The sequence below is a fragment of the Palaemon carinicauda genome, chromosome 22 (genome assembly GCF_036898095.1).
Source record: "Palaemon carinicauda isolate YSFRI2023 chromosome 22, ASM3689809v2, whole genome shotgun sequence".
NCBI classification, from domain to species: Eukaryota; Metazoa; Arthropoda; class Malacostraca; order Decapoda; family Palaemonidae; genus Palaemon; species Palaemon carinicauda.
In genome coordinates this window covers 105154146-105216753 of record NC_090746.1, presented here as the reverse complement: position 1 = coordinate 105216753, position 62608 = coordinate 105154146, and the positions used below count along the sequence as shown (strand labels likewise).

The following is a 62608-nucleotide window of genomic DNA, read 5'->3' as shown; positions in this document are numbered from 1 at the left end:
TTTCCGGCGTAAATATTTAAATAGTGACTTAAATAACAACATATTAAACAATTACTGATACTTTATGGCTTGACGAATGAATAGCATTGCATTATGCTTTATTAATGCTGGACAAACTTGTCAGATCATATTATGTGGACTGCCTAGAGAAGAGGAAAAGCAGCACTGCCACATGTTCAAAACAATTTAGTGGATAATTCATTTATTCGAAAATCAAGTATCACATACAAAGCAAGGTTTTAAAAAGAGTGAATTTTCTATTAATAATTAAATCATTTATAACATAATAAATCCCTTTTTAAGTATGAAGTAGAATATGGTTTGGAGAATTGGCAGCGACTTTGCGCACCATTGTTGGAAAACAAAACAAAGTCAGGTGTATTCGTCTCTCTCTCTCTCTCTCTCTCTCTCTCTCTCTCTCTCTCTCTCTCTCTCTCTCTCTCTCGTTATTGTCTCCCTGAAATATATTATTTTTATTCGAGAATTCTGCCATTTCTTGATATATATATATATATATATATATATATATATATATATATATATATATATATATATATATATATATATATGTTGATATTCCATTGTTTATTCCCGATTAAACGTATTCAAATTCTCTTTGAGTGTTTCTTCTTCTTCGCAACTTCGACCATTTTAGATAGGTGGCCATTTAAGCACATTGCCAAACTACTTTTATGTACTTTAAATCTCATGTACTGTACTGTACATTCTTGTGGTATCATTTTATAATGTGGAATGTGCTTCGCCATGATTTGCTTTCGCAACATTTAGAGGAAATTATTATTATTATTGTTGTTGTTGTTATTTTCTGAACCATGGTTTTCCACTGTCTTGGTTTAGTGTTCTCTCGCTAAAGGGTACAACACTCAGGTACGCTATTTTATCTTATTTGTCTTCCCTTTTTTTTAAGTTTAGGGTTTATATATAATAGATTTATTCTAATGTTGTTTCTGTTCTTAAAATAGTTTAATTGTTCATGACTTCTCTCGTACTTTATTTATTCCCTTTCCTCACTGGGCTATTTTTCTTGTTGGAGCCTTGAAGGAATCACTCTTTAGAGACAGTTCGAAACCCTTTGAAAACAAGAATGAAGCCAGATTAAAAGATTAACACTAATACAGGGACGAGTATCCGAATTTACCTCACCCTTTGTTTACAACTGTACGTGCGGGCACAAAATCACTTACATAACATCAACATCTTTACAAGAATAACTTTTTTATTGTAACAAACGCACACTATGTATATTCTTTGCATCCACTAAATGCAACGTTTTCTTCACCTTCCACCAGTATTTTTTTGTTCAAAAGTGGAGATTTCTTTTCGTGCGTAAAAGTTTATCACTGTTCTTCTTCAAACCTATTTGTTGAAGTCGTCTAGAGCAGTCACGGTACGAAGACGGGAGAGAGAGAGACTGGATTTAACTTGTGGTTAATCTTAGCCACCTCTGGTTAATCCTGTGAGATTAGTCAAAAAGGAAGGACATCTGTAATAAAGGGGCTTCCCTTCATCAGTTTCACTCAGTTTAAGTACTGTGTTCACTTTTCCTTCAAGTGGCTGAATCATTTTGACACGAGTACGCTACACAGTGGGTCAGAAATCGTCTCAGCGGCCACGACAGATTGGTTTTACTATTGGTTGGTTTCCTGTGAACACATAGAGAAAAGGTCTCCCACCATCACCAATCCGTGGCTGGCCAGCGTGGTGATGAAAACTGGCCAAACCACAGTCATGAATAAGGACATGTCTGAGCTCTTTGTCCTGCAGTGGACTAGAAACGGCTACATAGATCTCTCTCTCTCTCTCTCTCTCTCTCTCTCTCTCTCTCTCTCTCTCTCTCTCTCTCTCTCTCGTATTTTATTCATTTCTTTATTTCCTTTCCTCACTGGGCTATTTTTCCTGTTGGAGCCCTTGGGCTTATAGCATCCTGCTTTACCAATTAAGGTTGTAGCTTAGCTAATAATAATAATAATAATAATAATAATAATTGACGGAGTGGTGTAGCACTGGACTTAGGTATTGTAGGTCCGTAATATTCCACTGAGTTGACTCAACTGTATATAAACATATCCTTATCATTTGGTGTTATAATAAAGGACAAAAGCCTCAGACATGTCCATATGCATGTCTGCGGTTTGGCCAATTTTCATCACCAAGCTGGACAACTGTGGATTGGTGATGGTGGGAGACTTTTTCTCTGATCACACAGGAAACCAACCTAGTATTGGTGTCCCAGTCAAATTAAATTGAAATTTGTTGGGAGATTTTTATCTAAAAACTTAAATACGCGAAAAAGATTTCAATTTTAATCATTTATAATAAACCCAGATGAAAATTGCAGATTAAATTCTTATTATTAAATTTGATTGATTTTAATCAAATGTAAAAATAAAAATTGTATAAGTTATTTCCTTAAAAGATTTGGAAAAAGAAGAAAAGTCTTTGTTTCATATTTTACCAGAAAAAATTAGAATAATATCTTCAAACTTTGACCTTTTTACAAATAATAAAGAAAATATATCCATTTTTATATATTAATCCCTCAATTTATTTAATTTTACGGTAAATTTTGATAAAAATATATTTTAAATTTAAAGAGTCTAAAGTTGAAATGATAGTTATATATTAGATAGGGATTTAGCATGAGTTTTTAGTTACTGTTTTAAAGCATATTTATTTTTTATATAATTTCAATAGTATATTTATATATTAAGACGACAAAAAAAAACTAATATATATTTATTTTTTTAAGCTGTGCAATTTTTTGCCAAATATTTGCGAGATATTAAAGGTAATTTGCCATTGTTTACATAAGAAGTTGACAATTACCTTTTAAATGCCTATTATTGTCCACGGTTATTTTAACTCTAAATAGCTTACGGCAAAGTCGTTATTTTCACTTAAAAACTTGGCGCCAAATTTAAACAATAACAAAATATCCGAATTATTGCAAATTATGAAAAATATACAGGCTTTTCAACAAATTTTCTTGATTGAAATTGAACTTTGATAAAATCTAAGGGCTCGGCCAGACCAAGCGCGGCTAGCGGGAAGGTTAGCGGCAAGAGGTTCCAGCTGAGAATTGAAACCTTAAGTATCTTATGTAGGTGGCCAGATAGGAGACGCGAGGCTTCCCGCGCCTCCTATCTGGCCACCTACATAAGATACCTAAGGTTTCAATTATCAGCTGGAACCTCTTGCCGCTAACCTTCCCGCTAGCCGCGCTTGGTCTGGCCGAGCCCTAAGGAAATTTTATTGAAAGTTTCACTATCTTTTATTCATATAATCTTTTTCATTTTGACCACGTGTTCTTGCTAAAAAATCAGCTGATTTTTTGCATTACCAACTTATATTTGCAATGTACCTTTAATATATCATATTTATTTGATAAATAAAGAATTATTGGCATAAAATACTACTTAAAATAGATTTTTATAGTTTAATAATATAATAGTTAATAAAATTATTATTCATTGAGCATAAAATTATAATTTATACAATAGTTATCATCTCAATAAGAGCACCGAATTCTTCAAAAAAGATACTAGTGTTTGTTCTAGGAATTTCGTAGATTGTTACAAAGGATATTCTTCTATTTTTTGGCGTAAATTTTATTTCTATATATTCAAAGCTTGTTGCACTAATTCTTTTCAACGTTTTAAAATGAACAATAGAATATACAAGAGTTTGGATTCACGATTTAAATAAACAGAGAAGGGAAAATAAGTTGATTTTACAATTATGAGTAGTCTTTGAAGGCCCAACTCCATTACTGGTACAGCTCTTCATAGGGCCTCCGTCGTACATGTTTCAGTTAACATCTATATTTTTGTCTGATGCACTTTTTATTTAAGTCGTAGCGTTCAGTGAATAAGTGGGTTTCTAATTTCTTCTTAAAACTGCGGAATTTCAGTTCTTGAGATTTTCAGGCAGCTTATTATAGATTCTTGTTGCACACGATGCAAACACTCTAAATCCGATAATTAAATTACATCTCTCCTCATTCAATCTATGACGATCTAAGCAATGTCTTAGTCATACAAGTGTCGATGTGAAAGCCATTTAATAATTCATTTATGTAATTTGGTTTTCATATTATTATTATTATAGTTGTTGTTATTATTATTATCATTATTATTATTATTATTATTATTATTATTATTAACGTTGTTGTTATTATTATTATTATTATTATTATTATTATTATTATTATTATTATTATTATTATTATTGTTGTTGTTGTTAGTATTATCATTATATATATATATATATATATATATATATATATATATATATATATATATATATATATATGTATATATGTATATATATATATCTGTGTGTGTGTGTGTGTGTGTTGCAATAAAACAAATTGTTTTAATTTAAAATACTATTTGAGACATGAACTATAGACGTTCTCTTAGGAAAAACTACAATAATCTCAATTTCCAAAATTCTAAGCAGAGGTTGTGAGTCACGCCCACAAAATTATATCCAAATTGGATTGCCGTTTTAAATTCTATTTCTCATATTTGTAAACTTATGAATTATCTAGGATACGCTGAAACAGTCATAAACATAAAATGTTTCGTATTAGTATACTGCAATATTTTTATTCAAATCATAATATAATGAATCTGATCATTGGTATAAAGAGTTAATTATGAAGGACGAAAATCTTACTATGTCTATTCTTGTTCTCGGTCTAAGACAGTCTTCACTTATAACACATAGTGCCTTTTAACACAGGTGTTAATGTTGCGACCCATCTCAGAATCTGCACCGTGTTGGAATATTCTCATTTGGCGCTGCGCAATGTGAAGATTCCCAGATCGGGCGACCAAGTTGGAATCGTATTTTGGTTGCTGTGAAGTGAAACAGATTCACGTAAATACGCCGACTGTCTCGTTTACCTTATATGGCAATAGGTGTGTTAACAGTATTAGGTTCTATGGGGTGATCTCATCGTCGTATATGCAGTGATCAGGCAATTATGTTAAGTCAGGCCATTATGTGTGTTTAATTTGTTTCCAAGGCGTGTTAGTTATTGTAGTGGTTAATTGCAATTACCATTTGGTTTGGTGGATGTGTTAGGTAGTGGCATTAAGGGGGGGGGGTGTCGCAGGGCCTAGGCATAGGTAGAGGTACAGGGGTTAGGTGGTTGTATTAGGTTCGGTAGTGCCCCGAAAATCACTGTGGCCATAACCCCCCGGAAGGGGTACAGTGCCCCTAGGTTAGGTTAGGTGGGTGTAATAGGTTCGATAGTGTCCTGAAAATCACTGTGGCCATAACCCCCCGGAAGGGGTACAGTGCCCCTAGGTTAGGTTAGGTGGGTGTAATAGGTTCGATAGTGTCCTGAAAATCACTGTGGCCATAACCCCCCGGAAGGGGTACAGTGCCCCTAGGTTAGGTTAGGTGGGTGTAATAGGTTCGATAGTGTCCTGAAAATCACTGTGGCCATAACCCCCCGGAAGGGGTACAGTGCCCCTAGGTTAGGTTAGGTGGGTGTAATAGGTTCGATAGTGTCCTGAAAATCACTGTGGCCTTCAGGGGGGGCGGAGGCCCCCCCCACCCTCCCGGTAGGCCTTGGTAGGGGTTCAGGGCCCCTAGGTTAGGTTAGGTTAGGTTAGGTTGGTGTATTAGGTTGGGTAGGGCCCTGAAAATCACAGCGGGAACCCAACACTGCATTCCAACTTTGCCGCACAAAGTAAGAATTCAAACATCACGCATCACGATTCGGAATCGGCGCAGATTCCAACATAGCGCGGAACATTAAGACCTTTATTAAATTAACAAGACTACCAACCATTCTCTCTCTCTCTCTCTCTCTCTCTCTCTCTCTCTCTCTCTTCAGGTCCAAACTAATTTTGATAGGCTATTTTAGCATCATACAGCTACCGGAATTTGAGCCTAAGCTGCCAATATTCGGACATGTTAGTCCGAAGAATAGTCACCCAAATACTCTCTCTCTCATAATGAATTATTATCATCGATATATATATATATATATATATATATATATATATATATATATATATATATATATATATATATATATATATATATATATATATATATATATATATATATATATATATATATATATATATATATATATATATATATATATATATATATATATATATATATATATATATATATATATATATATATATATATATATATATATATATATATATATATATATATATATATATATATATATATATACAGTATATATATATATATATATATATATATATATATATATATATATATATATATATATAAGTATAAAGAGTTCAAGAGAAGAGAGAGAAGGGGATCTATTATACATAGAAAACACAGTAACGAGAGTTATATTATCTTTATTAAGTTAGGCTATGGAAAATGGGATGAAGTATATAGGTCTATTAGCAGTGAAAATGCTAAAGAAGTCAGTACCACGTTATATCATTGAAATAAATAATTATTTTCATTAATTTCGTAGAAATTTAGATGGGTTTATTAAGAAATATAGATTACTGGGCTCTCTCCCTTCTTTCAAAGTCTTTCTATATTTCTTTCACTAATAACAATTTATTTTATTACTATCAACCTCACTACAGATAATTCTAGTTCTAGTTTATGCCAGCAATTCATTGCAGATTTTAATGAAATACAATGGTTAAGATAATTCAGGTTAAGGAATAAATACGTGAAAAAAGTTAGATTTGTGTGAACATTGTTGGAACCTTTTTGGAGGTGTAAACAATCACAGAAAGTTTGAAACAGTAATGTCACCCGTCACCTGTAATTCTTCCCTGGTTACAAGGATCGGCTATATTATATTGTGCTGTGCATTTTCCTCTATTTCTAATTAGTGTGAAGGTAATATTCAATAAATTCATTGATGTGTTAATTAATATTACAGTGTTCTTCTTTCTTTGTTTGAAAATAGTTTGATAGAAGTGTATTTTATAGCCCATGCTTATTTTTTTAGGCCTACCATCAGATTAGGATTAGCAGTACAGATTTGAATATGATGTATCTTGGAATTGTTCTAAATTTGATTAAAAAGGGCAATAAAGCAGATTCTTAAACTAAATGACGAAAAACTAAATTTTCAAAATAAACACTTGTTAATACTAAAGTTACCTTATCTCACTTTCCCTATCTTTATCTTGAATATTCTTACCTTGCCTTATCATACCTTACCTAACATACTGTTACCTTACCTTACCTTACCTACTGCTACCTTACCTTATCTTACCTACTTTTATCTTACCTACCCTTACCTATCTACTTTTACCTTGTCTATCCATAATTTGTCTACTATCACTTTACCTAACCCCACCTTAACTAACCACACTTTACCTAACCCCACCTTACCTAACCACACTTTACCTAACCTTAAATTACTTTACTTAATCTCACTTAACCTCATACCACATACATGTACCTTACCCAACCTCACCTTACCTTACCTAACCTTCTTTCACCTAATTTAACCTTACCTTACCTTACCTTACCTACTTGCCTCTACCTTACTTTCCTCTACCTTACTTGCTTCTACTTTACTAACTCTTAATTGTTCCGTAATCGAAATACAAACCACGCTATTTACATTGGGTTTACCTTTTAGCGCAGCTGAAATGGCGAGCCATTAGAATTTAACGAGGGTGTATTACCCCCGCCCTAGTTAGAGGGGGGGGGGTAGGGAGGGGTAGCTAGCTACCCCTCCCCCCCTCACACAGATGAATGCTCACTTTTGGCTCGGACTGTGACAGACGTCTCTGTCTTGGTCCTCCCTTGGCAGCCATTGTTTGTTTTGTCTTTACTTAATCGCTTACTTTTCTTTTACTCAATATATATGTAAACATGTTTTCATGTTTGTATATATATTTGAGTATAGAAATCAGTAAGTTTCCCTTTCAGAATTGTGTGTGTAGTGTACGATATCTACGTGGAGTCCTCGGCAGTTAGGCCACCACGGCGTAATTTTATGGGTGGCGATCGAGTTTGACTTATGTCTTTCTCTCTCTCTCTCTCTTGAGGTCGTTCACCCTTTTACTACGTGTTACTACGCCCTTGTAGCTTCCTTTCCGTGTAGGGGGGTTGCTACGCCGTACGTTTGTCTCAATTAGTTTATGAATCTAATTGTGGTTGTTAATTGTTCAGTCTCTGAACCTCTATGCCATAGCGTCAGCAAGAGTTGCCCGGTTGGGCAGAATGATCCATACCTTAGGCGAAGGTCTTCCATAGGATCATCGACGGCTTCACCCCCGGCCTCTTCAGTCGATCCTTTCTTGTAAGGAAGGATCTGAGAGGGGAGTTCCGTAGTCGACCTCTCAGCCCTGATCAAGTTTGTCGAACAAACTTCGGCCAGCGTAGAACAGCAGAATCGATCAGACTGGTAACGAGGCGACAGGACTCCTTAAACCCTGGATCGGAAGGACAGGTACTTTCAGTTCCATTCCATCCATCTTCCAGGGAGCTCGTCGAATTCAGCCTAGACTGCAAGTATTCCTGCTTATGATGCAGTGTGGCTATCCCGCCGTGGCATAGCAGGTTTTTTTCCCCAGAGAACTCTCCCTGCTTTCCTCATGGCCGCTCAGGTGCAGGCTTCCGCCTCCTCTGCTTTTTGGAGGGCTGGTCAACTCCGGTAGGCTCGGGTTCGACCTTCTTCAGCGCCGGGACAAGCTTTCGGATGCTTACCATGAGTGTGGGTTCATGGTATTTTGCTTGGAGCCTTCTCTTCTTCTGCCTCAACATCTGGAGTATCTGGCCATGATATTGAGTCAACGGCCTTACCACGTTGGAAACCCCGCTTCTCGTCCGTCCAGCGAGGTTAAGCAACGTCGGTTCTGGTCGGTACTTGGATGAGTGACCACCTGGGGACGCCAGATTCTGTTCCCACATCCTCCAAGCCTTCCTTTCAGTTGACTGTGGCAAGACTGAGGAGAGTCGCAGTACCTGTTCGCAGTCAAGCAGAGCTTTCAGCCCTACCTTGGAACGTTTCCTAGTTCTCCTTTCCTCATTGACCCGTCTATAGTCCGAACGGTCGCCTCAGGATAAGTTCCATGTGGGGCGGTCCAAGTTCCGGTGGTTTCAGGCAACGTTTAACCGGACTTCCTGGCCCCTATGGGACCAGCGGAACTATTAGACCTACAATGGGTGTTGACCTATGGAGCCTCTTGATGGTAGTGGATATTCTCGTCCTTTCCCCACATTCTTGATGCTGTTCTCGGACTCGTCAAAGGAGAGGGGGGGGGGGGGGGGCATGTTCCGGTCCAGGCCTATGGTCAAGACCTGAAGGATACCCCTCCATCATTCAGGCAGGCTTAGGGGCCGTAGTCTGGCCCCTCTACAGATCCTACAGCTCCTGCCGAGTCGCCCCGTGCGCGTCGACTTCACGATTCTGGCGTGTTCTAACCAGCAGGGGACGCATTTTCACACCTTCACATCTTGCAGTAGAGATACCGGGATGATTGAGATTCTCTCAATACCACCATCGGCTCTCTCATTCCAGGCAGGGGAATGTTCTCTCCGACTATCCGAGCAGAGCCTCGTAGAGAGAGTGTACCTGGGGGTCTTTGACCTTGAGTAACCGGCAAGTCCTGGTCTGGGGGACCTGATCGCGACAGCTTGGAACCTCAAGCTTCCGCTGTTCTTCCCCCCAGTCTCAGACCCCGAGACTCTGAAGATGCATTCCGGTGATGGTGGGACAACTTCGACGCATGCGTCTTCCCTCCTTTTTGTCTGTGGACAATGGGTCTCAACAAGACCAGGTTGTTTGTCAACCTTTCAATGGGAGAGCTCCACTGGGACTATGCGCAGAACAGTTTCTGGACCCTCTGCTTCCCCTGACGGAACTCCCGGGAGAGCTTCTCCCACGGCGCAGACTACTCAAACAACCACACTGCGACATCTCTCCCGAACCAGGGCGTCGCTTCAGCTTCATGCCTGGAGACACTACGCCTCCTCCTCAAGAAGAGACAACCCGCTACAGTCGCGGTACGGAGGTTGCGTCATCTGCGATAGTCATCCGCAGGGGTCTTCCAGGCAAAGTGAAGAGTCTTTGGTGGTTGGTGCCGTTGGAGATATACCTCTTCTCCAGCAATAACGGTCTTATTGCCTTTCGGCGGGAGGAAACTCCTTTCCGCTCTCGGCAACGAAGCCTGTCGCTCAGCCTTTCCCTGACCTTCAGGCTTAAAGGTATAACTTTTTCCTGCCCGCTGGATCTTTCCTCGCTCATGCGAAGCTACGATCGTCCCTGCCCTGGTCGGAGGAAGACCTCCAACTTGGAGCATGGCTCGGACTTTTAGTCCTTTAAGAGATCTTCTCAAGACCCTTTACGGCAGGCCTCGGATTGTATTCCGCCTTGGGTCTCCTGCTCACTCTGGCCACGGCCAGTGTGTAAGCAATCTTCTTGGTCTCGTACGACTCCCTCTTTCTAAGGAAAAGGGGAAGGCAACATTCAGGTTCGCTCCTGAGTTGTTGGCTAGACTCAGAATCTTGGGGTCCCGGCCCTTCGGTCCAATTCCTTCAAGATTTCGAGTCTCCATTCTGTATCTGATGTCCCAAGACCTTCTCTTTCTTGCCAGTAAAGGAATCGAGAGGTTAGCTTTGGGAACAGCTGCAGTTTGTCCTCAGTTGCAGCCGATTTGGGAGCACAAGGAGGACACGGGGGAGAGTCACCAGTATACCTCTTCAGCCCGGACTCAAGGACATTCATCTCGACCTGTCTCCAGACCCTCCCCCGTCACGTTGCCCTACAGCACGATGTTGGATACATCGCAACGTCCCTCGCCTTCGAGTAATACTACTCTGTGACGCAGGTGCTACAAGCTGGAGTCTGGAAGCGTCTAATGACCTTCGCAGCCCGCTTCCTGCAGGGCGTGACCCACAGGAGTCTCGATACGTTTTCTATCGCTCTGTGGTGGCTACATAACAGCTGGTCTAACCCCAGGCTCCTATTTGGACAGGTAGCAGAAGGTTGAGGGCATTGTTATCAGGTTTTAGTCTGCATGAATGAAAGAAGTATGTCTGGCCCTTATTTCTTTCTTCATCATCCCCTCTACGGGGAGGCAGCATCCTGGTTTCTGCATAGTTGACCTCGAACCTCTGCAGGTAAACCATGCTTCCTTGTGTTCCGAGTATTGAGTCAATACTGTCGCGTCCCCCATACCCTGACGAGGTGGTATTGTGAACGTCCTAACCCAGAGTTCCTTCTGGAACTCCAGGTCAACTGCCTAGGATGGGTCACACTTCTTCCTTCACACACAAGCTTATGTAGGCCACACGGTTCCTTGCGGAGCAAGGAACTTGTGAGGTGCATGGACTCCTTTTCTCGAGTGCGACTCACTCGGATTCTGAGTCCCCGGGTAAAGCCAAAGCCAGTATGGCTGGGGACTTTCCACCCTACCTAATGGGTAAGTCACCCAATGTAAATAGCGTGGTTTGTATTTCGGTTACGGAACAAATGACAAATTCGAAGATAATTTGTATTTTTCCTAACCATACAAACCTTAGCTATTTACACATATTTGCCCGCCAGCCCTGTCCCCCAAGACAAGTCCTACCGCTAAGTGAAAGTGAGCATTCATCTGTGTGTGAGGTGGGGGGGGGAGGGGTAGCTAGCTACCACTCCCTACCCCCCCCCCCCCCCCCCCGCTAACTAGCGCGGGGGTAATCCACCCTCGTTAAATTCTAATGGCTCGCCATTTCAGCTGCGCTAAAAGGTAAACCCAATGTAAATAGCTAAGGTTTGTATGGTTAGGAAAAATACAAATTATCTTCGAATTTGTCATATTACTTAATCTTACCTTACCTAGCCATACTTTACCTGTCGATAGCTTACTTACCCATACTTTACTTACTCTTATTTTACCTAGAGTTACCTACTCTCACCATAGCCACCCTTACCTTATCTTACCTACTCTTAACTTACCTACCCATACCACACCTACTAATACCTTAGGCCCCCTTCACACAAGTGGATTGATACCGCATGTTTTTATCGGAGCGGATTAGAAATCAATAAAGATCAATGATGCCCTTCACTTGCTGCCCTACTGGAAGAATTTCCGAGCGGTTATTGTTTACTAGCCGTCAGCACGGCTAATCTGTGCAATTCCAGCTTAGTGGCTTACAGAAACTACAAGGGCTCACTGGGAAAATCCCCTCGTATAACGACATGCCCCCTAAAAAGTGGAAATTTCCATATGGAAAACATCCAGTCGTGTGAAGTGAGCCTTACCTACTCTCAATATACCCTTCTACTCATACCTTCCTATTCCTACTTTACCTACTACTTTACCAACTTCTACTTAACCTTCCCTACTTTACCAACTTCTACTTTACCTCTACCTAATTTACCTACTTCTACTCTACCTACTCCTACTTTATGTATTTCTACTTTACCTACTCCTACTCTACCTCACCTACTTTACCTCCCCTACTTTACCTACTTCAAATTTACTTACACCTACTTTACCTACTTCTACTTTACCTATTCTAGTTTAACTCATCTACTTTACCTCTTCTACTTTACCTACTTCTACTCAACCTCCCCTACTTTACCTACTTCTACTTTACCTACTTCGACTTTAACTCTTCTACTTTACCTCTTCTACTTTACTTCCCCTATTTTACCTACTTCTACTTTACCTACTCCTAGACTTTACCTACTTCTACTTTACCTACTTCTTCTTTACCTACTCTACTTTACCTACTTCTATTTTACCTACTTCTACTTTTACCTACTCCTACTTTACCTACTTGTATTTTACCTCCTCTATTTTACCTACTAATACTTTACCTCCCTTACTTTACCTCTCTTACTTTACCTCCCTTACTTTACCTACTTCTACTTTACCTGCCATACTTTACCCGCTGCTACTTTACCTACTGCTACGTTACCTCCCCTACTTTACCCCCCCCCCCCCCACTTCACCTCCTTCTACTTTAACTTCTTCTGCTTTACCTCCTCCTACTTTACCTCCCATACATTATCTATTTGTACTTTATCTCCCATACATTACCTACTACTACTTAACCGCCCATACATAACATACTACTACTTTACCCCCCATACTTTACCTACTTCTACTTTACCTCCCGTACTTTACTTACTTCTGCTTTACCTCCCGTACTTTACTTACTTCTACTTTACCTCCCCTACTTTTTGTGTTGAAGAGTAAAAGGTAATTTTTTCACTAATGCCCTCTCAATGTTTAGTCTTTAACAATAATCTTTATACTTAATATAGTTTTATGTTGATTGTTATAGTTATACAAATTTATTAATTCAACAGAACAAAAGGCACGGACAGCTGCACAACTTTGATGGAGGCAGCTACATTATACCTTCACCTAAGAGTAGAAAGTAGACTCCAAATAGTAGTCCCCATAGCTATAGAAAGACTTCAGTCTTCGACCTCTTAGACTTGGGTAAGGAACAATCTAAGTTTGTTATACTGGCCAATGATTTATTTATAGGCTTCTATGTGAAACACTTTTTGGGATGGGACGGGCTATTCCAGGTAGTTGAAACCTATTGGTAGGTAAAGAGAAAGACCCGGAATCCTTGGATAGGTAGTGTGGATGAGGTTATGCTATATTAAATCCCAGTTTCTTCCTTTTTTCCTCTTTGTTCCGTAACCGAAATACAAACCACGCTATTTACATGGGGTATTACTTTCGGCGGAGCTGAAATGACGAGCCATTAGATTTTTCACGAGGGTTAACTACCCTCTCGCTAGTTAGCGAGGGGGTTGGGGAGGGGTAGCTAGCTACCCCTTCCCCCTCACACACCGGTGAACTTATTCACTTCACTTTTGGCTCGGGTGATGATCAGACCTGTCTGTCTCACCCTCGCATTTTTGACTGCCTTAATTTTTTGCTTTATCTTACAGCACGTGTGTTTGGAAGTTGGCCTCTCTCTCTCATGCGGAAGTGCCCTGGACTACCTAACCTCCCTTGTGGGACATTCATGTCGGCGGTCGAGACGGACCCTCACACCTTGTGTCCGTACTGCAGAGGTCAACGGTGTGATAGGGATAAAACTTGTAGTGAGTGTAGGGAGTGGTCTACCTCCCAGTGGGAGAGGTTTTCCCGGCGACGTAAGAAGAAGTCAAAGTGTGACCTTGCTCCTTCAAGGGCTTCTTTGAAGAAGGAAGGTTCCAAAGACTCTTCTTTTGTTGCCCGAACCTTCTCCGAAGCTCCCACTCGATTGGTCTCTCGTGAGGGGCCGTCGAGTGGTAGCGTAGGCCTTTCTTTTGTTGACCAACCTCGGGGTTCGGGAGAGGGAGTTGCCTCCCATAGCGAGGCAGCTCCTCCTCCTCCTCCGGGGGAGGATATTGATATTGATGACTCTGTTGCTAGCAATGATCTTTTGCAGCTTTGGGCTTCCTTGGGGCTTAAGGGCTCGCCCACCAGGGAAGCCCTGTTTGACCTGATCCAGTTGGGTGCAGCTGTCAAACAGTCGCCGGTAATAGCAGTGGTAGATCCTCTGTCTATTGTCGATGTTCTTGTGGCAGAGGCTTCCAACGGGTCGGGTCAAACCCCTGCTGTTGTTGCGGATGTTGCTGAAGGCTCAGTTCCCCCCTCCGAACATCTTTCGAGGGAAGAGCTGGGTCCAATGGTCTCTCCTGCGGGTGATTCTCCCCCTCGCTGGAGTTCACTGACAGAGACTCCTCTTCAGAGAACCGACGATGGTGTTGCTGCCCCTCGAGGTCGTCTTGGCTGTAAGGCTCGCCCTCCTCTTCGCCGCAGAGGCCTTCCTTCTCTTTATAAGGGAGTTAGGAGTCGCCTCTTCAGTTCATCGCCTTCGACGTCCCCCGCAGAGGATCCTCCTCGATGTGAGCAGACCGTTGCAGCTGCATCGCTAGACCTCTCAGCAGATCGTTCGCGATTTCCCACGCTTGCCAGACCTGCAAGTCTTCCTTCTCCGTTCCTGGACGCAGATGCGCAGTGGGCGCCAACGCACCCCGTTTTCCAACGGGCACCGGTCCCTTCGGGGCAATAGGGCCTATATCACAATGTGAGTAAGTCCCTTAAGTGCCAGGTTTTACCTGCGCGCTTGCGCACAGTAGCGCGCAAGGGCTATCCTGCTGTACCTGTGGACCAGATCTCTTCGGACTCAACGCGCCAGCGATCTCCTGTAGCCGAGTCATCTCGCCGTAGATCTCCTGCTCGCCAGCGCTCACCTGCGCGCCAGCGCTCGCCTGCGCGAGCGCTCGCCTGCGCGTCAGCGCTCTACTGCTCGTCAGGGATCTCCTGTGCGCCAGCGCTCTCCTGCTCGCCAGCGCACATCTGCACACCTTGCGCACCAACGTTCGCCCGCGCGCCCACGATCTCCGGATCTGGGCGCAGGCAAGGAGATTATTCCTTTGCCTCCTCGCCAACGATCTGCTGCGTGCCCTCAGAACTCGCCAGCCTTCACCTGCATGCCATCGCGCGCACTCACCTGTGCGCACTTCTAGACTGGTACGAGTCTCTGCACGCCCATGCGCCCACGAGAAGTCTCCTGTGCACGGCCAGGGGCAGTCGCCACTGCGCGCCAACGATCTCCCGCGCGCCTGCGCGCAAGCGCTCTCCAACGTGCCCACGCGCCCATACTTAAGATCGCCGAAGGTCTCCTACGCGCCCACGCGCCAACTCGCCTGTGCGCAGTCGGTCGCCTTGTCGGCCTACGCGCCATCGCTTGCCAACGCGCCGTCGTTCTCCCAGCCGCCAGCGCTCACCCTTACAACCGCGCGCACCCTCACCTGCGCGCCCACGCGCACTTTAACCTGTGCGCCCTCTCGCCCACGCACCCTCTCGCCCACGCGCCCTCTCGCCCGCACCCTCGCCCACGCGCACCCGCACTTTCATCTCCGCACGCCCACGCGCACCCGCACTTTCATCTCCGCACGCCCACGCGCACCCGCACTTTCATCTCCGCGCGCGCATGTGCGCCAATGTTCACCCGCGCGCGAACCCGCGATTTTACCATCATGCGAGCGCCAGCGCGATCTCGACCGCGATTCCCGCTGGGTTTTGCAGCATGGGTAACCTCGCGAGTCTTCTGGAGCGCGTACTTCCAGATCATCGTCTTCACGATCTCCACCCCGTAAGCGCAGAACAGCGCACTTGTGGCAGGAGGAAGAATCTTCAGAGAGGTCTAGGCAACACTCTTCTTCTTCTTTTCAGGCAGGGCCTGTGGTGTCTACTCCTAAGGATCGCCCGATCCCCTTCCCTCCAGCGGGAGTCGCTGACACTGCGTCTGTCAGCCGTCAGCCTTGGTTTGGGTCCCTGATCAAAGCGGTCGTCCAGGCTGTTTAGCCGGCCCTCGCTGATCTAGGCCTCAAACCAATGGCAGCCTCGTCTCCGCTGAAGAGAGGAGAGGAGTAGACCTCGTGGTGACTTCTCCTAGGGTTAAACTGGCTCCCAAGAAGTCCGTCAGGAAGGCCTCTTCCCCCTCACAGACTTTTTCTCCTTCTCCTGTGGCCGAAGCCTTTCCGTCCTCAGGAGAGTCCAGAGAGGTGAGACATTCTCCCACGGCACCAATGGGAGGAACCCCACCTCGAGTAGGAGAATTGTCTCGTGTGGGAGCAGAGAGGAGCCCTCAGACTTCTTTACTGGAGTTCTGTATCCCTCCTAGGAGGGAGCCCAAGGACTCGAAGACCGTCCAAAAGTCTTCATCCTGGATTCGACCAGAGCCAGCAAGACCCCAGGAGAACGTCCACGTGTCCCCTTAAGTAGAGCAGCTGGGGACAGGAGACTTTGCTGCCAGTCCACAAGGAGGAGAGCTGCATGAGTCTGAGCATGCCTTCTGGCAGGTTCTGAATCTGATGAGGCAACTCAACAGGTTCGAGGATCCGGAGACGGTTCTGGACCAAGTCTACGGCACTCAAAAACCTCCGAAGGCCACTGCGGCTCTGCCCTGGTCCCAGGGGGTGAAGAGCGCCAGAGACAAGGTTGAGAGCCAGCTCTCCGAACTCGCCTCCTCCAGCCGTTCCTCTGCCGGTAACAAACTCCTCCCACCTCCTTGTGTACAAAAGAGGAGGTACTTTGAGATCATGGGGGAGTCTTGTTTAGCTCTTCCTCTCCACCATTCTGTGGAAGAGCTTTCCAGGGGAATTTCTCCTGAGAAACTCTCCGCCCGGCTGGTGACATTCTCGGCTACAGAGATCTTGAGCCAGGAGAAAGTCGCAAAGTGTGCCATGCAGGCCACTTCGTAGCTGGATCTCTGGCTGGGGTCTCTGGGCATCCTGTTGCGATACTTGTCCAAGGAGAGCACCAGGAAGGCCATGGAGACTTTTCTCCTCTCGGGCACGCCCACCATCGAGTTTCTAGCTCACCAAGTTTCGAAATTGTGGGCAAATTCGATCTTGAAGCGTCGTGATGCGGTGACCGAGAGGTTCCACTCGAAGGTCCCAGCCGTGGATGTCTGCAAGCTCAGACAGTCTTCTATCCTTGGAAAGAGCCTGTTTGAGCCCAAGGATGTGGAATGGACAGCTGAGAGGTGGAGGAAATCGAATCACGATTCTCTCCTCCAAAGGGCTCTTACATCCAGACCCTACAAGCCTCCAGCACCTCAACAACAACAGCCTCGTCAGTCAAGGACATCGAAACCGGCTCCGGCAGCAAAGGCAAAGGTGTCCAAACAGCAGCCCTTTCTGGTCAAGGACAGGAAGGGCGGAAAGTCCTCCAGGGGAGGCAAAAATCCTAGAGGTAGCGGCCGAGGCTGCAAACGCTAGGATTGGCAATCCCCCTGCATGTCCACCAGTGGGGTGATGCCTGCAAAGTTGCACGTTCAGGTGGCAGCAACTCGGGGCCGATTCCTGGACGATCTCCGTGATCAGCCAACGATATCGCGTCCCGTTCATAACATCTCTACCTCCCCTGACAGCGAATCCAGTGTCGTTGAGCTCCTATGCCATGGGATCGGCAAAGGGGCTAGCCCTTCGGGCAGAAGTCTAGACCATGCTCAAGAAGGATGCTCTCCAAGAGGTCGTCGACGGCTCCCCAGGCTTCTTCAGTCGACTCTTTCTTGTAAAGAAGGCGTCTGGAGGCTGGAGACCCGTCATCGACCTCTCAGCCCTGAACAAGTTTGTCAAACAAACCTTGTCCAGCATGGATACAGCAGAGACGGTCAGACTTGCAGTGAAACCGCAAGACTTCATGTGTACACACTGGATCTAAAGGACGCGTACTTCCAGATCCCAATCCATCCGTCTTCCAGGAAGTACTTGAGATTCAGCCTAGACAACAAGATCTACCAGTTCAAGGTGTTGTGTTTCGGTCTCTCCACAGTACCACAGGTGTTCACCAGAGTGTTCACCCTGATATCTTCGTGAGCACACAGGATCGGCATCCGTCTCCTTCGCTATCTGGACGACTGGCTGATCCTGGCAGACTCGGAGTCGACCCTTCTTCGACACCGAGACAAGCTTCTGGGACTTTGACAAGATCTAGGGATCATGGTAAATCTCGAGAAGTCTTCTCTGCTTCCTTCTCAACGACTGGTATACCTAGGCATGATATTGGACACCAATCTCCACAAAGCCTTTCCATCAGACGACAGGATAGCAAGGCTGAGGAGGGTCGCAGAGCTTTTCCTCAGGCGAGAAGAGCTTCCAGCCCAATCTTGGTTACGTCTCCTAGGTCACCTGTCCTCCTTGGCCCGTCTAGTTCCAAACGGCCGCCTCAGGATGAGATCCTTGCAATGGCAGCTTAAGTCCCGGTGGAATCAAGGCTACGATTCCCCGGACATTCTGGTCCCCATGGGGCCTGCGGAACGGACGGACCTGCAGTGGTGGTTGACCGACGGAAACCTTTGAAAGGGAGTGGATCTTCTCGTCCTCCCCCCGGATTTGATGCTGTTCCCGGACGCGTCAACAGAAGGGGGGGGGGGGCACGTTCTGAACCACAGGATCTCAGGCCTATGGTCAGAATCAGAAAAGTACCTCCACATCAATCTGCTAAAAATGAAGGCCGTATATCTGGCCCTTCAACAGTTCCAACAGACCCTGGTGGGTCACTCTGTGGTGGTGATGAGCGACAACACCACAGTAGTGGCTTATATCAACTAGCAGGGATGTACCTTTTCACAACAGCTATCCCATCTTGCAGTAGAGATTCTGAGATGGGCCGAAGTCCACTCGATACCACTATCAGCTCGCTTCATTCCCGGCAAAAGGAATGTGCTCGCCGACAGTCTGAGCAGAGCTTCGCAGATAGTGAGTACCGAGTGGTCTTTGGATCCTCTAGTAGCCAACAAAGTCCTTACTTTGTGGGGTTCCCCGACAGTGGACCTGTTCGCGACAGCCTTGAACTTCAAGCTGCCGCTGTACTGCTCCCCAGTCCCGGACCCCAAGGCTCTCTGGCAAGATGCCTTCCAACAACGGTGGGATAACATCGACGTCTACGCCTTCCTACCGTTCTGTCTGATGAGAAGGGTGCTCAACAAGACCAGACTATCGGTCAACCTGTCAATGACCTTAATAGCTCCGCTATGGCATCATGCAGAGTGGTTTCCGGACCTTCTGCAGCTCCTGATGGAACTCTCGAAAGAACTCCGCCCACGACACGAGCTACTCAGGCAACCACACTGCAACATCTTCCACAAAGCCGTAGCATCGGTTCGACTTCACGCCTGGAGAAGCTTTTCGCAACAAGTTGCAGAGAGGATGTCTCGACACCTGCGAAAGTCATCTGCAGGTGTCTACCAGGCAAAGTGGAGAGTCTTCTGTGGTTGGTGTCGTGGGAGGGGTATCTCTCCCCTCGATGCCACTTTACCAGCAATAGCGGAGTTCCTTGTGTATCTGCGGGAAGAAATGCGCCTTTCAGTCACGGCAGTGAAAGGCTATCGCTCAGCCTAAAGTCTTGCCCTCAGGCTGAAAGGAATAGACATTTCTTCCTCGCTGGAACTTTTTTTTGCTCATACGAAGCTACGAACTTTCCTGCCCTCAGTCGGAAGTGAGACCTCCTCCATGGAACGTGGTTCGGGTTCTCAGGGCTCTTAAGAGACATCCGTTCGAACCATTACGCCAGGCTTCTGATTGTCAACTGACTTGGAAGACGGTGTTCCTGCTCGCTCTGGCTTCAGCCAAGCGTGTCAGTGAACTTCATGGTCTCTCGTACGACGTCGCCCATTCAAGGGGATGGGGGGAGGTTACGTTCAGGTTTGTCCCTGAGTTTGTTGCTAAGACTCAAAATCCTAGAGTTCCGGACCCACGGTTCGACTCCTTCAGGATTTTGAGTCTTCGTTCTGTAACAGATGACCCAGACCATCTCCTACTATGCCCAGTAAGGAGTCTGAGGCATTATCTTAAAAGAACAGCTGTAGTTCGTCCTCGCTTACAAGCCCTGTTTGTGAGCACAGGAAGGACGAAGAGGAGGGTCACCAAGAATACCATCTCAGCTTGGATTCGAAGGGTCATCCATCATGCCCTGAATCCAGACCCTCCTCCGTCACGTCACCCTAGAGCACACGATGTCAAAGGCATCGCAACGTCCCTGGCATTCAAGAGAAACTTCTCTGTGACGCAGGTGCTACAAGCTGGTGTCTGGAAGCATCAAACGACCTTCACAGCCCACTACCTGCAGGACGTGACCCACAGGAGCCTCGATACTTTCTCTATCGGCCCTATGGTGGCTGCACAACAGCTGGTCTAACCTCAGGCTCCTTAATGGACAGGTAGCAGAAGATTGAGGGCATTGTTACCCAGTTTTAGACTGCATGAATGAAAAAGTAGGTCTGGCCCTTACTCTTTTCTTCATCCTCCCCTCTCTTGGGGAAAGCAGCATCCTGGGTTCTCTGCATAGCTGACCTCAAACCACTGCAGGTAAACCATGCTTCCTTGTGTTCCTAGTACTGTATTAATATAATACTGTCGCGTCCCCCATACCCTGACGAGGTGGTTGTTGAAAAATAACACCAAGTTATTTTTTGTTTTCTGTTTCTTTTTATAATATAGTAATTTGGTGAGTTTGTAAATGATTGTTATTTCAACATGCATTTTTAGTATTTAAATAATTTTTGTTTACATAAAATGATGACAATTCCTTAATAACCTGTTAAAACTTAAGATGGTTTGGGTCGTTGAAAAGACTTGCTGCTCGTTATACATTTCTTACAGAAAGGAGAAGTGGACGGCTTTTCATGAAAATAAAAGTTAGTTCTTAGCCATCTTCACCAGTGACAACATTGGATTTGCTTGCCTCTTTATCGTCATGGTGAAAAAATAAATGATCTGTACCATGGATCTGCATCTTACGTTGCCTTCTTCTTGGAAGCCTCATCAAGAGCCAACACAGCAATTGTGATTTGTTTCATTTACGAACAGCATACACGGACAGTATGGGTTGTGAGGTACGTCATCATTTTAAAGGTCATTTAAATTTTGTGATTTATAATCCATAGTTCATTTGATAATAAAAGTCCCTTGCTTTGCTTTTAGCCCCCACAAATAAATATAGGCCTACCCTTGGATAATATTCATATCATTTACAATTTTTATGGAATTGCCATATTATAATTTCCCTGTCATAATTGAGAGATTCATTTATTTTCAGTTACTTTGAGCTGGTTAGATAATTTAAATTTTGTATTATATTTTGGTATTCTCTCATTTTTGCCACTTTCACGTTAATTAGTAGTTTATTTACATTAGTTGTTTTTACTACTTAGGTGGTTATTCGTTCGGCCTTACTGTCAATTTGGCGCGTTGTATACTAGTGATATACTTAATACGCAAAGTGGGCCATTGCCTTTAGGTAATTATTATTTGATAATGTTAAGTGAAATCCATTATTGATACAATATATATATTGGAATGGCATTCCTATGTTTGAATATTTTATTAGTGATTTCGATAGTTTTAAGTTACCACTTGAAGCGTAACTGATATTTGGTATTCTATACTTATCTAGGGGTTCTTGAAAATGGTAATTGTATGGTGGAGATGCTTGACCATCGCTTTGACCTCTATTTAAGGCGATCATCTTCGACAGCAGCAACAACAGCATTGTTTTTAATTTGAGCAGCAATACATGAAACCATTTTATTAATTCTTGTTCAATTTCCTAGTTGTTCATAATTTTATGAAGGTTTCATTAAAATAAGAAAATTACGCTTGTATTGATTTTCCAATTACGTTGTAAAGTTTTTCAAGAGTGGTATTGGGAATGTCCTAACCTAGAATTCCATCTAAAGGACTTCAGGTCAACTTCCTAGGACGAGTCACACTTCATTCCTTCACACACAAGCTTATGTAGGCCACACGTTCCTTGCGGAGGAAAGAATTTGCGAGGTGCAGGGACTCCTTTTCTTGAGTGCTACTCTCTCGGATTCTGAGTCCCTGGGCAAAAGCCAAAGCCAGTAAGGCTGGGACTTTCCACCCTACCTAAGAGTTAAGTCACCCCATGTAAATAGCGTGGTTTGTATTTCGGTTTCAGAACAAATGACAAATTCGGAGATAATTTGTATTTTTCCTAACCATACAAAGCTTAGCTATTTACACATATTTGCCCGCCAGCCCTGTCCCCCGTGAAGTCTTACCTCTAAGCGAAGTGAATCAGTTAACTAGCAAGAGGGTAGTTAACCCTCGTTAAAAATCTAATGGCTCGTCATTTCAGCTACGCCGAAAGTGATACCCCATGTAAATAGCTAAGGTTTGTATGGTTAGGAAAAATACAAATTATCTCCGAATTTGTCATTTTCCCCATCCCATGGTTTCTCAGGAAACACAATTTATGACATGTATTTTCGAATAGGTTTGGTGTGATTTATTTATATCTGCTGCTAGTACATAGTTTATTATACTTTCTTTTGGCCTGCCTAACTCCAAAGCCCAGTCTCTCACTGAGATCCGCAGTAATTATATTGTATCTGTAAAGCATGAGGGAGCAGACATTAGTTATGAAGCATCATATACAAAGTTTATTTCAATAGAATAAAAGTTTAAGCTATCTGCTTAGGGAGTTAACGGAATTTACCAACTATGGTAACACCGTGCATTACATGATTATTTTCAATATTTAACTTAGCCGGTGATTATAATAGCTGCAACTCTGTTGCTCGACAGAAAACTCTAAGGTAAAATTCGCCAGCGATCGCTACACAGGTGCGGGTGTGCCCAACAGCGCCATCTGTCGTCCAGATACCCAGTACTCAATGTAAACAAAGAACTCAATTTTCTCTCTGTCGTGCTCCCGACAAGACGTTCTTATTCGCTGTTGCTAAACTGGATTTGTTTTCACAACTAATTGGTGAAGTACACTATTCTAGTTTTGAGCTTTCGCTATGCAGGTGTTTTATCTTCATCTTAAATCTTGAACTCGTTTTGGATAGATTTAATTATGGTGACAAAGAGAGTATGGACTTTCTTTCACTTTTAAATGGCCGACCCTTCCCTTAGCGGAAGTGTGTTTAGGCTTTTAGTAATTATATCACGTTATAGATTTTCCTCTATATAGTTTATATCTCTCCGCCTTTATTAGGCCTCTTCGATTAACTTTCCATTTATTATAAACATATATAAATAATTTTAATGTTTTGTTTATATAGACCTTTCCTGAGAGTAGGCGGTCCTAACTTGGAAACCGAAGTTAATCAACGTTGAGCCCTTTATATCGTAATTAGCTTTTAAAGAGCTAAGGATTTAAAACTTTTTAAATGTAATATTTTATGAAAGAATTTCTTTGATAGTCTTCGTACTGTTTTCAAAGATGAACTAACGTTTAGTTTATTTATGCTACGCAGTTGTTGACGTTCAGGACGTTCAACATGCGCTCTATCGTTACGATAGAGAGAGAGTGTATCACGGTTTCACTTTGCAGTAAGAGTAAATCGATTCTGACGTTTTGTTCATTCTTTCTTAGCTTAAATGTTTTAAATTCTATTTTAAAGGAACTTTTTATTTGAAAAACCTTTCAGTTTTTTCCTTTAGTCAAATAACATGTTTTTTTTTGACGAAATATAATTGGGCTCTTCTCTTAGGTGCGAAATCAAGAGGAAAGAGAGAGAGAGAGATAGAGACGGAGGGAGAGAGAGGAGAGAAAACGTTCCGTTCAAGCGGGTAACGTTGTTCTCGTGTTTCTCTCGTCCCTAGTCGCTGTACGGGGAGGAAGGATAAACGTTTTAGTTTTTTATTCTCGTCCCCAGGCTATGTGCGGTGAGAGATTGAAAACGTAGTTATATGAACTAGTGTTTAGTCTCTTTCCCAGCCACTGATTTTTTTTTTTATCTTTAAATATGTTTTCTGTTTTTTGCTGGTATTAATGAGCTTGCATTATACGACTGATTTCGCAATTACTACCTTTTAAAAGGGTAGAATTGCGTGTTTCAGGTAGAAATCAGTAAAAATTTCAGTGAAATAAGTGCAAAACAGAAAATCGAAGTGATAAAGTGATATGCGCAAAGTGTTACAGTGTTGCGTCCGAGGGTTCGTCTGTTCGTGCCTGTCGTTCACCTAGTCCGGGACCTCTTACATGCTCCCAAGCCCAGGGGAGAAGTAATGTCAAACGACTTATGGGTTCGAGAGGCCTTGACCAACGAACAGACGTTTTCCCTCTATGGTATCGGGTGTATCTTACCAAGATCTCCCCTACCATAAGACGAGAGAGACGTTGTTTCTCCTCGTCATCCGAAGGCTTTTCGCATAAGAAACCTGTCACAAGGTTTCGAAGCCCTTAAGCGAAAGTCAGTCCTTTCAGGACAGGTCCAGCGTCCTGGTTACAACCATTAGGACAGCTCTGACCCTATGCAGTCATCGGATAACTGCTCGCCGCCTAACAAAAGCGTAACACAGACTCCGAGAGTCTTTTTTTGTAGGCAAAGTGTTGCGGTCACAGACGTTACCCTCGTCTATTACCACAACCATTTCCGTTGATCCTTAATGGGTTGTATGGCAAGACATGCAGTATATGCTTGCCTCCCTTATGGAAGACTATTCTGCCGATTAGTCCGTTGAGTCTAGCCGTTTATCTCATCGATATCCTGGCTTTCAGCCAACCTAACGTTCCTTTGTGCTTACTGTTGACGTTGGCGTAGCTTAGTCACGTCAGTCAGGTTGTTTAGAACCACACTCGATGCGGTCTCGTGTGGTTTTTCAGCCGCATTTGGACGTTAGGCCACTTGCTGAGGCTCCTGTTGACGTTCAAGACGTTCACTAACAATCGGAGTTGACTTGTTTTGACGCTGTGCGTCAACCTCAGCATTCTAGAGTTGTTTTGACTGCTCAGTCTAGGCAGTCAAAGCAGTCTCGAGTGGACGCTGTGCGTCCTCACGCACCTGTTGTGGTTGACAGTTCAGTTGTTGACAGTTCACAGACTGTCAAGCAGTTACATGACGTTGCGTTCTGGTCCGCTACTAATGCACCAGTGAGTGTGGACTCTGCTTGTAAAGCATTGCCACCACGGTAGGTCTCTCCCTTGCTTGAGACTCAGCTTTTATCGGACAAGGTTCCTGTAGATGAGGAAGTTGCTGTTCCCCCTCCTACTGATATTCCCTTGAGGACTCTGTCAGATGGAGAGGAGCCTAAAGCTGCTTAGCCTCCTATGGACTTTAATTAAATCATGATGATTTTTTTTAAGGATCTTTGTCCGGATCTTTTTGTAACTTGCTACTCCTCGTTCGCCTAAACGTCAGAGCTTACACTAGGCCTAGCTACTTCGAAGCCGTTGTTTTTAAGCTAGTGCTCTCTCGCTCTCCTAGAGAGCTTTACGTTGGCTAGGCGACTGATTTTTCACCAGGAGGAGTTTGGGGGATACAGCCTTTGCTTTCCCTTCTTTTAAACTGGTTTATAGAGCGAGAGTCTGATATGACACGAGAGAAGTTCTCGGCTTGGGAGTTCATGCCTCTGCCCAGATAGACTTCTCAATTCTCGTAGACTCTCCCTGGCGCCTGGCCAGGAGACGCTCCAAGTTGTTTACAGGTCAACTTCACAGCTGTTTTCGAGCCTTTGAAGTTTTGCTGTACAATTATGTCACGCATAACAAGGCTTTCAGGGATGGTAAACGGTACCGCCTCAGTCGCTAACCCCGTCTGTTGCCACACCTGCTCCCGTAGACCCTAAATGGACTTTGCTGCAAGACATGCAGTCCAAGCTTGCGTCCTTGATAGAGGACTTTAATGCGGAGAAGGTTGCTACCGAACCTTCTGGCCAACAACCTTCCAACCGGTCGGTTGTGCGCCCTGTTGACGCTGAGGTAACCTACTCGCGTCTGCCAGTTGAGGTGGTTCCTCCACCGATGCGACCCAGTGTGGGTTGCCAGCCGCACGTTGACGTTAAGCGATGCTCGGAGGTGGTTGTTGACGTTCAGGACGTTCAACAACCAGCAGAGGTGACTTGTTTTGACGCAGTGCGTCAACCTCAGCAACCCGGTAGGGTGTTGACTTCACAACCCAGACGGTCTAGACAGTCTCGGGTTGACGCTGTGCTTCCTCGCGCACCCATGGTTGTTGACAGTTCACAGACTGTGCAGCAGTTCCATGATATTGCGTCCGGCTCCGTCACGCATCCACCAGTGCGACCGGACTCAGCGAGCCAGACGTTGCCCACTCCGTTGCCGTTTCCTCATCAGTTTTCGGATGAGGAACCCTCTGATGAGGACGTTGCTGAACAACAAGACGATCAGCCCCCAGAATAGATCAAGCCCTGCTATCCATCCAGAAGATGCTGAAGAAGGAACGCTGCTCAGTCAGGCTGTGGATGAGTCTGGTAGGGACGCTGTCATCCATGGAACAATTTGTGTCACTAGGAAGACTACACCTCCGTCCTCTTCAATACCATCTAGCTTTTCACTGGAAAAAGGACAAGACGCTAGAAGCGGTCTCGATCCCGGTTTCCGAAAAGATAAAGTCTTGTCTGACTTGGTGGAAGGACAATATCAACCTAAGAGAGGGTCTTCCCCTGGCTGTTCAGACTCCCAACCACGTTCTCTTCTCGGACGCATCGGACGTGGGCTGGGGCGCGACACTAGACGGTCGGGAATGCTCAGGACTGTGGAACTCGAGTCAGAGGAGCATGCATATCAACTGCAAGGAGCTGTTGGCAGTACATCTGGCCTTAAAAAGCTTCAAGTCTCTCCTTCGAGGCAAAGTGGTGGAAGTTAACTCGGACATCACCACGGCCTTGGCGTACATCTCCAAACAAGGAGGTACCCACTCACTGACGTTGTACGAGATCACAAGGGACCTGCTCATCTGGTCAAAAGGTCAAGACATCTCCCTAGTAACGAGGTTCATCCAAGGCGACTTGAACGTCATAGCAGATTGTCTCAGTCGGAAAGGGCAAGTAATTCCAACCGAATGGACCCTCCACAAGGATGTGTGCAAGAGACTTTGGGCCACTTGGGGTAAAACCATCCATAGATCTCTTTGCAACCTCGCTGACCAAGAGGCTTCCAATCTATTGCTCTCCAGTCCCGGACCCAGCAGCAATACATATAGATGCTTTCCTCCTAGATTGGTCACATCTGGATCTCTACGCATTCCCACCGTTCAAGATTGTCAACAAGGTACTGCAGAAGTTCGTCTCTCACGAAGGGACAAGGTTGACGTTAGTTGCTTCCCTCTGGCCCGCGAGAGAATGGTTCACCGAGATACTTCGATGGTTAGAAGACGTTCCCAGTAGTCTTCCTCTAAGGGTAGACCTTCTACGTCAGCCACACGTAAAGAAGGTACTCCAAAGCCTCCACGCTCTTCGTCTGACTGCCTTCAGACTATCGAAAGACACTCGAGAGCTAGAGGCTTTTCGAAGGAAGCAGCCAGTGCGATTGCTAGAGCAAGGAGAGCTTCTTCCATTAGAGCCTACCAATCGAAGTGGGAAGTCTTCCGAGACTGGTGCAAGTCAGTTTCTGTATCCTCGACCAGTACCTCTGTAGCTCAAATAGCTGTTTTTCTCTTATACCTGAGAAAAGGACGATCCCTTTCAGCTCCCACTATCAAGGGCTACAGAAGCATGTTGGCATTGGTCTTCCGGCATAGAGGCTTAGATCTTTCCAAACATAAAGATCTGCAAGACCTCCTTAAGTCTTTTGAGACCACCAAGGAGCGTCGTTTGGCTACCCCTGGATGGAATTTAGACGTGGTACTAAGATTCTTCATATCAGACAGGTTGGAGCCGTTACAATCAGCCTCCCTGAAAGATCTCACTCTTAAGACTCTTTTCCTGGTATGCTTAGCCTCGGCTAAAAGAGTCAGTGAGATTCATGCCTTCAGCAAGAACATAGGATTTTCGTCAGAAAAAGCCACTTGTTCGCTACAACTTGGTTTTCTAGCCAAAAATGAGCTGCCTTCTCGGCCTTGGCCTAAATCTTTCGATATCCCCAGCTTATCGGAGATCGTAGGCAATGAACTAGAAAGAGTCTTATGCCCTGTTAGAGCTCTTAAGTTCTATTTAAAGCGTACTAAACTTTTACAAGGCCAATCTGAAGCTTTATGGTGTTCAGTTAAGAAACCATCCTTGCCTTTGTCAAAGAATGCTTGGTCAGACTTTATCAGATTGTTAATACGAGAAGCTCATTCACATCTGAGTGAGGAAGACCGAACTTTGCTTAAGGTGAAGACGCACGAAGTTAGAGCTGTAACAACTTCCGTGGCCTTTAAGCAAAATATATCTCTGCAAAGTATAATGGACGCAACCTATTGGAGAAGCAAGTCAGTGTTCGCGTCATTTTACTTGAAAGATGTCCAGTCTCTTTACAAGAACTGCTACACACTGGGACCATTCGTAGCAGCGAGTGCAGTAGTGGGTGAGGGCTCAACCACTACAATTCCCTAATTCCATAACCTTTTTAATCTTTCTCTTGAAATGTTTTTATTGTTGTTTTTGGGTTGTCCGGAAGGCTAAGAAGCCTTTCGCATCCTGGTTGATTTGGCGGGTGGTCAAAGTCATTTCTTGAGAAGCGCCTAGATTAGGGGTTTTGATGAGGTCCTGTTGTATGGGTTGCAACCCTTGATACTTCAGATCCTAGGGGTCGATCAGCATCCTAAGAGGATCGCGAGGCTCCGTAAGGAAGACGTACTTAAAAAGGCAGAGTAATTGTTCAAGTCGACTTCCTTACCAGGTACCTATTTATTTTGTTTTTGTTATTTTGATAACTTCTAAAATGAAATAAAAATTCTTAGCTCATAATAATGTAAACATATTTTGCTGGTCTCTACCCACCCCCCTGGGTGTGAATCAGCTATTATAATCACCGGCTAAGTTAAATATTGAAAAATTTTATTTTTATAATAAAATAAATTTTTGAATATACTTACCCGGTGATTATAAATTAAAGGACCCTCCCTTCCTCCCCAATAGAGACGCAGTGGGACGAGGAGAAAATTGAGTTCTTTGTTTACATTGAGTACTGGGTATCTGGACGACAGATGGCGCTGTTGGGCACACCCGCAACCTGTGTAGCGATCGCTGGCGAATTTTACCTTAGAGTTTTCTGTCGAGCAACAGAGTTGCAGCTATTATAATCACCGGGTAAGTATATTCAAAAATTTATTTTATTATAAAAATAACATTTTTGAAATCATTGCTTAGTTATCATGAAGTGCAGGATAAACATAAAGGTAGCGGATATCAAAGCAGAAGAAAGGAAAGATATGAGATTGTTGAAATAGAAGGCTAAAAAGGACTTGTTCCAACACATAATACAAACAATTTTGCTTTTTACTGTGAATATACAGTATATTTCAGCAAAATCTGACTATTAGGATGGGGCTAGCGGAGGATAGACCCTCACACGCACATGAGTGATGTGACATTACTTTTTATTTTAGCTTGGTAGAGTGCAGATGTACCATCTCTCTCTTCCGTTAACCTATTACATGAACTAGCTGTTTACTTTAATTTTATTTTCCATTTTATGTATGTAGTTATCCTCCCAGTAAGAGTGGTTCAGTGGACGAATGAAGCAGAAGTCTTGGCTTCTTACATCATCTTGTTCCCTCCACGTTTTCTCTACTCTGAGTACAGCGATGACCATCTAACCCCAACATCCCTTAGGTGCAGCTGCTGTCACTTCCACAAGCAAATCAACTGCGCCCTCTATCGGAGAATCTCTTTTGTTGCCGCTTGCGAAAACTCCTGCCTTCCTTGGGGCTACTGGGTCTCCCTCTTAAGGAATGGCCTGCGAGGGTGCTACAGTTAGAGGCCCAGCAGGGATGCACAGCTGCCTCCTCAGAGGTTGAACATGATCTTCCTCTACGAGACTCTGTAGGTAACGCACCAACAGAGCTTCTCGTATCTTTAGCCGCAGCACTCTCTGTATCTGCTCATCACCCTTCATCCCTGCAGTGATTGGGAGCAGGAGCAGACTAATACTTGTAGTTTACCAGTTGGGAAAGCCAATGCAGTGAATCCAGAAGCTGACTTAGGTCAGTCTTCTCAGCTTGCAGAATTATGCTGCATACCCTCAGCCTGAGTTTGCTCAGTGAGTTGAAGTTCCACAGTGTATAATGCACTGAGCTATTCCACACAGCTTTAAGGACCTCTCTTGCCCGCAAGAGAGGCTGGTCTCATCTATGTGGTTGCCCCCTCAGAGTTTGGAAGGAGTCCTCGACTTGTTGGGCCTCATTCCAGCTGCCTGTCCCATCGTGCCTTGGGCAATCTCGTGAGCAATATCCCTTTGGGGCTATTGCTACAGATAGTGATACCTGCCGACTGCTTGTGGTTGCCTCCTCTCCTGTCGGCGAATCTTGTGGGCTATAACCCTCTAGGGTATAACCGTCTAGGGTTATTCCCGCAGATGGTGTTACCTACTGACAGCTTGCAGCTGCTGCCTCTCACTATCACACAACAAAGCTCATGGAGTTTTGAAAGGGCAGGGCCTTCAGGACTTCTTTGTTTGGGCTTCATCCCCTCAAGGGTAGGAACCCACCTTTTCTGCTGTGTGTATGCACACAGAAAAACCTTGACCTTACTCAATACCATACAAGAAGAGTGCATAAGACTACTCACTCACCTACTACTGGAGAGCTGGTAAGAGTTCATGCTTTACCTCATACAAACACAGACCATAGTTTAACGAGAGAGTCTTGTGCAGTGTTGCACACCAGACCACTGAGCATTAGCAAAGTGGGGGGACAAGCTTCTTATGCTAATGAAGATCTATACGAGACCTTAGTCTCACACTCGCAAAACCACGATGAGTTTCTAGCATGAGAGCATTTACAGGTAATCACACAATTACCTGTTCACCCTGCTAGTGTAGTGCAGGCGTGCTTGATGTTACAAGCTACCTCGGTAGCTCTCCTGGGATCACCTGTTCACATGCAAGCTGTCGGTACATGAGCTACCGCATACACCTATTCGCACTATGTTAGTGGTTTGCAAGAGCTCTCCTATATGTGATATCTCGGTTGCGCATGCGTACTCTCTTTACAACCTCCAGATCTCACCAGGGAGGTGGAAACCTGCAGCAACACAATGAGGCTCGTAAGACAGCACCCTTCAGGGTCACTTCCGCATAAGGGGATGCCTGATGACCGTTTAACCCCCAATCCACCATTGTGGTCCCAGGAGACAGTGAGTCTCGGGAGATATAACCCTGCAGGGTTATTGCCAAAGATCACCTCTCTTGATGGTCAGCTCCTCAGACCACACTATTGGTGACGCCGACTACTTGCAATGGCATCCTCTCACCACCGTGCCCCCGGGATGCAACGAGTCTCACGAGACATAATCCTTTGGGATTATTGCCTCAATCTTCTCCTTACGTGATAGAGAGCTATTTGAACTCTCACATGGTTTTGGCCTCTGACCTCTTGCGAACCCCGCCTCTCCCCGCCATGCCCCCGGGACACAATGAACCTCATGAGACAGAAGCCCTAGAGGTTATTGCCTCAAGCCTTTACTCACTTATGGAATAGAATCAGCTACTGCATGCGTTCATAAACGATAGCAGAGAAGTGTCCGCTTACAGGTACACTTGTCCTCATATTACCGACAAAGGTGTGATCACTTCACTAGCTTCATGCACCCTTCGTGGATTTACACACAAACACACACACACACACACTCATGAACTGGTTCAGAATGCCTATGGATCATGAACAGTCAATTCCCTTTTGAGCAATGATGTTACTCTTTGTTACACACACATTATCTCACAAGGGACTGCATAAGGTACCCCAGGGGCTTTCACACACTGAAAACAGTTCTCAATGCTTAAGCTTATGTACAAGCACTTACCTAAGTAAGGAAAGTTGTGATTTGACACACCCGCATGTGGGTACACATGCCCGTGAGGAGTAGCTAGGGCTACTTACCATCAAACAGAACCTACTGATGTTCCTTCATTCACAAAGGATGATCCAGATTTCAGCCAATTAATGCCGTGAGCCAAACAAATTGAAACTTTTTTCCAATACATCATTACCCCTCTTCCTCAGTCGATGGTTGTATCCCTTGGAGAAAGTCATGTTTTCATACACCCCTACCTTTCTGTAAATCCATGCAAGTGGGCTTCTTCATTCCATTCAGGTTCTCCCTATTATCTCAAGATCATACCTCTAAGTATCAAATGTACTTAGATTCCAAAACTTTGCATAGTGTGTCTGTTCCTTTGGGGGGAAACAATTGGAGCTTATTCTAGTTATTCCGATCAGGAACAGAGAGATCCGAGATGCATTTACCTCTCTTTTAAAGGATAGCTGCCATCAGGGGGAAGGAGGTCTCATTTGTGAACATTTAACGATGTTGGCAGATTTTGCTTTCCAGTTTATTTTCTTCTATACTCTTGGACACATGCTCCCAGTAATGATACTACAGTGTCTTTGGACATTGTCCTTATGTTTGAGACTTGCTTCAGGATAGCATGTCTCTTGCAACTCAATCGTTTGGCTAAAGGTGAACTCAGGACTATCACCATTACCGCCCCTTAGTCAGTCTTCTCTGACGGAAAGAACGGTATTGGAAGGAACAACCATCTTCCCGAAGGAATATAGTATAGGCCTACTTTTTTGGATACCCACATTCCCGATACAACACGTCCTCTAGCGAGTGCTGTTGAATAAACGTTCCTGACTGGATTGGAATAATGACAACCAGACTATGATCAACTTGATTTTAGTAACTTGAGCATGCTTAACAAGTGAGCACACTCACCACTCAGCAAAGATGCAAGTTAACTTTTGCCTGACCCCTCTTTAGCTCATCCAGAAAAACACAGACACGCCTTACCCAATTGTGCCCCACCCAGATGCGCATTACCAGGATTTTCTCCTGAACAATCATTTTCACCTGATCGCACGCTCTCACCTGAGTATTCACTCTCACCTGAGCAGGCTAGCTCTTCGGAGAATTTTCTTGTCTGTCTTCAAATGCGCTGGCATGGCCACACACACCTGAATGAGCGTTTTTTAAACATCTGACTTACCCGGTAGTTATATTTATAACTTACGTCCCTGACGTCACGGCAGAAATTTCAAAACTCGTGCCAATCGCTGATTGAGTAGCCAGGTGTACCACCTGTGCGCCCTCTAGCGAGGTACCTGGAATCATTCCATGATTCCTCAGATCTTCCCTGCCGCCGCAACCGGCGACATGGTTGGATATTTCTACTCGCTATTTACCTGATTTATTGCAGTTTACATTGGTGATGTACAATAATTGGGTTTTGACTCTCCCTCGTTTGGTTTTTCTTTTGGATATTCTTGAATTACTTTTGGATTTTGATATTTTGACCCTTGCTTCTTTGATCTCTCTTATAGATATTCAAAATGGCCACCCCCCCTTCAACTTATAGAATGTGTGTGAGTGGTTGTAAGACCCGGCTTGCTAAAGCCTCAATTGATCCCCACTCTATCTGCGTAAAATGCAGAGGTAAAGTATGTGAGTTGGGTGATCGTTGTGACGAATGCATTCTTTTATCTGAGAGTGAGGTGCTAGAGTTTGACCACTATACTCGTAAACTTGAGAAAGATAGGCTTAGAAGTAGTTCTAATCGTTCTTCCAGAGACTTTTCCTCTTCCCGTGTCACCGAACCTAATCCTTCCCCTGTAGTGGTAGTTTCAGATCCCACTACTGTTACTGCTAATGAACCCATGCTAAAGGATATGATGGTGGCTATTTAAGCTCTGGGCGTGAGGGTTGAATCGCTTGCTGCGGACAGAACACAATTGATGTCAGATGTAAAGCAATTAAAATGTGACAGTGCTAAAAGTGCAGTGAATTTATTTAGTGCAGTGGAGGGTGCGCCTGCTCGGGCCTGTCGTTCTCCCAGTCTTAGACCTCTTCCAAGCTCCCCAACCCCTGGGAGAAGGAATGTTGAACGACGAAAGGATATGAGAGGCTTTAGCTCCTGAGCAGACGTCCCTTCGAGCGTACCTGTTGACGTTTCCCAGGACGTTCACCCTCACCATAGGAAAGGTGAAGTAATAGTGGTTTCATCATCTTCCGATGGCGCAGTACCCAAACGGGGCTGGCGTCACGCTTCCAGACCTCTTAAGAGGAAGATTGACAAAGTCGATCAGCGTCCTATCATGACACCGCAAGCTCCTGGTTGTAGCCATTGGAGCAGTCTGGAGCGTTTTCCTTCTTCCGAAGAGAGCCCTCCTGCCAAATGTCCTTTAAGGTCAGCTGTCTGAATCGGGCATGACCTCGGTTCATGCTCCTCGTCCGCCGTCAGACTGGTTATTGCCCTGTGGACGCTCTGAGCGTTCTTTAAGCGGCGTGGATAGCGAACTCGTGATAGACATGACGTCTCCTGTATCACAACGAGTTGACCCGAATTTTGATATGCTGCAAGAAATGCAACAGAAACTCTCTTCGTTCATGCAAAGTTATCAATCTATGGACAATAAAAGAGTAGCATGCCTGGATCCTGAACGCCAGGAAGCTTCTCTTCTGTACGCCAAGCGGCGTAAGGCTATTAGTCGAGAGGTTCTTGACGACGAACGGCTATATATCTCCCCTGTTAAACGTCGTGAGTCTGTTCCACTTGACTCCGAACGTCAAGCAACCAAACATAACGCCAAGCGTCAAATAGCCAGACGTGACACTGAGCGTCAAGCGGCCAGACTTGATGTCAAGCGTCCAACAGAGCGAGGTGCCGAGCGTCCAACAGAGCGAGGTGCCGAGCGTCCAACTATATGTAACGTTGAACGTCCTGCAGGACGTGACCTCGAGCGTCCAGCAAGACGTGATGTCGAGCGTCCAGCTAGACGTGACGTCGAGCGTCCAGCATGACGTGACGTCGAGCGTCCAGCGAGACGTGATGTCGAGCGTCCATCATGACATGACGTCGATCGGCAAGCAGCCAGACGTGATGTTGAGCGTCAAGCGGTACGCGGCGTCGAGCGTCAAGCTTGATGCAACGTCGAGCGTCTAACAACTTTACGTGATGCCGGGAGTCAAGAAGTGAGGTATGACATTGAGCATGAGAGCCTCGGACTTCGTGATGACACGAGTCGAATCGAATGTCGAGATCAAGGACACCTTAGTTCCAATCGCTTTGATCACGAGCGTTTTACCGAGCGTCAAGCGTTAGAACAACACGGCTACAGATGCGATGATCTGTTGTCTCTTGACGCCAGAAGTCAGGACCTTAGTGAGATGTATCCTGATAAGCTCAACGTTGCTACTTCCGTCAGAGCTTTGTCAGAGGAAGACATCGACGATCACCTTTCCCCGGTTGAATTATTTGAGGAATTATCAGAAGGAGAAGATCCTAAGTCTTTTCGTCCTTCAGTGGATCTTAAGAAACTCATGAAAGTTTTTAATGATGAGTTTCCAGATTATTTTGTGCCCGTTGCTCCACGTTCACCACCCTTAGAATTCACGCTTGGGAAGGCATCGAAGAAGTCTCTTTTACCAAGATGGTTCTGTCACGGTCATCAAAGAGAGCTCTAAGGATGATAGACTGGATGGAGTCTAAGAAGGACCAAGAAAAGCCAGCTTTCGCTTTTCCTCCGACTAGACTGGCCTCTAGATCTAGTATCTGGTACGAGACGGGAGAAGTTCTTGGCTTGGGAGTTCCTGCCTCTACCCAAGGAAATTTTTCAAGTCTAGTAGACATTTTCCGTCAGTCTACTTCGGAATTAGATCATCTTCTCAAAGGCGTTTTTAGAGCCTTCGAGGTATTCAATTTCCTTGACTGGACTCTGGGAGCCTTGGGGAAGAAGGTATCTGTCCTTAAGGATGGTGACACTACCAGTCTCATCCACATAATGTCCTGTATGGATAAAGCTTTACAAGACAGATCAAATGAGTTGGCAGCACTTTTCTCAGCGGGGATCCCTAAGAAAAGAGCTCAGATGTGTTCGTTTCTGTCTCTTGGGGTTACTCCCTTTCAGAAATCAGAATTGCTATATGCACCTCTGTCTCCCTCTCTTTTTCCACAAGAATTGTGTAGAGAGATTCCATCCGCATTAACCCAAAAGGCCACCCAAGATTTGGTTTCAAAGACGGCAAGAAAGGTTCTACAAACTTCCTTCGTTAGCCGCAAAATAAGGAAGAAACTCTATTCCCTAAGTTTTCTCAGCCCTTTCGAGGGAAGATTTCCAGCAGGGGTAACTCCAGACCCGAGGGAAGGAGAGCAAAGAGGAGAGGATTCAGATCAGGGCGAAGCAGAGTCTGACTGCTTTCGCCTCAGGCAGTAGGAGCCAGACTACACAACTTCTGGCGAGCTTGGGAGAAGAGGGGAGCAGACCTTTGGTCAGTACAACTTCTGAAGGAGGGTTACAAAATCCCTTTTATAGGGAAACCTCCTTTAGTTTTAGCTCCAGTAGATCTCTCTCCCAGATACAGAGAGGAGTCAGAGAGGAAGGCTTTATAACTCCAAATGTCTCTCTTGTTGGAGAAGGGGGCCATAGAGAGGGTGCGGGACTTGCGGTCACCAGGTTTCTACAACCGCTTGTTTCTGGTTCCCAAGAACTCTCGGGGATGGCGTCCAGTCCTGGACGTAAGCGCACTCAACGCGTTTGTCCAGAAGACAAAGTTCTCCATGGGGACATCAAGGTCAGTCCTTGCAGCAGTAAGAAAGGGCAACTGGATGGTCTCATTAGACCTCCAGGACGCTTACTTTCACATCCCCATTCATCCGAGCTTCAAGCATTATCTGAGGTTCGTTTTCAAGGAGGAAGTGTTTCAGTTTCGAGCCCTGTGTTTCGGTCTCGGCACCGCCCATCAAATAGTCACAAAACTAATGTTAAATGTAGCAAGAATACTGCACTGAAGAGGCATCAGAGCCTCCCTGTATCTGGACGATTGGTTTCTCAGAGCTCATTGCTACGATCACTGCCTAAAGGATCTTCAGATAACTCTGAGACTAACAGAAGAATTGGGTCTTCTTGTCAACAGATACAAGTCTCTACTGACACCATCACAAAGGATAATTTATTTGGGGATGGTGATTCAGAGTCAAGTTTTTCGGGCTTTTCCGTCTCCCTAAAGGACGGAGCGAGCCATCTTGAAACTGCAATCTTTTCTAAAGAAACAGAAGTGTTCTGCGAGGGAGTGGATGTGTCTGTTGGGAACCCTCTCTTCGTTGGAACAGTTTGTTTCCCTGGGAAGGTTGAATCTTCGTCCTCTCCAATTCCACCTCAATCAGCATTGGAATAAGGAGAAAAATCTAGGGACGATTTGCATTCCCATTATGGAATCCATAAGAAGTTACCTTCAGTGGTGGAACGATCCACACAGGCTTCAAGAAGGTCACCCCTTAGAACAGAGGAACCCAGACCTTGTGTTGTGTTCCGACGCCTCGGACTCTGGGTAGAGAGCAACACTGGGCAAGTTGGAAGTTTTGGGGCTGTGGACAGAGGATCAGAAGAGCTTCCACATCAACCAAAAGGAACTGTTAGCAGTCCTGCTGGCCCTCAAAAACTTCGAAGGGTCAGTTTTGAACAAAGTGGTGCAGGTCAATGCTGACAACACCACAGCATTGGCTTACATTGCCAAGCAATGCGGAACCCACTCGATGTCCCTTTACGAAACTGCGAGGAATCTTCTCATCTGGGCCAAGGAAAAGAATGTAATCCTTGTAAGAAGGTTCATTCAGGGGGAGAAGAATGTGATGGCAGACAGCCTTAGCAGGAGAGGTCAAGTTCTGTCCACGGAATGGACACTCCATCAAGAAGTCTGCAAGAAACTGTGACGACTTTGGGATCGTCCTTGTATAGACCTATTCGCGACCTCGAAGACAAAGAGGCTAGTAACTTGCTGCTCCCCAGTGCCAGATCTGGAAGCAGTTCAAATAGATGCTTTCCTGTTAGACTGGTCCAATCTGGACGTGTATGCTTTTCCACCGTTCAAGATTTTTTAGAGAGTGATACAAAGGTTTGTGTCACACGAAGGGACCAGAATGACTCTAGTGGCCCCCTTTTGGCCCTCAAGAGAATGGTTCAAAGAGGTACTGGAATGGATAGTGGACACTTCAAGAAGCCTTCCATTAAGAGTAGATTTACTCAGACAACCCCACTTGGAAAGGTACCATCAAAGTCTCCAAGCTCTTCATCTAACTGCCTTCAGACTATCGAAAAACTCACAAAAGCTAGAGGCTTTTTGAAGGAGGCAGCTAAGGCTATTGTTAGAGCAAGAAGGACTTCTAACATCAAGGTTTATCAATTTAAGTGGGAGGTTTTTAGAGAATGGTGCAGAGTCAACTCTGTTTCCTCGTCCAGTACCTCTATAACTCGGATTGCTGACTTCCTGTTATACCTTCGAAGGAAACGCAATTTTTCTTCCTCTACCATCAAGGGATACAGGAAATCAACCGTATTCAGGCACAGAAACTTGGATCTTTCGAATGATAAAGACCCACACGAACTTCTCAAATCGTTTGAAACCACAAAGCGATGGCACCAGGATTCACCAGGTTGGAATCTGGATATAGTCCTGAAGTTCCTTATGAGTGACAGGTTTGAGCCCTTGCATTCAACTTCATTTAAGGACCTCACGATGAAGACTCTATTTTTGGTTAGTCTGGCTACAGCTAAAAGTGTCAGTGAAATTCATGCGTTTAGTAAAAACTTTGGCTTTTGAGATAACAAAGCTATCTGCTCATTGCAGTTAGGCTTTCTCGACAAGAATGAACGTCCTTCTCAACCTTGGCCCAAGGCTTTTGAGATTCCGAGTCTTTCGGATGTGGTGGGCGAGAAGTTGGAGAGAGTCCTGTGCCCAGTAAGAGCCCTGAAGTTTTACCTAGACAGAACGAAAGAGTTGTGAGGCAAGTCGGAATCTCTTTGGTGCTTGGTCAAAAAGCCTTTGTTACAGATGTCAAAGAATGCCCTTTCATTCTTCATTAGACTCTTGATAAGAGAGGCTCATGTACATTGCAGTGAGGCAGACCTCAAGCTGTTAAAAGTCAAGACGCATGAAGTTAAAGCTGTAGCACTTCGGTGGCCTTCAAGCAAAATAGATCATTGCAGAGCATTATGGACACAACCTTTTGGAGGAGTAAATCTGTGTTCGCTTCACACTATTTGAAACGTGTCCAGACTCTTTATGAGGACTGCTACACTCTGGGACCATTCGTAGCAGCAAGTGCAGTAGTGGGGGAAGGACCCACCACTACATTCCTATAATCCTGATACCCTTTTCTTCTCTTGGAACTTTTGTATTTTTATGGTTGGTCGTGGAGATTGCGACAGTCTTCCACAATCATTGATTTTAGTCAGGTGGTCAATTTTTTCCTTGAGAGTGCCTGGAACAAGGGTATTGGAGGAGGTCCTGTCACATAGAGGTATTTACACCGATTTGACAGCTCTTAGAGGTCTTCAGCTCCCTGGGAGGATCGTTGGATCTCATAAAGAAAGCGGACATAGTGAGGCAGAGAATCATTGAAGTCAGCTTCCTTATCAGCTACGAACCCTTAAGCTTGTTTTATTAACTCTTAAGTAAAATTCCAACAATGTTAGCTGTCTCTGACCCTCCACCAAAGGTGTCAATCAGCTACTGTATATATATAACTACCGGGTATGTCAGATGTTTAAAAATTATATTTTTCAATATTAAACTTACCCGATAATCATGTAGCTGTCAACTCCGTTGCCCGACAGAATTCTATGGAGGGATACGCCAGCTATCACAATACTAGAAGGGGGTGTACTTACCAGCGCCACCTGTGGCCAGGTACTCAAGTACTTCTTGTTGACACCTCCTCAATTATTCCTCTGTCGTGCTTCCGGCAAGACGTTCTGGGATACGCTTATGTTCTTGGAGTATTTTCACGACTTTGGTGAAGTATTTCTCTTTGATTTCGGCTGTCGCTTTACTGGAAACTTCTATATTAGCTTAGTTAGCTTTTGGAATTAATTTGATTAATTATGGTGACGAAGAGAGTATGAACTCTCTTTCACTTTTTAATGGCCGACCCTTCCCTTAGACGGAAGTGTTGGTGTCTAAGAGAGTATAGACTCTCTTTCTTAATTTTGCTTAACAAAAGTTATAGATTTATTTTATATCTCTCCGCCTCTTATAGGCCTCTTCGATTAACTTCCTTTTATTAAAAATAACTTATTAAAATTTATTTTTATATTTGTTTATATTCGACCTTCCTAATAGTAGGCGGTCTTTTCTTGGTACCGAAGTTAATTAACATTGAGCCCGTCATTTTGGTTTTACCTGTTAACATATTATGCTATTTTAATGTCTTTGAAAGAACTTCAAAGTTGAACTAACGTTTTGTTTTGTCTCTGCAGTTGTTGACGTTCAGAACGTTCAACTTGCGCTCTATCGTTACGATAGAGAGAGAATATTCACGGTTTCACGTTGCAGTAAGAGTAACCGTGTCTAGCGTTTTGTTCATTCTTTCTTAACTTAATGGTTTTAATCCTAATAAAGGAACTTTTCATTTTGGGAAATATTTCTGTTTTTTCCTTTAACAATAATATGTTTTAACGATATATATGATTGGGCTCTTCTCTCAGGTTCTAAGTCAAGAGAGAGAGAGAGAGAGAGAGATAGAGACGGAGGGAGAAAGAGGAGGATAAACGTTTCATTCAAGCGAGTAACGTTGTTATCGTTTTTTGCTCTTCTCCCTAGTCTCTTTAGGGGAAGAAGGTAAACGTTTCTAGAGTGATCTAGTGTTTAGTCTCTTTCCAGCCACTGAATTATTTATCTTTCATTAGATTTTTCTGTTACATTGTAATTCTGTTTTCGCAATTACTAACTTTTGAGAAAGGATAGAATTGCGTGTTTCAGGTACAAACCACTTAAAGTTTCGAGTTCAGTGAAATAAGTGCAAACAGAAAATCAAAGTGATAAGTGATTAGCGCAAAGTGTGTCAGTGTTGTGCGTGAGGGTACTTCTGTGCGCGCCAGTCGTCCTCCCAGTCCGGGACCTCTTGCAAGCTCCCAAGCCCAGGGGAGAAGCAATGTCGAAGGGCAGAAGGGTTCAGCAGGCCTTGATCGGCGCACAGAAGTATCCTCGGTGGTTGTGGGCGTGTCTTACCGAGACCGTCACTCCCACCCGCAGACGATTGAGCCCTTATTTTGCTCGTCTGCAGAAGAAATTTAGGGGAGAAAACGCTGGTCTCAGGTCTCAAGACCTCTTAAACGTAAAGTCCAGACCTATGCCAGACGTACGAAGTTAGAGTTCAACAACCCGGATGCAGTCATTGGGTTAGCTCTGACTCTCCTCAGTCATCAGTTGAATGCACTCCGCCTAAGAGGAGTAAGGTTCTGCCACAACAGAGCTCGACTGTTAAGGCTTTACCTCAGCCTACTGTAGTTTCTGCCGACCCCAAGTGGACTCTACTACAGTCCATGCAAGCACAGCTTTCGGACTTGATGCGCGAGTGTCGGGCTGAGAGTGTTGCGCCTCCGCCTCCGCCTACACTCCCTCTGCCTGCGCTCGCTCCGCCTGATCGCAGTACCACCTGCCAGGCGTACGATGTTGAGCCACGTTCTGAGTTTGCTGTTCCCAGTGGTGTTCAGCCTCCGCCTTCCTTAAGGCAACCTTTACAATGGGATCAGGAGGATTATACCTCTCTTCCTCCGCCTCCACTTGCTGCTCCACCAGTGATGCAACACTCGGTTGAGGTACAACAACCTCTCCCGTCCATGAGTCAGTCTCCTCAGCTCTCGCTGCAGCGAGCTCAACCCTCCACAAGGCAAGCACCACAACACCTTAGCCTTGCGCCCCAGGAGCCTCAGCTTGCGAGACAATTACCTTGTTCTGCGCAGCCTCTACCTCATCGCGCTCCGCTCACACCACAGGAACTGGAACTTGCTACTCCGCTTCCGCCAACCGCTCAGCAAGCGCAACCCTTGGGTTCAACCACTCATGCTAGGAGTCAGCCTCCTCCACCCATGCGCCTTCCTTCTGCTTGTCTTTTATTCAGCCTTTGCAGACTGAGCCTCAGGTGTTCCCTCAACAGAGTCTTGAAGAGGAAACCACAACTATTGTTGTTCCAGCTCGTTCTGACTCTGCTGTTCAGCATACCTTACCTCCATTTTCAAACCATATGATAATGGAGGTTATTTGTATTACTTATAAAAATATATTTGTATTCCTTGCAATATATTTTTAACAATATCGCAAAAGATGGCAAAAATATGCTTCATGAGTTATGAATGTAAGGTAAATATTATGTTGATATTAAAACCCCATGCAAGCATGCATAAAGCACTCTAGCACTGGTCATGGAATTTCTGAGAAATGTTAAACGCCATGCACACGCTCTGCTTACCTTACAGCATGCTCTACATACAGCATGCTCTGCTTACAGCATGCTCTGCTTTCTACATGCTCTGCATACAGCATGCTCTGCATTCAGCATGCTCTGCATACAACATGCTCTACATACAGCATGCTCTGCATACAGCATGCTCTGCATACAACATGCTCTGCATACAGCATGCTCTGCATTCAGCATGCTCTGCATACAACATGCTCTGCATACAGCATGCTCTGCATTCAGCATGCTCTGCATACAACATGCTCTACATACAGCATGCTCTGCATACAGCATACTCTGCATACAACATGCTCTGCATACCTTACCGCATGCTTCTCAGTCACACATCTTTGGTTGTTGCCAACTCACTAGACTGTCAAGCAGTTTCATAACGTTGCCTTCTAGTCTGCTGCTTTTGCACCAGTGAACCCTCACTGAGAGAACTTAGCTTTTCTAGGATATGGTCCCTGTAGATGAGAAAGTTCTTTTCTCCCTCCTTCTGATATTCCCTTGAGGACTCTGTCATTTGGAGGGAGCCTTTAGCTGCATAGCCTCCTATGGACTTTTATTTAAGCATAACATGCTTCCAGGGAAGGTAATGGTTCCACTTCAGTCGCTAATCCCGTCTGTTACCACACCTGCTCCCATAGACCTTGAGCTGTGTTACAAGACATGCAGTCCAAGCTTAGTCCTTGTTAGAGGATTTTTTGTTTACGGAGTCAATGTGTCACGGGGAAGACGTTCAACAACCAACAGAAGTGACTTGTTGTGACGCAGTGCGGCAACCTCAGCAACCCGATAAGGAGTTTGTCTGTACGACCCAGACAGTCTAGACAGATTCGGGTTGTCACTGTACTTCCTCGCTTGCCCATGATTGACAGTTCACAGACTGTGCAGCAGTACCATGATCTTGTGTCCGGCTCCGTCAGACGACTGGCTTTTAAGAGCTCCCACAAGTCGTCGCTGTCTGGAGATTTTCAAATGGACTATGGATCTGACCAAGGAACTGGGCCTCCTGGTCAATTTTGAGGAGTCTCAGCTCGTCCCATCCCAGACCATTGTCTCCTTGGGTATGGATCTTCAGAGTCGAGCTTTTCGGACTTTTCCGTCGGCCCCAAGGATCTTCCAAGCCCTAGAATGCATCCAGAGCATGCTGAGAAGGAACCGATGCTCAGTCAGGTAGTGGATGAGTCTAACAGGGACACTTTCATCGCTGGCCCTGTTCATCGTGTTAGGGAGACTCCACCTCCCCCCCCTTCAGTATCATCTAGCTGCTCACTGGATAAAGGACATGACGCTAGAGACGGTCTCAGTTCCTGTTTCCGAAGAGAGGAGGTCTTCCCTCGCGTGGTGTAAGAACAGCTTTCTTCTCAAGGAAGTCTACCTTTGGCTGTTCAGAAACACGACCGCCGTCTCCTCTCGGACGCATCAGACACGGGCTGGGGTGCGACTTTGGACGGACAAGAATGCTCGGGAACATGGAATCAGGAGCAAAGGACACTTCACATCAATTGCAAGGAGTTGTTGGCGGTTATTCTGGCCTTGATAAACTTCAAGTCCCTCCAGCTTAACAAAGTGGTGGAGGTGGACTCTGACAACACCACAGCCCTGGCTTACATCTTCAAGCAGGGAGGGACTCTTTCGTGGAAGTTGTTCTAGATCGCAAGGGACCTACTCATCTGGTCTAAAGATCGAAAGCTAACTGGTAACGAGGTTCATTCAGGGCGGTATGAATGTCATGGCAGATCACCTCAGACGGAAGGGTCAGGTCATCCCCACAGAGTGGACCCTTCGCAAGAATGTTTGCAGCAGACTTTGGGCCCTGTGGGGTCAGCCAACCATAGATCTGTTCTCTACCTCGATAACCTAGAGACTCCTGTTGTATTGTTCTCCGATTCCAGACCCAGCAGCAGTTCACGTGGATGCTTTTCTGCTGGATTGGTTCCATCTCGACCTGTATGCATTCCCGCCGTTCAAGATTGTCAACAGGGTACTTCAGAAGTTCTCCTCTCACAAAGGGACACGGCTGACGTTGGTTGGCTCCGCTCTGGCCCGCGAGAGAATGGTTCTTAGAGGTACTGCAATGGCTGGTCGACATTCCCAGGACTCTTCCTCTAAGAGTGAACCTTCTAAGTCTACCTCACGTAAAGAAGGTACACCCAATCCTCCACGCTCTTCGTCTGACTGCCTTCAGACTTTCGAAAGACTCTCAAGAGCTAGGGGCTTTTCGAAGGAGGCAGCCAGAGCGATTGCCAAAGCAAGGAGAACATCCACTCTCAGAATCTATCAGTCTATAGGGGAAGTCTTCCGTAGCTGGTACAAGACCAATGCAGTTTCCTCAACCAGTACCACTGTAACCCAGATTGCTGACTTCCTGTTATATCTAAGGAAAGTAAGATCCCTTTCAGCTCCTACGATCAAGGGTTACAGAAGTATGTTGGCAGCGGTTTTCCGCCACAGAGGCTTGGATCTTTCCACCAACAAAGATCTACAGGACCTCCCTAGGTCTTTTGAGACCTCAAAGGAACGTCGGTTGTCCACCCCAGGCTGGAATCTAGACGTGGTCCTAAGGTTCCTTATGTCATCAAGATTTGAACCTCTCCAATCAGCCTCTTTTTAGGACCTCACATTAAAAACTCTTTTCCTCGTGTGCTTGACAACAGCTAAAAGAGTAAGTGAGATCCACACCTTCAGCAGGATCATTGTTTTCACATCTGAAACGGCTACATGTTCCTTGCAGCTCGGTTTTTGCTAAACGAGCTTCCTTCACGTCCTTGGCCTAAGTCGTTCGAGATCCCAAGCCTGTCCAACTTGGTGGGGAATGATCTGAAGAGAGTACTTTGCCCAGTTAGAGCTCTTAGGTACTATCTAAAAAGGTCTTAACCTTTACAAGGACAATCAGAAGCCTTATAGTGTGCTATCAAGAAACCTTCTTTTCCAAGTTCTAAGAACTCAGTTTCTTACTATTCAGGCTTCTGATTAGAGAAACACATTCTCATCTGAAGGAAGAAGACCTTGCTTTGCTGAAGGTAAGGACACTTGAAGTGGGAGCTGTGGCTACTTCAGTGGCCTTCAAACAGAGCCATTCTCTGCAGAGTGTTATGGATGCAACCTATTGGAGAAACAAGTCAGTGTTCGCATCATTCTATCTCAAAGATGTCCAGTCTCTTTACGAGTACTGCTACACCCTGGGACCATTCGTAGCAACGAATGCAGTAGTAGGCGAGGGCTCAGCCACTACATTCCCATAATCCCATAACCTTTTAACCTTTCTCTTGAATACTTTTTATGGGTTGTACGGTCGGCTAAGAAGCCTTCCACATCCTTGTTGATTTGGCGGGTGGTCAATTCTTTCTTGAGAAGCGCCGAGGTTAAAGGTTGTGATGAGGTCCTTTAGTATGGGTTGCAGCCCTGTATACTTTAGCACCTTTGAGTTGATTCAGCCTCCCAAGAGGAACGCTGCGCTCAGTAAGGAAGACGTACTTATTAAAGGCAGAGTAACGGTTCAAGTCGACTTCCTTACCAGGTACTTATTATTTCATTGTTATTGTGGATAACTGATTATATGAAATACGGGATACTTAGCTATCCTTTAATCTTGTACACTGGTTTTCACCCACCCCCCTGGGTGTGAATCAGCTACATGATTATCGGGTAAGTTTAATATTGAAAAATGTTATTTTTATTAGTAAAATAAATTTTTGAATATACTTACCCGATAATCATGATTTAATCGACCCTCCCTTCCTCCCCATAGAGAACCAGTGGACCGAGGAATAATTGAGGAGGTGTCAACAAGAAGTACTTGAGTACCTGGCCACAGGTGGCGCTGGTAAGTACACCCCCTTCTAGTATTGTGATAGCTGGCGTATCCCTCCATAGAATTCTGTCGGGCAACGGAGTTGACAGCTACATGATTATCGGGTAAGTATATTCAAAAATTTATTTTACTAATAAAAATAACATTTTCATTATAAAATAAATTTTTTAACATACTTACCTGGTAGTTATATATAATTTAATTCCCACCCTCCTTCCCTCTAGAGACTATGGGCATGGAAGATCTGATGAATCATGGAATGGTTCTAGGTACCTCGCTAGAGGGCGCACAGGTGGTACACCTGGCTACCCAATCGGCGATTGGTACGAGTTTTGAAATTTCTGCTGTGAAGTCAGGGATGTAAGCTATATATATAACTACCGGGTAAGTATGTTCAAAAATTTATTCTATAATGAAAATATCATTTTTAATACATGCTTAGTGAGACTAACTTCACTAAACCCCGGGTTATCACTCAACCTGTTATGGATCTAGAATAGACTGGCTACTACACCTCACCATTGTATGCATTACTCTCTAAGTGCCTCATAAGATCCAGGATTGAGCACAATTTTGAACTCTCTTCTAGAAGAAACTTTATGCGTGTGAGAGCTAAAACACACCCTAACGTGTGCACTCTCCATCCCACATACAATTCGTGACTGGGAGGTCTACCCTCAATCCCATTATGGATCAAGATCACCCAGAGTAGTTTCTTTTGCTGACAATTATCAATTGTCTTTGTCAGAATTTGGGTCGACCTCACAATCACTCTCTCTCTCCTCCATGGCAATACTGGTAACCTTTTCAACAATAATACTCATAAAGAATGAGGTTGATATAAAGGCACTAACTTCATATTATAGTCTACATGGCTGCTACTATAGTTTTTTTTTTTATTGTTTTTTCACTAACTGTTCTTCCTTCAGATATTTTGTTGAAGACCATCCTCAATAGTGCCTCTTATGTATCAAATTAATTATCAGGAATCAGGCTATGACTTGGAGGTGAAGAACATTTGTAGTAAAGATATTTTACTTTTCTTTCAGATGCGTTTATTTACTTGCACATTGGAAATCCAAAAGCTGAAGCCAGCAAACAAAAACCTTTCCAGTGGGCAACCTGATTCCCCAGATGATATGGGAAGGAGATGGAAACTAAAGGATCGCTGAAGGCACAGGATTAAGTTATTCATATCTGAACCAAAGCTGATAACAGAGATGGAGGCTGTAAGATTCAACTCACATCAGTTTAAAGATAAGTTAAAATTTTCATTGAAGTTTTTGTTTTCACAAGTTTACACCCTAGTTAAGTAACAGAGTATGTAATAGATATCTGTGAGAGGTAGCTTATGTAATAGTACAGTGTACAATATAATGTTGAGCATATACTATCTGAAAACAAAAGTTCAGTATCGCAGGAATTCTCTTGAAAGTGAGACTGTTCTCACATAATTTTTTTAGGTGAAATGGTCATAGATTTTGTCATTAATTTACTTTATTAGTTTTATGTATGTATGTATTTATGTATGTATGTATGTATGTATGTATGTATAATAATGGGCCATTAAAGATATACAAATATACTGTATCTCAAAATGTAAATTCTCAAAAAGTGTTATCAGCTCTTCATTTACTAATATGAGATAGAATTGTTTTCTTTCATTGGTCTTAGATTTTTAAACAACCGACCATAAGACCAGAGAATGCCATACCACTAGTCGAATAATTAATAATCTTAATATGGCCATCCTTGAAATACATAATATTTTAGCCCCCCCCCCAAAAAAAAAAAAAAATTATAATATTGATTGTTTGTAAGTCTAGTATTTAACTTCCCATACGCCCAAAAGTTATTCATAAACTAATTTGACCTGGGACCCCTTGTTTGATGTTTGAGGCGATTCTAGCTGCTTGATTACTATAACAGAGTATATTTTATTGATAATACAGTTTTTCTTCTAGCACTGAAATATAACTATTTCTATCAATAGACAAACTGGACTTCCAGGTTTAATGGTAAAGAACACAAATTATATGTAAATGAAGTTTAACATAAACATTTTAATTTTACGCAACACCGACTGTTTAAATTATATTATATAGAGGAGGTTTAAATGGAAATGATTTAGTCTCCATTTAAAGGTTTAAATGTGCAAATTTTCCTTGTTCCATGTCTAAGTCATACAATTTGAAACGGGCATAAATGCGATCTATGGGTTAAAATCTTGCAATTAGGAATTTTGAAGTTTGAAAGTTTTTTTATTATGTACATAAAGATCACATAAATAAATCAGATGAATATTCAAATTTAACATCTGTATAGCTTAGATCTTTTGTAAATTGAACATTTTACTAGTTTATGTTAGCCAATTGGAAAAAAGAAGAATAATAGGTGATATAATGATTCATTAATCTATATTAATAAGTCAATCACTTCAATATTGAGAGTCTTGAGTTTTTCAATATTCTTATTATTACTCCTTCAATGACTAGAGACGTTCCTTATAATTTCTAGACTGTTTAGTGCATAGCATTATCAATACCCCAATTTTCACCTGTTAAAGTTAGTTTCTAAATAAAGACTTTTTTTTAGCAAACTTAGGAATCAAATTTGTTTCGCTTGTATACAATATAAATTGTTTCTTTAGATCAAATGATGAATCATTTTATAAACCGAATATACCGGAAGCATGTCTGCTTGTTTCTACTTCTTTTCATGAAAGAATTAGTATGAAAAGCACAAAGATTTTTTTTTTATAATTACATCTAATAGCAATTTTTATATATTTCATATGGTTCAGTTTGCCCATCAAAGCTTCTAATATGTCCTAAATTGTAAGAGGAGTTATTCATGAAATCCTATTTTCAGGATACAGTTGGTCCCTTGCTTCAAATTAACAAATGACGTGACAGATATAATGGTGATATCCATTAATCACCAGAAAGCTTCTATTCTACTACGTAATTGGAATTCAGGATCTGTGACTTCAAGACAAAAAATACATGCCATTTTTAAAATTCTCATGTAGATCTGTATACAGTGAAGCTCTTAAGTAGACTACAGTACCTTGATATTGCCTAATCAATCTGTTAAAGAGTGTTGTTAGAATTCAATTTTGGTGCTAATATTTTTATATAAATCCAAAAATCTGTTGCTATCTTAACTTTCACAAATGCTACTGTCAGGTTTTTTTTTTTTTCATGAAAAAGTCAACAGAGAAAAAAAGCTTAAATTCAAGTTATAAGTACTTTATTCGCAGCTTGAAATATCATAAACTCACCACTTAAACACTTTGATGACCATCTCAGTTTTTTGCTAACTTGTGTCATACTAAATTTACTAGAAGTCTCAATATAAAATCTCGCTCTCAATATATTGTCGTCAATTGAAAATTTTACTTATGATATTTTTTTATCGAAGTCGCGTGAGGTATAAGAATTTTGGTGTTATTAGGTGGATAGGAAAAGGTTATATAATTTTGATTTGACCACAATGCTTGTATGTTTGTCATTCTTCTAAGCACGAGTGGGATAACGTTTGTATGCTACCTGAATTTATACTTCTGGATAATTAATAGCTTTAATTTCAGTATAACATTTGAAGTGACACAAACACTTGATCGTAGTACTATTATAAATCAGAAAACATATGAGCTAAAACTTTTGCTACCAATATTAAATGACTGATTTTTAACAAACAAACATTGTGGTATCTTTAGATAAATTTTGTCTTCTTTTTACGAAATTCACTTTAAAAATATTCAATCCCATTGTATGGTATAATGGATGTTTTTAAAACGATGTATTACCACAAGTCCATATATTTAATCTTAACTTTATTTGATATATTTTTGTGACTCAAAATTCAACTGATAACAAGTTTTTTCAATCAGGTGAGGTCCTACTGGCTGAAGATCTTTTTATTCATTCTAGGGTTTCTAATCTTCATTGCATTTCTGCGATGTTGTGCTCTTGGTAGCACCTTTGAATATTACTTTACTTACTTCTGAATTCTCCCTTTTATGGATTTTGCTTAAGGTTGATCATTTCTCATTGGTTAATTGTTGATTGTTTGGTGAGTTGGAAATGGTAGCGTTGAGGAGTTGAGGCTTTCTATAAAATTCAAAGGATACCTAGCTTGAAACTTCATTTATAATCAAGTCTCGAGACATGACAATTAAAACTTTTTGAAAATTTTATTTCTCTTTTCACGATAGGTTTATTATGATTTTTATATGGAAAATTTGAATCTAATTCTGAGATGAAAAGATGATTTCTCAGTTTAGTTTTCTTTGGATTTCAGTTCTTTTCTGAAGGAGGTCTGTCACCTCTTCAAAGAATAGTTATAATCACTCTGCTCCATGGGTTGCTGGAAGTTTTGAAATTCTAGATATCTGAAGAATTGAATTTGATAAAATCAGTAGCTACCAATATCTAATTCTTGATTATAGTAATAATTTCTCGTGTCGGTTTCTAATGATATTAGCCATAAGGACACCTCTTTATGTTTTTTTTTATTATTAATTTTGATTTTAAAGAAAATTATGTAAACAGTTATGATCTTGCCATATCAATTCAAAATATTTTTCTTCATACTTAGGTTAGCAAAGTTTTACAAGACTTTTTTATGTTTCAGGATAATGCCTGTTGTAAGGAAATGTTTAGGCCATTCTACCTTACAGTTTTAAAAGGGCTAGTTTGGTTTCAATAGATCTAAAATGCTTCCTTGACTTTCTTCTTTGTGAGGAAGTGATACAGTCTGGTTTGAAGTATCTCCTTAAAGTAAATTCTAATACAGTATCCTGTGTGTTTGCTCTCGGGTCTGTTGAATTATTTTTAGCATTCATTGCTCTATGGAGTTGTATGTGAGTAATCCTTGTTTACATTTTTTCAGATAATATTGATTTAAAGACATTTTCCAGTCACTTCCTGGTATATGTAAAGGGCTTTCTTTAGTATCCAGGGTTTTTGTGGCACTTTCTGTTTAAAAACGTCTTGCAGAGTTCACCTTGTCTTATAAATCTTCTCTTGGCAAAGATTTACCAAGCTTTTATGATTATACTCCTTAGATCTCATTTGCTTAAAATTTCATATATAGCATTCCTTGATCTATGGAGTTATCTGAGGAACTTTACAGTCATGATTTTTGGGATTCTTTATCCATGGAGTAATTCAAGTTGTTTCTTGATTCAATAAGCTATCTGGGTCACTAATTTGATTTACAGTACCTTTTTCAATATTAATCTTACCCGATAATCATGTAGCTGTCAACTCTGTTGCCGACAGAAATCTACGGTCGGGATACGCCAGCGATCGCTATACAGGTGGGGGTGAACACAACAGCGCCATCTGTGGTCAGGTACTCCAGTACTTCTTGTCAACACCACCTCAATTTTTCCTCTGTCGTGCCTCCGGCTAGACCTACATGGATACGCTGTTGATTCTGGAGTTATTGCTCACGATTTGGTGATGTATTTGCTCTAGAGTTTAGCCTTCGCTATTCAGGAAGCTTTATCATTAGCTTAGCAAGTTTTTGGAATTAATTTGATTTAATTTTTGATTTAATTTTGGTGACGAAGAGAGTATGAACTCTCTTTCACTTTTAATGGCCGACCCTTCCCTTAGACGGAAGTGTTGGTGTCGAAGAGAGTATAGACTCTCTTTCTTAATTTTGCTTAACAAAAGTTATAGATTTATTTTATATCTCTCCGCCTTTTATAGGCCTCTTCGATTAACTTCCTTTTATTATAAACTTATTAAAATTAATTTTTATATTTGTTTATATTCGACCTTTCCTAATAGTAGGCGGTCTTTTCTTGGAACCGAAGTTAATTAACATTGAGCCCGTCATTTCGTTTTTACCTGTTAACATATTATGCTATTTTAATGTTTTTGAAAGAATTTCTTTGATAGTCTCGTACTGTTTTCAAAGTTGAACTAACGTTTTGTTTTGTCTCTGCAGTTGTTGACGTTCAGAACGTTCAACTTGCGCTCTATCGTTACGATAGAGAGAGAGTATTCACGGTGTCACGTTGCAGTAAGAGTAAACCGATTCTAGCGTTTTGTTCATTCTTTCTTAGCTTAAATGGTTTTAATTCTAATAAAGGAACTTTTTATTTGGGAAATCTTTGTTTTTTTCCTTTAACAATAATATGTTTTAACGATATATATAATTGGGCTCATCTCTCAGGTTCTAAGTCAAGAGAGAGAGAGAGAGAGAGATAGAGACGGAGGGAGAGAGAGGAGGATAAACGTTTCGTTCAAGCGGGTAACGTTGTTATCGTTTTTGCTCTTCTCCCTAGTCTCTTTAGGGGAAGAAGGTAAACGTTTCTAGAGTTTTATTCTTGTTCCCAGGCTTTATGCGGTGAGAGATTTTAAACGTAGTTTATTTGATCTAGTGTTTAGTCTCTTTTCCAGCCACTGAATTATTTATCTTTCATTATGTTTTTCTGTTACATTGTAATACTGTTTTCGCAATTACTAACTTTTAATGAAGGATAGAATTGCGTGTTTCAGGTACAAACCACTTAAAGTTTCGAGTTCAGTGAAATAAGTGCAAACAGAAAATCAAAAGTGATAAAGTGATAAGCGCAAAGTGTTACAGTGTTGCGTTCGAGGGTTCGTCTGTTCGTGCCAGTTGTTCGCCTAGTCTGGGACCTCTTACAAGCTCCCAAGCCCAGGGGAGAAGTAACGTCGAAGGACTTATGGGTTCATCAGGCCTTGATCGACGAACAGACGTTTCCCTCCGTGGTTTCGGGTGTAACCAACTCACGTAGCCGACGTGATCACCCCACCCACACAAAGACGAGAGAGCCCATTTATTCCTCGTCTGCGGAAGAGGTTTCTCGCAGAAACCATGGACCAAATCTTGCAGCTTTTAAGTGCAAGTCGGTCCCTTCCGCGCAAGTCCAACTCCTAGGTGGAGCCATTAGCACTGGGTCAGTTCGGACTTGCTGCAGTACGACAACTGCACACCTCCCAGAGAGGCAAGGTGGTACCGCAACAGGCAGTAACTCCGTCTGTTGCCGCACCAGCTGTTTTAGACCCTCAGTCTCAACGGACAGTAGCTCCGTTTGTTGTTGTCTTTCTTAGACTCTAGTGGTCTATGCTGCAGACAATGCAGTCTCAGCTTGCGGTGTTGATGCAGGAGTTTCAGGCAGAGAAGGTTAGCACACCTCCTCCTGCGAGCGCTCCTCCACCTCTGCGCAGTCCACCCTGCCAGACGTATGATGTTGAGGCTCCTCCTGCCTCCATGCGTGAGCTGCCGCATTGGGAGTGGCCAGGTACCAGCGCTATGCAGCAACCTCCTCTTCCCTTGAGGCAGGAGCCTCATGCGTTGCGGCAACCTCCTCCATCCTTGAGGCAGCAGCCTCATGCGTTGCAGCAACCTCCACCATCCTTGAGGCAGCAGCCTCAGGCTATGCGGCAACCGCCTCAACTCTTGAGGCAAGAGCCTCAACTCTTGAGGCAAGAACCTCAACTCTTGAGGCAAGAGCCTCAACTCTTGAGGCAAGAGCCTCAACTCTTGAGGCAAGAACCTCAACTCTTGAGGCAAGAGCCTCAACTCTTGAGGCAAGAGCCTCAACTCTTGAGGCAAGAGCCTCTCTCTGCGCAGCTACCTCCTCAACCCTTGAGGCAGACGCAACTCTTGAGGCAGGAACCTCATGCTATGCGGCAACCTCCTCTAACCATGAGGCAGGAGCCTCATGCTATGCGGCATCCTCCTCAAACCATGAGGCAGGAGCCTCATGCTATGCGACATCCTCCTCAACCCATGAGGCAGGAGCCTCATGCTATGAGGAGCCTCATGCTATGCGGCATCCTCCTCAACCCATGAGGCAGGGACCTCATGCTATGAGGAGCCTCATGCTATGCGGCATCCTCCTCAACCCATGAGGCAGGAGCCTCATGCTATGCGGCAACCTCCTCTACCCATGAGGCAGGAGCCTCATGCTATGCGGCATCCTCCTCAACCCATGAGGCAGGAGCCTCATGCTATGCGGCATCCTCCTCAACCCATGAGGCAGGAGTCTCATGCTATGAGGAGCCTCATGCTATGCGGCATCCTCCTCAAACCATGAGGCAGGAGCCTCATGCAACCATGAGGCAGGAGCCTCATGCTATGCGGCAACCGCCTCAACCCATGAGGCAGGAGCCTCATACTATGCGGCATCCTCCTCAACGCATGCGGCATGAGCCTCATCCCTTGCAGCATGAGCCTCATCCCATGCAGCATGAGCCTCATACCATGCAGCATGAGCCTCATCCCATGCAGCATGAGCCTCATCCCATGCAGCATAAGCCGCACGCCATGCAACATGCTCTGCTTACCTTACAGCATGCTCTACATACAGCATGCTCTGCATACCTTACCGCATGCTCCTCAGTCACACATCTTTGGTTGTTGCCAACTCACTAGACTGTCAAGCAGTTTCATAACGTTGCCTTCTAGTCTGCTGCTTTTGCACCAGTGAAACCCTCACTGAGAGAACTTAGCTTTTCTCGGATATGGTTCCTGTAGATGAGAAAGTGCTATTCTCCCTCCTTCTGATATTCCCTTGAGGACTCTGTCATTTGGAGAGGAGCCTTTAGCTGCTTAGCCTCCTATGGACTTTTATTTAAGCATAACATGCTTCCAGGGAGGGTAATGGTTCCACTTCAGTCGCTAACCCCGTCTGTTACCACACCTGCTCCCATAGACCTTGAGCTTTGTTGCAAGACATGCAGTCCAAGCTTAGTCCTTGTTAGAGGATTTTTTTTTTTTGTTTACGGAGTCAGTGTGTCACTGGGAAGACGTTCAACAACCAGCAGAAGTGACTTGTTGTGACGCAGTGCGGCAACCTCAGCAACCCGATAAGGAGTTGTCTGTACGACCCAGACAGTCTAGACAGCTTCGGGTTGTCGCTGTACTTCCACGCTTCCCCATGGTTGACAGTTCACAGACTGTGCAGCAGTACCATGATCTTGTGTCCGGCTCCGTCAGACGACTAGCTTTTAAGAGCTCCCACAAGTCGTCGCTGTCTGGAGATTCTCAGATGGACTATGGATCTGACCAAGGAACTGGGCCTCCTGGTCAATTTTGAGGAGTCCCAGCTCGTCCCATCCCAGACCATTGTCTACCTGGGTATGGATCTTCAGAGTCGAGCTTTTCGGGCTTTTCCGTCGGCCCCAAGGATCTACTAAGCCCTAGAATGCATCCAGAGCATGCTGAGAAGGATCCGATGCTCAGTCAGGTAGTGGATGAGTCTAACAGGGACACTTTCATCGCTGGCCCTGTTCATCGAGTTAGGGAGACGCCACCTCCTCCCCCTTCAGTATCATCTAGCGGCTCACTGGATAAAGGACATGACGCTAGAGACGGTCTCAGTTCCTGTTTCCGAAGAGAGGAGGTCTACTCTCACGTGGTGAAATAACAGCTTTCTTCTCAAGGAAGTCTACCTTTGGCTGTTCAGAAACCCGACCGCCGTCTCTTCTCTGACGCATCAGACACGGGCTGGGGTGCGACTTTGGACGGACAGGAATGCTCGGGAACATGGAATCAGGAGCTAAGGACACTTCACATCTATTGCAAGGAGCTGTTGGCGGTTCATCTGGCCTTGATAAACTTCAAGTCCCTCCAGCTTAACAAGGTGGTGGAGGTGGACTCTGACAACACCACAGCCTTGGCTTACATCTCCAAGCAGGGAGGGACTCATTCGTGGAAGTTGTTCTAGATCGCAAGGGACCTCCTCATCTGGTCAAAAGATCGAAAGCTCACGCTGGTAACGAGGTTCATTCAGGGCGATATGAATGTCATGGCAGATCGCCTTAGCCGGAAGGGTCAGGTCATCCCCACAGAGTGGACCCTTCACAAGAATGTTTGCAGCAGACTTTGGGCCCTGTGGGGTCAGCCAACCATAGATCTGTTCGCTACCTCGATAACCTAGAGGCTCCCGTTGTATTGTTCTCCGATTCCAGACCCAGCAGCAGTTCACGTGGATGCTTTTCTGCTGGATTGGTCCCATCTCGACCTGTATGCATTCCCGCCGTTCAAGATTGTCAACAGGGTACTTCAGAAGTTCGCCTCTCGCAAAGGGACACAGCTGACGTTGGTTGGCTCCGCTCTGGCCCGCGAGAGAATGGTTCATAGAGGTACTGCAATGGCTGGTCGACATTCCCAGGACTCTTCCTCTAGGAGTGGACCTTCTACGTCTACCTCACGTAAAGAAGGTACACCCAAACCTCCACGCTCTTCGTCTGACTGCCTTCAGACTTTCGAAAGACTCTCAAGAGCTAGGGGCTTTTCGAAGGAGGCAACCAGAGCGATTGCCAGAGCAAGGAGGACATCCACTCTCAGAGTCTATCAGTCTAAAGGGGAAGTCTTCCGAAGCTGGTACAAGGCCAATGCAGTTTCCTCAACCAGTACCACTGTAACCCAGATTGCTGACTTCCTGTTACATCTAAGGAACGTAAGATCCCTTTCAGCTCCTACGATTAAGGGTTACAGAAGTATGTTGGCAGCGGTTTTCCGCCACAGAGGCTTGGATCTTTCCACCAACAAAGATCTACAGGACCTCCTTAGGTCTTTTGAGACCTCAAAGGAACGTCGGTTGTCCACTCCAGGCTGGAATCTAGACGTGGTCCTAAGGTTCCTTATGTCATCAAGATTTGAACCTCTCCAATCAGCCTCTTTTAAGGACCTCACATTAAAAACTCTTTTCCTCGTGTGCTTGACAACAGCTAAAAGAGTAAGTGAGATCCACGCCTTCAGCAGGAACATAGTTTTCACATCTGAAACGGCTACATGTTCCTTGCAGCTCGGTTTTTTGCTAAACGAGCTTCCTTCACGTCCTTGGCCTAAGTCGTTCGAGATCCCAAGCCTGTCCAACTTGGTGGGGGACGAACTGGAGAGAGTACTTTGCCCAGTTAGAGCTCTTAGGTACTATCTAAAAAGGTCATAACCTTTACGAGGACAATCAGAAGCCTTATGGTGTGATATCAAGAAGCCTTCTCTTCCAAGGTCTAAGAACTCAGTTTCTTACCTATTCAGGCTCCTGATTAGGGAAGCACATTCTCATCTGAAGGAAGAAGACCTTGCTTTGCTGAAGGTAAGGACACATGAAGTGAGAGCTGTGGCTACTTCAGTGGCCTTCAAACAGAACCGTTCTCTGCAGAGTGTTATGGATGCAACCTATTGGAGAAGCAAGTCAGTGTTCGCATCATTCTATCTCAAAGATGTCCAGTCTCTTTACGAGAACTGCTACACCCTGGGACCATTCGTAGCAACGAATGCAGTAGTAGGCGGGGGCTCAGCCACTACATTCCCATAATCCCATAACCCTTTTAACCTTTCTCTTGAATACTTTTTATGGGTTGTACGGTCGGCTAAGAAGCCTTCCACATCCTTGTTGATTTGGCGGGTGGTCAATTCTTTCTTGAGAAGCGCCGAGGTTAAAGGTTGTGATGAGGTCCTTTAGTATGGGTTGCAGCCCTTTATACTTCAGCACCTAAGAGTCGTTCAGCATCCTAAGAGGACCGCTACGCTCAGTAAGGAAGACGTACTTAATAAAGGCAGAGTAATGGTTCAAGTCGTCTTCCTTACCAGGTACTTATTTATTTTATGTTATTTATGAATAACTAATAAAATAAATTACGGGATACTTAGCTTCTTTGTTAACATGTATGCTGGTCTCCACCCACCACCCTGGGTGTGAATCAGCTACATGATTATCGGGTAAGATTAATATTGAAAAATGTTATTTTCATTAGTAAAATAAATTTTTGAATATACTTACCCGATAATCATGATTTAATTGACCCACCCTTCCTCCCCATAGAGAACCAGTGGACCGAGGAAAAAATTGAGGTGGTGTTGACAAGAAGTACTGGAGTACCTGACCACAGATGGCGCTGTTGTGTTCACCCCCACCTGTATAGCGATCGCTGGCGTATCCCGACCGTAGATTTCTGTCGGCAACAGAGTTGACAGCTACATGATTATCGGGTAAGTATATTCAAAAATTTATTTTACTAATGAAAATAACATATTTCGAGTATTCCCTTGGGTGCAGAATTTTTTATACCGCACACTGGTTTATTCAGGACACCACTTTGTGTATGCAGATATTTTGTCCTTATTTCTTTGTCCATTTAGTTAGTCATGACCCTTCTTGATCTTTTAAATTATTTTTGGATACTCGTCTTCAGTGTTATTTAGGACACTTCAGTGGAGTTGCTGTGGGCACTCATTGTGATCTATAAGTTATTTAGAGCACTATATTGCCTATGAAATCATTTAGAGTAATCCTTTCTGTATGGAGTCATCCACTACACACCTCGGTTTAAGGAGCGACCGTCTACAATCATTGGATTAATTATTTCATATCACTCACTTTTTCTTGTTTCTATTCTACTAGTTTCTTATCTTTTTTTTATCACTCGTGTTTTCAAGAGTTCCAGTTTTCTTGTCAATCTTTAGGCTCCAGAGTTATCTGGCATTGCTCTGTGACTTAATATCTAATTGATGAAGTCTTTGTAATTGGTGTAGTTAAGATTTATACACATTTCTAAATATTTTTCATTTATCTTTTGTGTGTGTGGGGGGGGGGTTGTTTTAAAGAGAACTTCAATATTAATGGAATTCAAGGTATGTTGCTCACTTGTAGCTCCTTAAATTTTTCTTCCTATGCTATCTGCCAAACTATCATAAATTTGCTCCATCCCCTTTTGTTTCTTAAATAAGAAAATATAACGTACCAGTACGTCCTTTGGGGGTAAAAGGGTTTTAAAAGAATATTCTATAAATTTCTTGTATAGTGCTAAATGAAAACCATGAACAATAGTTACCTTATGCTTTCCTTGCATTGAAAATAATATATTCCCTTTTTAAAAGTCCGTTTTCTAAGGGTTAAAAAAAAAACTAGAATACTTCTTTTGATTTTTATATTAAAGATAAAGAATCGTATTGTATCTTATATTTTTTAAATTGAATGTTAGTCAAACTTCAACACAATAACTATCCTCCCTTTGCCTGTTGTAATGCTTTGTAAACAATTGGTCTCTCTCTCTCTCTCTCTCTCTCTCTCTCTCTCTCTCTCTCTCTCTCTCTCTCTCTCTCTCTCTCTCTCTCTCTCTCTCTCTCTCTTTTACGAGAAATTAAAGAACTTAACGTCAGTGAAGCAATGAAGAGGACACCTAATGAAACAATGGATTAAATGGTATAGAAAGGGATAGAATATAGGCCAGTGTAGATCCATTGAACAAGAAGATTATGAAACACAAGTTGGGATACTAAAGGTCATAAGATTAAAGTTATTGAAAGGCTAGATATGAAAGGAAATTTATTATTTCTTTAATGGTGTAGGGCCATCAGTTTACCTTTTGCAGTTCATTGTAGGCATTGCTTAATGGTCATTTCAACATTCCTTCTGACCCTACCTGCAATTATACATTCCTTCTGACCCTACTGCACTTGGACGTTCCTTCTGACCCTACCTGCACTTGCACGCTCCTCTAACCCTACCTGCACATGCACATTCTTTCTGACCCTACATACACTTGTACGTTCCTTCTGACTCTTTCTGCACTTACACATTCCTTCTGACCCTTCCTACACTTACATATTCTTTCTGACCCAACCTACACTTGTACGTTCCTTCTGATTCTTTTTGCACTTACACATTCCTTCTGACCCTACCTACACTGGCACTTTCCTTCTGACCCTACCTGCACTTGCACGTACCTTCTGACCCTACCTGCATTAACTTTATATCCCTATACTTTAACTCCATACGGCTCCTTTCTTCCATTTTTTGGTATATCAGTTAATAACAGTATGAAATATATGTTAGTATAAGAGAAATAAAGAACATTTGATGTAATATTGTTGAAATGAAGTAGAGTCCAGCTCATTAGATATTTGTGATTTGTGTATGGAAATGTACTCTGAGACAAAAAGATTAACGATATCAAAGGTTATAGGTACAGGTTGATGTTATGAATTTAAGTATTACGGTATAATATTTGTTATGGCAGGTATTAAAGTCAACTGATGAAATTTTAATTGCTTATCAATAAATCACTAATTGTAGTCCTATTACTTGAAATAAAGGAATCTAAATGGTGTGACCGTTGACTGATATTAGAAAGGATCTCTCGTTAATTAGGAGTTTTAGAAGGCGACCTCAGCTAACAGCTGATTACTAACAATCTTCTACAGTGAACTGCATAGTTGGATGGAAATTTTTATTTCTTTAGGTCACTAAAGCCTTAGTGTAAAGTTTATCTATTTAGCTAAAGGGAGGGAGAAGAGTTTGGAATCATATAGTTGTGAAAATAAAAGTATATTTGTGATTATATATAAAATAGATGGGATGTAAACTAAAGGTATTTAATGGCCACTCTAGCCTAAGGATACTCCTTTAAATTCCAGGTAGTTTAAGTAATGTAGCAATATTCTCTCTCTCTCTCTCTCTCTCTCTCTCTCTCTCTCTCTCTCTCTCTCTCTCTCTCTCTCTCTCTCTCTCTCTCTCTCTCTCTCTCTCTGGGCTACATAAATATACCTTGAAGAATAACATGTTAATTGTTAAAAGTAAAGGAAGATTTTATGCTCATTTTCCAATAAGGCTGAATTACGAAGTTCTCTTTTATTTAAACTTAATGCTCATATCCAATTTCAGATCCCCCATCCTTGATCCTTCCTTACCCCAATAAGCAAACTAAAGTCCAACATGTTTGTAAGTACAGACTGTCGGCCTTTGACAAGTACAATATATTCAAGGTAACATATTGAACTACAGCTCTCAAGACACCAGTAAAAGAATGAAAAACTTCTGTACATGGGGAATAAGATAACAGTCTAAAAGAAAAGGTGATTACTCTAGTTAGGATCAGGGTCTACCTCATGGACCCCTTAGCCCTTTTTGTGGTGAGAAATACAATGGCAAATTCTGATACACAAAGAGGAGGGGGCCAGTGGGAGACTCATCGGCCATATGAGGCGAGAATCTTTGTATTTCTCACCACAAAAAGGGCTAAGGGGTCCATGAGGTAGACCCTGATCCTAACTAGAGTAATCACCTTTTCTTTTAGACTGTTATCTTATTCCCCATGTACAGAAGTTTTTCATTCTTTTACTGGTGTCTTGAGAGCTGTAGCTCAATATGTTACCTTGAATATATTGTACTTGTCAAAGGCCGACAGTCTGTACTTACAAACATGTTGGACTTTAGTTTGCTTATTGATTTAGCTGTCTTGTTTGTGCAGGTTTTATCCTGACAGCTGAAGTCATGAAACATAATGGCTGTGTTATGCCCTTATTAACTTCATCAAAAGCCTCTAATTCATTAAGTTTGTAATGGTTAATCAGATCTTAGAATTTGGTAAAAATTATGTTGTTTCAATCAAATATTTCAAAATCTTTAAGAAGCTTGTATTGTAGAAGGTTATAATGTCAAATGTACAGGTTTTGGTACTATCATTTTCATTTCTAGTAACGTTGTATGCACTTGTGTCAGTGACAAAAACATCAAAGTATTTTGTTATGATCTGTGTAATGTAAGTAGTGGAAAATCTAATGTAAAAGGATTGTGATTTAATGTGCTTCAGACATATTTATGCTCATTTTGATGTTAATGTGTAATTGATGGTAACTATTATTCCTATTTTTTCTTTCATAAAAACTCCAAGTTCAAGTATATTTAGGATATTGAATTGAAGATTTATGATAAGTGTACTTAACGTAAGTGTTTCAAGAAATTTGGTAAAAGGGTCCTTTTGAGGTCTTGCGTTTCAGAGCTTTTTATTATGGCGAGATACCTGGGCTCTCTGAAAAGGTACACAGCTCGATTCATAAATTCCATTTTGTTTCTTGTCTCGTGTCATTTGTGCCCATGACATAAAGAAGGGATAAATAACACTTTAATCATTTTTAGATGAATTGTGTAATAAGTTTTTGAATATGTTATTGTTGACGCAAAAGCTGTCCAGTTGTAGGTGCGTGTGTTTGTTCTTTAAAACGTGTTAAAACTTATTTGGTATGTAGTATAGGTTTCTAAATCGTTAACAAAAAAATCTCGTCAGGTTTGTGTGCTTTCAACTTTACCTCTTCCTTTCCATCTTTTAACGTTACATCCACCTTTCCTCCGTTCAACTTAACCTCCTCTTCTCCAGCCTTCAATTTTATCTCTTTTTTTTTT

The 62608-nt window shown here is 43.4% G+C and overlaps 1 protein-coding gene and 1 long non-coding RNA gene across 3 annotated transcripts in view; one reads left to right on the top strand and one right to left on the bottom strand.

Moving 5' to 3' along the window:
- The first annotated feature begins 4848 nt into the window (after positions 1-4848).
- On the top strand, positions 4849-47611 carry LOC137616672 (uncharacterized). Of its 2 annotated transcripts, none has more exons than XR_011039471.1 (3): positions 4849-4946; positions 13316-13451; positions 47481-47611. It is a non-coding gene; the product is annotated as an uncharacterized lncRNA (long non-coding RNA). The 2 variants fall into 2 exon arrangements; XR_011039470.1 differs by lacking the exon at positions 4849-4946 and adding an exon at positions 6349-6888.
- Positions 47612-61799: 14188 nt separating this feature from the next.
- Positions 61800-62608, bottom strand: part of LOC137616006 (cylicin-2-like) — a 1570-nt gene continuing 761 nt past the window's right edge. Inside the window, exons 1-2 of the mRNA XM_068345686.1 lie at positions 62515-62608; positions 61800-61958 (exon numbers count right to left, since the gene is read on the bottom strand). The exon at positions 62515-62608 is cut by the window's right edge and continues 761 nt beyond it. Of these exons, the coding sequence (XP_068201787.1) occupies positions 61800-61958; positions 62515-62608 (253 nt within the window). The remainder of the gene's footprint in view (positions 61959-62514) is intronic.